The following is a 72,089-nucleotide window of genomic DNA, read 5'->3' as shown; positions in this document are numbered from 1 at the left end:
TTCCGTGAAGTGCAGGAGGAGATGAGAGGTCACCTTAGAAAGCATTTTATTGGGATACATCACAGCATGGTTTGGGAACAGCTCCATCCAAGACTGCAAGAAATTTCAGAGAACTGTGGACGAAGCCCTGAATATCACGTAAACCAACCTACATCTACGCAACTGAACTATCCCATCACTAGAGAGAGGTGCTGAACATTGAAGACTCTTGGACTATCTTTAACCAGACTTTTCTGGAATTTATCTTGCAATAAATGTTATTCCCTTTGTCCTATATCTGTACACTGTGGGCAACTTGGTTGTAATCATGAATAGTCTTTCCGCTGACTGGATACCACATAATAAAAAAGCTTTTCACTGTACACATGACAATAAACTAAATTAAATAAAACTAAAAAATAAACTTATAGAGGTGTATAAGATAATGAGGGGAAAAGATAGGGTCCATGCACAGAGTCTTTTACCCAAAGTATGGGAATCAAGAACCAGAGGGCATGGGTTTAAGGTGAGAGGGGAAAGATTTAATAGGAACCTGAGGGGTAACTTTTTCACACAGAGGGTGGTGGGTAGATGGAATGAGCTGCTGGAGTAGATAGTCGAGGCAGAATCCATAACAACATTTAAAAGATATTAGGACAGTTACATGGACAGGAAAGATTTCGAGGAAAATGGGAGCAAGGGGAAACTGGGTCAAAGAGCCTGTTTCCGTGCTGTATGACAGTATTTAGGTATGTTACAAAACCTACCTGAATCGTCATTGAGAATCTGTCCCAGCCCCATGTGCGCGATTTGGCGCTGTTTGGAGGGGGCGGGTTTAAAACGCGATTTTTACTAGGTTGTTGCAATCGAAAATGTTCAGCCTAGTAAATCATTAACGGAAAATCGCTGAAAGACCCCGTCGCAAAAGGTATTATTAGTTTTTATGGCCTTGTATAATAGTTATAGTAGTTTAAAAATCACTCTCTAAACCCGCAACCTCTCGCAGCCCCAGGGTTTTATAAAGCAAACAATTAAAGGTATGTACCTTATTTTTACATTAAAAGGGGCTTCTTAAGAACCCTGTATATAAAGTTTTCTATAGCGAATAGTTCATTTTGGGCTCTTTATATCCCGCAGTATTTTTCTGGGCATTTGAGGGCACAAATCCAGCGCAATGTGAACGTTCTAAACCAGCGCGTTCCACAGGATCCCACTAGAAATCCGATTTCAATTAACTTTAATTTACAGCAATTGAACACTAAATTCCTTCCATTTGGCCCATAAATTTTACTTCAGAGTCACGTGAGTGATTCCGTGAAGAACCTAGCCCAGTGCGCAGTTGCGGCATTATCGCACAGCTGTGCACACGCGGCCAGCGGGAGTCGGGCGCTCCCGCAAACCAAGGAACGTGAGGTAAGTACCTACCTTAATCGGGCCTTGTGTTTTTTGCTCCAGGGGGAGCAAAGCAGCAGAGGAAGCGGCCTCCGTTCGACTCCTGCGAAGGAGCCGACAGTGGAGGGGGATAGGCGCAAACGGGGCCGCACACGCTGCGGACCGCTGACAGAGAGCTGCGCTGATGCCGGTCCACTGAACAACTGTTTGGTTAACAGCAGCGGACCGGAGGGAAATTAAAAAACCCGACCGGCAGCCCTGCAGACTCCTGACAAGGAGAATCGCCGCCCGGGAACCGTTACAATGCCGCCTGAAAAACGGCAGGCAGCCTCTAACTACAGGTAAGACAAAACCTTACCAAAACTACAGGTTCTACAGGAATCAACTTCCTCCAACACTGGAACAGGTGGAGACAGCAAAAATAAGTATGTCTGTCTCCCCAAGCCAGAGGAGGCCATGGAGTTACAAAACCTCCAGGAAAAACGAGGGGTCACTGGCTGAATGCCAAGGGAGCTGACACTCCTACCCCAGTGCTATTGCACTAGCCATCTCCCTTGTCGAGGGATTGATGCAACAACGGAGTTTGAGCTATGCCTCCTCCAATTTATAGCACACCCTTTTGCTCCCTCTTTTGAGGCTAGCTAAGGAGGCCAGGGCTGGGCTGGTTTAAACGCTGGGCAGGCGGACGAGAACAGCAGTATGCCAGGGGAGCAGGATCAGGAAGAGCTACTGGGTGTTGTGGGCCACTACATGGCTCCTCCACGCGACCATCTTCCCAAACAAAGCCCTGCAGGAGTAGGCCTTTCTAGAGGCAAATCTGCAGGCAGCTGGGTCAGCAGACTAGCAGACAAGAGCTAAAAGCAGCGAATTCTGAAGCTCCTAACAAAAGGGTCAAGAGGTCACCGCCTTTGCTCGTTTTTTCCACGGATCATACTCACCTGGCAGGCGAGACGCCATGACCACCAAGGTGGTTCTCCCAGGATGAGACTATCCCGTTGCACTACGAGTGTGCTGACGCCTGAGATGTTCCCAAATTTGGGATACTCGACTGACATTTGTGCATATAAGATCTGCCCTCAACCCCAAATATACGGGGCTATGCAAACCGCTGCTGCGGGAAGAGAGGCAGCTAAACCTGTGCGCCTCATGAGGGCAGGCTATGGAACGAGCAGGACATCGCATTCAACACCCAGCTGGCAGCACCCCTCGGCATCCACCAGCAAATATCGAACAAGGACTGGTGAAAGCCTGGCGACCGCTTCACATTACCCCCAAAGTTCTTTTTAGACAGGGGCCCAGAGCGGAGCCGTGGGAAAATGCACCGCCCCACCGACAGCACCAGCATACCAGCAAAACTAAGCCTTCATGAAAAAACAATGAACATGGAGGTAGGTAGTTGGTTCCTCCCAGTTTACACTAAATAAGGGTGTTCTACGAACTGCGGGGGGGGGGGGGGCATTTACACTTGTTGATAAAAGCATGGGGTGCTGTCACAAATAACTAATATATACTCAACAGTATTGGTGGATAAAAACTTGAATTCAAATTGGGCATATTACCGCCAGTTCAGCAATGCGCCCAAAGGGCATTTTCTCCCTCTAAGAAAGAGAAGCGAGAAGGTCAAGCTGAACTAGAAAGGCTCATTACTAAACGGATCATGGGAGTAAACATGAACCATTGGAATTTGTATCGAATATATTCACTACAACTACAAAAGATGGTGAATGTAGCATCATCATTGATCTAATATCACTAAATAAATCTGTTGAGTATATACACTTTAAGATGGAGACGGGTTTTTGTCACTGCCAGACATCTGATCTCCAAAGGATAACTTATGGCGAGCATTGATATGGAAGATGCAAACTATCTTATACCCATACTCTAGGATCATTGTAGATACCTAAAAAATTTTACGTGGATAATGGATATCCCGGTTAGGGCAACAAAGGGAGTTTAGGCTGGGGAGCAACTAAACTCCATATCCAGCACAGGTAACAGATGGACCAATTCAGAATCATCGTTACTACACACACCGGGCATCAACTATTTGGGATTGGTGATCGCCTATTGGGCTAAAAAGCATATGCATTTCAAATGCAGCACGTACATATGCGGTTACGGACTGATAATACTATGGTGGTGGCTCATATCAACCATATGGGGAGCATAAAATCATTATCGTGCAACAAATTGGTCAAACAGATCTGGCAATGGTGTGCCAAAAGACATTTTAACTATCAGCTGTCTATTTCCTAGGAAGCTAGAACACAGTGGGAGACACCACGTCACGGGTAAAAATTTATGATAACATTGAATATATGTCAAACCCAAAATATCTGCTAAAGGTATTAAGCAGTTTTAATGCCAGATATCAATTTGGTTGCACAAGACGGAATCACCAGTAACCTATGTATGTGACTTAGGAACCAGATTAGAGGCAGCAGCGATAGATGCCTACACGCTGGAAGGGGGAATTTCTGCTTTGCCTTCCTCCCTTCTGCCTCATCAGTCGGGCACTTTGCAATACAGATGGAATCGGTCTCCGAGATATTGAACGTGCCCCACCGGCCTACACAGCCATGGTTCCCAGTTCATCACGACATGGTGGGCGAGTCACCTATGGATTTCCCTAGTGGACCATGGTTGCTGACTCAACCCAGTATCAGGCATAAGCCACCCATGCCATAAAAACATCAAACTCCTGGGTGTAGGGTTTGAATAGACCTTACCAGGGACTGGGATTATCCAAAGGAACCATTACCACCATGTTGGCATCCCTGCGAACAGTCACCAAGAGCAGGGGAAAATACTGCCACGACGCAGGGACAACATACCAAACTATTCAACCACTGACGTATTGGAGTTCCTGGACCATCTACACCATGATTAAAAGGTGAGTTACAGTGCCGTAAATACAGCATGGAGCGCCTTGTCTGCTTATCTTAAAACAGCAGGACAGCAAAAGGTATACCCATGCATGGGATATCGGTGTGATATTGACATATCTCAGGGAATGGCATCAGCCAGAACCCTCAGTCTTGCTCAAACTATGTTAAAAACGCTCATGCTTATGGCTCTCGTATACGCTCACAGAGTCCAGTCACTCCATAAAACTAGACTGGATAACATGGTGATTACCCCAGACGCATCACGTTCATCGTTCTAGGTCTGGTAAAACCTAACTCGCAGGTATATGGGACTAGGCGAGATTATGTGTTCAGCACGGACTAGTAGGGTCGAGATGGCCTGTGTTTTCCGTGCTGCAATTGTTATATGGTTATATGGACCAGGAACGCCCAATTCACTGGTGGGATTCCGGGCCTACCCACCAGAGTCCAGGTTGAGTGTGGTGACCCATCTACTACAATATATAGACACAACCCACAATCTTAGAGGGAGAGGAAAGCCTATGGGTCAACCACAGAAAACCCAAGACAGGGTAACGAGCCAAACCACTTCAAGGTGGCTCAAACAGGTACTGAAAGCTGCCGGAATAGATAATAATACATTTAAATCCCATTCCACTAGGGCAGCATTGATATCAGCGGCTGAACGAATGGACATCCCGGTTGACCACATTCTCATACGGCAAGATGGTCAAGGGAAACGACGTTCAGAACATTTTTTATTGTAAACCGTTGATAAGCCTGATTTAATTGCAGAAAGAATATTACAAACTGCAATATTAATTTAAGCTCAGGGGAGCTATTTATGTTGTTATTGTTAACAAATACCTTTCTGTTTCTTGTGAAAGCAGATCCATTGGTTGATTACGATAACACTTCCTCAAAAACTTCGGCAGTGAGTGAAATAAAAACTGTTACACGGTTTGAAATCACAGACCTTTGAAATCTTCACGGAATCACTCACGTGACTCCGAAGTAAAATAGTAAGATTAAACGAGTACTTACCAGTATGAAGTTTGATCTGTATTTTAAGAGGAGTTACGATGAGGGATTACGTGCCCTCCACTCCCACCCTCTATATATAGATCAAACTAATAAACTGATGTCTCACTGATCTTTACTATGTTACTTCAAATATTGTGTCTATCCTGTTATTCCACACCGCTGCTTCGAAGTATGCCGCAACTGCGCACTGGGCTGGGTTCTTCACATAATCCCTCATCGTAACTCCTCATAAAATACAGATCAAACTTCATACTGGTAAGTACTCGTTTAATCTTACTATTAATGTAAATGAGATTTGAAAATCATGTTTTATTGTGAATTATTTGTGAATATTATTTGGACACTTAGGCTATTTAAAAATGTTAATCATTTATTAAGAAATGGATAGATGTTTAGATCTAGTAAGTGAAGTTTGAAATTAGCTACAATTGGGTAACTAACTAATTATATGCTTTAATTTCAGGTCCTCCAAGTAAGATTATTTTATATTTGTTTCAAAATGGTTCAATCTATGATAACTGAAAATTTCATTCAGTTCTCTTAATTTTTAAGAAGATTATGGGCTTTTGACTGTCCACGATCACAGCTTTTTTGTTATGTCCATAGAAAATCAATAGGGAACAAGATGCTAATTTCCGAGCATAACTTTTTTATTACTTGAGATATGAAAGTGAATTAGGTGTCAAATTAAACTTATTGTTATGCTTTATCTGATGGGATATGTTGCAGACTTGATTTTTTAAATCTCAAAATTTTGTAACATTGCTACAGTATTGCTCCATGATAATAATGTTAAACACAGAAATTTAATAGTGGGTTTATTATTTATTAATTGTTTATTATTATGATTAGTGTTGAAATTATTATTATTACAATTGATTGAAAGATGCATCATGAAAACAGGCACTTTGGCTCACCAAGTCCACACCGAACATTGATCACCAGTTCACACGAGTTCTATGTTATACCACTTCCGCATCCACTCCACACATACTGGGGACAATTTACAGAGGTCAATTAACCTACAAACCCGCAAGTCTTTGGGATGTGGGAGGAAACCGGTGCTTCCGAAGGAAACCAACACGATCACTGGGAAAAAGTATAAACTCCACACAGAGAGAATTTAAATAGCTAACAGTGATTTACACATTCTTACCTCTGGGCAAGAAAGGATGCTTCTGAAATCCCTATTGGATTTATTGATACTTCTGATGTATGTCCTCCTATGATAGCCTTGACAAGCAGTTAATAATCTAGATGAGAATCTTTTTGGAGCCATCTAATGTCTAGGTGGAGCCCCTTCAAGAGACATTTCCATAATGGAATATCACTGGAGAGATGAGATATATTGTCCCCAAAACAGTCTATTACTTTGACACTGTACTATGGGAGTGTGTCAGGATTATTTGTTTATTCAAGAGTTGTTTAATCAAAATCATGTTTGTCTAACTTTTGCATTAAGTCCCTTTCTGCTTGCTGGAGTAGAAGAGGTTACGCTTTCAAAACAAAATTAACCAGCATCAGGCGTCAAGCAGTGAAGTTTCCAGTTTATTTTCACAGAAAACAAGCTACAGCCAGTGTCAATTCAACCTCGCAAACTTGAACTCTGGCAACCCACTGAACTAATTTAATTTTAAAATCTCAGGCAAGGAACAATTCTCTTTACGGAGTGAAAATATTTCAGCTGGTCTGTGCACAGAATGATGATTCCTATGTTTATCCCAACATACACACCTGAAAATCCTAATGCATCGAGTCTGTGCATGGTGCAATTGAACTGAGGCGTAAAATCAATTAACAAACAAGAATGAGATTTCATTGTGTCGTGTGGATAACAGCCACACTGGACATGCAATTTAGCATGATTTCATACTCTGCAATTGCCTACATTCATTCCAGCGAAGCAATTTAAGTGTGTAAGAAGGAACTGCAGTTGCTGGTTTAAACCGAAGATAGACACAAAATGCTGGAGTAACTCGGCAGGACAGGCAGCATCTTTGGAGGGAAGGAATGGGTGACGTTTCGGGGGACCCTGAAACGTCACCCATTCCTTCTCTCCAGAGATGCTGCGTGTCCTGCTGAGTCACACCAGCTTTTGTGTCTATCGAAGCTATTTATGTTCCTGGCAGAGGTGAAAGAGCATCATTGGCGATCACTCTTATGCTTACACTGAGGGAGGCACAGTGGCGCAGCTTGTAGAGCTGCTGCATAAGCAGAAACCTAGGTTCAACCATATCCTCGGGTGCTGTTTGTGTGGGGTTTGTACGTTCTCCCTGTGACTGAGTGGTGCTCTAGTTTCTTGCCATATCTCAAAGATGTGGGTTTGTAAATTAATTGACACTATGTAAATTACCCCTTGTGTGTAGATAGTGGATGTGAAAGTGAGATAACTTAAAACTAGTATGAAGGCAGGAGTTTAAACTGATCTCAAGTAGGCTAAATTTCTCACCAGTTTTCCAGTTCTCACAACGGAACACCTTTCTAATTCACGTCAGAAAACATTATGAATTACGCAGAGACTGAATCAAGACCACAGCTAGATTAAGCAGATTAGGGTGGGCTGTTCCCTTTCTGGAAAAACAATTACAAACCCATGCGATATTTGCAATAAATCAACAACATTCATGATCCAGTTTTATGGTGAAGTAACTATTTTATAGAATTCAATTTCAAAACTTGTAGCAATATATTATATCCCGACACATTAATTGTTGCTTTTACATACACTGAGTATTGCATTTTGGCAGAATCTAAATGTTCTGAAATACAGATGTTAGGAACTTATCTTACATGTGTTTAATTGATGCTCTCTAGGGCAGATTTCCCATGGCTGCTTGCCCACAGTATTATTACTGCCACATACCTTGGTATTAGAAAGTTATGGAATCAAGCCCTGCTCTAGCGATCTTGACACAATATCTACGCATGCAAAGGTAACACTGCATAGCTGTCGTGCAGCACCGAAAGAACCCTGCACTGTTGAAGGAGCAGTAACAATGGAGAACGTTACAGTCATAGAACAGTATAGCACAAGAGCCTGTCCCTCTGCCCACAATGTCTATGCCGAACCTGAGACCAAGACCAATGCTTATTCCCCTGCACATACGCATATCCCTCCACTCCCTGCATATCCATATGCATATCCAAAGTATTTTAAATGCCACTAACTTATCTGCTTCAACAACCTCCCCCGGTAGCACATTCCAAGAACACACCACTGTGTAAAAAATCCCACACATCTCCTGGGAAAGAGATTCTGACTGTCTACCATACCTATGCCTCCCATCATTTTATTATATATACAAAATTCAGGGCTGTGATGTGCTGTCAGAATAGTTACACTGAGAGATCAGAGCACGCTAAGGGGAATGGTTCTGAGGAAGTGCTGCACTGCAGTAAAGCCAGTCCAAAGAGAAGGCCATGTTACCATAGGGGCCACACTGAGGGTGTTTGAAGTGTGTCAGCATTGTCATCATTCGGATGAGATATTAATATTCTCTCAGTAAATGGAAAATATGCCGTGGCACAGTTTGAAGTGTTCTGGTTAGTAGTACAATGCATTCAGAAAGTATTCAGACCCCTTCACTTTTTCCACATTTTGTTACGTTACAGCCTTATTCTAAAATGGATTAAATTCTTTTTTTTTAATCAGCAATCTACACACAATAGCCCACAATAAAAAAGTGAAAACAGGTGTTTAGAAATGTTTGCAAAATAATTAAAAATAAATAACTGAAATATCACATTTACATAAGTATTCAGACCCTTTACTCAGTACTTTATTGAGGCACCTTTGGCAGTGATTCCAACCTCGTCATCTTGGGTATCATGCTACAAGCTTGGCACACCTGTATTTGGGTAATTTATCCCATTCTTCTCTGCAGATCCTCTCAAGCTCTCTCAGGTTGGATGGGGAGTGTTGATGCACAGCTATTTTCAGGTCCCTCCAGAGATGTTCGATCGGGTTCAAGTCCAGGCCCTGGCCGGGCCACTAACGGACATTCAGAGACTTGTCACAAAGCCACTCCTGCGTTGTCTTGGACGTGAGCTTTAGGTCGTTGTCCTGTTGGAAGTTGAACATCTGCCCAGTCCGAGGTCCTGAACGCTCTGGAGTAAGTTTTCATCAAGGATCTTTCTATACTTTGCTCCGTTCATCTTTACCTCGATCCTGACTAGTCTCCCAGTTCCTACCGCTGAAAAACATCCCTACAGCATGATGCTACCACCACCATGCTTCACCGTAGATATGGTATTGGCCAGGTGATGAGCGGTGCCTGTTTTCCTCCAGAGGTGACACTTGGCATTCAGGCCAAAGAGTTCAATCTTGTTTTCATCAGGCCAGGGAATCTTGTTTAGGTGCCTTTTGGCAAACTCCAAGCAGGCTGTCATGTGCCTTTAACTGAGGAGTGGCTTCTGTCTGGCCACTCTACAATAAAGGCCTGATTGGTGGAGTGCTGCAGATATAGTTATCCTTCTGGAAGTTTCTCCCATCTCCACAGAGGAACTCTGGAGCTCTGTCAGAGTGACCATCGGGTTCTTGGTCACCTCCCTGAATATGTTAGTAAGTCTCTATCCTAAGGCCCTTCTCCCCCGATTGCTCAGTTTGGCCAGGCTCTATGAAGAGTCCTGGTGGTTTCAAAGTTCTATTTATGAATGACGGAGGCCACTGTGCTCTTCGGGACCTGCAATGCTCCAAAAAATGTTTTATACTCTTCCCCAGATCTGTGTCTCGACACAATCCTGTCTAGGAGGTCTACAGCCAATTCCTTCGTCTTCATGGTTTGTTTTTTGCTCTGACATGCACTGTCAACTGTGGGACCTTATATAGACCGGTGTATGCCTTTCCAAATCATGTACAATCAATTTAATTTACCACTTGTAGACTCCTCTATCAAGTTGTAGAAACATCTCAAGGATAATCAATGGAAACACGATGCACCAAAGCTCAATTTTGAGAGTCACAGCAAAGGGTCTGAATACTTACATAAATGTGATATTTCAGTTATTTATTTTTAATTATTTTGCAATAACTACTAAACACCTGTTTTTGCTTTTATGTTATGAGGTATTGTGCGTAGATTGATGATAAAAAAAAATGACTGTAACCAATTTTAGAATAAGGCTGTAATGTAACAAAATGTGGAAAAAGTGAAGGGGTCTGAATACTTTCTCAATGTACTGTATATAACAGTGCCTGAAAAACGCATCTGTATTCCAATGCAGTCTGTGGCAGCTTGCTGTGCATAATTACATTGATATGTTCCCTGAAATGTAGCTTTATTTCAAAAACGACAATAGTCTGTGAAACAGTTTGGTGTTGGTTTATTCTCCTGTGTACTTAGATACACTGAAAATCTTTTGTGTGCTAAAAAAAATCTATACATGTATACAATCAAAAACCATTCATGGGCACAACAGATAGTGCAAAGAGAAAGGAAACCAGGTGCAGAATGCAGTATTACCGCTGCAAGAAATTGTCGATAAACAAAAGGTCTGACATCCGCAATGAGATAGGCTGGAGGGTTGGGAATAGACGTCATAGCTTGTGAGAGGTCCGTTCAAGAATCTGATAATAGGGGGAAGAAGCTGTGTTTGGATCTGGTGGTACATGCTTTCAAACGTGTACCTTCAGCCCAATGGTAGAGGGGAGAAGAAGGAATGACCGAGGTGTGAGTGGTTCTTAGTACTGTCCTTGGCCTCCTTCCTGAGGCAGTGTGAAGTGTGGATGGAGTCGAAGGGGAGAGTGTGACTGGTTTTGCATGATATAGTGATACAGCAGATTTAGGATTAGAGAACATGTTACGATGCAGAAGGAAGCCTTGAACCCAGAATGATTGCGAAGGTTAACAAGAGGCGACCCAGCCTAATTCCACTTCCTGCGCAAGTTATATGGTTATATGTTATATGGTTATAAGTTCCAATAATGCAATTCACAGGTACTTAATTTTCATTGACCTTATTCAGTTGCTTGATGTAGATTCATAGACATATCAAACAACTGAATAAGGTCAATGAAAATTAAAGTAGAACAGCAGTTGGAAATCGGAAATAAAACCAGAAAATGCTGGTAGCACACACAGCAAGTCAGGTAACCTCCGTGGAAAGAGAAACTGAGTTAATGTTTCAAGCTCACCTCCCGGACTTTAATTCTGTTTATCTCTCCACGGATGCTGGACAACCTTCTGAGCATTCCAAGCATATTCTGTCTTAGAAACATAGAAACATAGAAACATAGAAATTAGGTGCAGGAGTAGGCCATTCGGCCCTTCGAGCCTGCACCGCCATTCAATATGATCATGGCTGATCATCCAACTCAGTATCCCGTACCTGCCTTCTCTCCATACCCCCTGATCCCCTTAGCCACAAGGGCCACATCTAACTCCCTCTTAAATATAGCCAATGAACTGGCCTCAACTACCCTCTGTGGCAGAGAGTTCCAGAGATTCACCACTCTCTGTGTGTGAAAATTGTCTTCATATTGTCGACATGTGGAGTCAGAGAGCCATGCTGTATGGAAGCAGGCTCTTTGGCCCACCTTGCCCATGCCAACCAAGTTGGCTTATCAGCCCTGACCCATTTGCCTGCATTCGGTCATATCCCTTTAAACCCGTCCTATCCAGATATAATCCATATATCTTTCTATCAGTCACCTTTTAAATAAAAAGTCCGAATCAAATTTCCATGGTGGTAAATGTGCGGAAACCAGATGTTTGAAGGTGCGATGGTGAGACCAGACTAAGCCCTGCATTAGTCTAAGGCCAATGTTTGACCTCCGTGCTGAACTATCGCAAGATTGTTCCATGGAAATGCCATGAGGAAAATCATGAATATTTGAGTCTATATGCCTGTGCTGTTGCTGCTAGCACGATTTTTATTGCACCTTTACTTCACTGTACTTGAACAGGTGACAATAAACTCACTTGACTTCACCTGACTTGAAAACTTAATTTCTGTCTGTTATGTGGGCGGGGCCAGGTGGTGCAGCAGTGGAGTTGCTGCCTTAAGCCCCTGTCCCACAAGCAAGTTTTTCAGCGACTACAGGCGACTAGGCTGCTGCCACATGGTCGTGGGGCGACGCCTATATGGTCCCGAATTGTCTCCTCAAGACGCCTAAAGAGTCGTAACGTTTTTCTACTTGCCGCTGGATTTTGAAATGTTCAAAACCTTTCGGCGACTGTGGGCTTGACGTAGCTTGTCTTCTCCTGTCATAGGTGCTGCTACCTACGTCAAACCACGTCAACCAGCGACAGGTACCGGCGACTGAATTGTCTTCAGTTGTCACCGACAGGGTAGTTGCTTATCGTAACTTGTCACGGGTGGATGTAGGTTACATTTGGTTGGCGTAGGTTGTTGTCGGTGTGGTCGTAGGTTGTTGTCGGTGTGGACATAGGTGGATTTCCTAATGGGTCGCCAGTTGCCGGTAACTTGCCGAGGCTTGACGTTGACTAGGTGGCAGCTTGTCGTAGTTTGTCGTAGACATTGTCGTAGAGGGGATTAGTCGCCGCTTTTTCTGCGACCTGCTACGACTGTGACCGTCGTGGGCAGTCACCAAAAAAATTGCCTAAGTGGGAGAGGCCCTTTACCGCGGCAGAGACCCAGGCACCAACCTGACTATGGGTGCTGTCTCCACACAGTTTGCACAATATGTTCTCCCTGTAATCCTAAATTCTTCAGGTGCTCCGGTTTCCTCCCACATTCCAAAGGCGTGCAGGTTTGTTGGTTATTTGGCTTCAGCAAATTGTTCCTAGTGTGTAGGATGGAACTAGTGAATGGGTGATCACCGATTGGTTTCTACTCGGTGTGCCAAAGGACCTGTTTCCATGTTTATCTCTAAAAAAATGTCAGTTTATGGACATTGTTATATATTAGAGTTATTTCTGGGCTCTCATCTCCGTATTGTGGACAGACTTTCACAACTATCTAATGGTACTCCTCCTTTCATCCTTTGTCCCAATTTACAGAGAAATGTACCCCAAGAGCATTGACCTTCAGCTGATTTGGACTGTGCAGAAACACAGTGATTTTCATTTCTGAGTGAATATAGCTCCTGTGTTTCTTGGGACGTGGCACTATTTGCGGAAATACATTTGGCAAATTTACTGAAAAGCTTCGGTGTTTAGTTACTTTCTTTACAAGTTAATACATCCTGTTGTGCATTGTCCATGCAGGGAAAAAAACACCTCTTCTAAAATTACACTTTAAGTAGCTGCACGTTAACTTTCAGCACACACGTTAATCAACAATGGCTTTGTTCGAAGATTGTAAATCACATTTGGCAAGGAACTGGGAACCTCAATCCAAAAGCAGTTGTTTAAAAATAAAGATTAGAGTGAATGAATGTAAGCGTGGATGAACATGCCATGCCAAGCCAGAAACACAGGCGCTCCACATTTCCAAGCCTCATTAAAGCACAATTTGATTTGTCAGCAAATAAGAGACTTTGTAACATTCACCCTGGGAGAAGAAATTGTGAAATCACTGCACCTGAAACAAAGGAACAGTCATAGACGGAGTTGATCAAACTGTGGATGGAGCATACATTGAGGTCGGTCCCACATCATGCAATGCGAACGTTCTGCTGTGTGGACTCACAATTTTAAACACTGTAGAACCAGCCAGCTTCAGGTGGATACGCTAATCATTCTCTGAATCTTTGTCAAGATGGTTACAACTGGCAGTGGATTATAGTACAAGGGCGGCATGATGGCACGGCGGTAGAGCTGCTGCCTCACAGCACCAGAGACCAGGGTTCAATCCTGACTATGGGTGCTGTCTGTACAATGTTTGGATGTTCTTCACTGTGACCATGTGGGTTTTCTCCAGGTGCTCCGGTTTCGTCCCACTCTCCAAAATTGTAAATTTTCCCTTTGTGTAGCATAATGTTAGTGTATGGGGTAATCGCTGGTCGGTGGGCCGAAGGGCCTGTTGCCATGCTGTATCTATAGTCTAAAGCTCATACATGTAACTTCCATTCTGGTACAGTGGCGCAGTGGTAGAGTTGCTGCCTTACAGCGCCAGAGACCCGGGTTCAATCTTAACTATGGGTGCTTGTACAGAGTTTTTACGTTCTTCCATATGACTGCGTAGGTTTTCTCCGGGTGCTCCGGTTTCCTCCCACACACCAAAGACATCCTGATTTTAGGTTAATTGGCTTCGGTAAAATTGTAAATTGTCGCTAGTGTGTAGGATAGTGTTAGATTGTTGGTCGGCGCAGACACGGTGGGCTGAAAGGCTTGTTTCCACGCTGTGTCTCTAAACTAAACTAAACTTAAGGGGTGGAACATAGAATATAGAACAGCACAGCACAGGTTCAGGCCTTTCAGGCCACAGTTATGCTACCAAACATGATGCCAAGTTAAACTTATCGACTCTGCCTGCATGTAATCCCTCCATCCCAGAATCTAAATGTACCTTTCTAAAAGCTTCTTACAGTACGTGCCACTATGATATCTGCTTCCAACACCGTTCCCGGCAGCATGTTTCAGGCATCCACCACTCTCTGTATAAAAATAGTGCCTTGCACATCTCCTTTAAACTTTCCTCCTCTGAATTTAAAGGTTTGCCCTGTAGTCTTTGACATTCACATCCAGGAAAAAAGGTTTTGACTGTCTACCCTATCCACACCACTCCAGAGAAAACAATGCAAGTTTGTCCAACGTCACCGTATATGTAATACCCTCTAATCCGGATGACATTCTGGTAAACTTCTTCTGCACGCACTCCTAATCCTCCACATTATGCCTGTAATGGAGTGACCAGGACCACACACAATATACTGGCTGAAGAAAAGTTTTATAAAGCTGTAGCAAGACTTCCTGACTCTTAAACTCAATGCCGCAACTGATGAAGGCAAGCATACCTATGCCTTCTTTGGAAATAAAAACAAGCTGTTGGAGGAGCTCGGTGGTCAAGCAACATCTGTGGAGCAAAGGAAAATGTGTCATTTCTGATCGAGGCCCCGTATTCAGGGCCGAGGGTGTAAAGAGGAGAAAACCAATATAAAGAGGCGAGGGAGCAGTGAGAGAGGAGGTGAAAATGATAGGTGGATCCAGGAGAGCACAACTGGGGAAGGGTGAGGTGGAGATAGTGACAGAGGCTGGTAGGTGATTAGCAGAGACAACAACGCGTTGTAGATTATGAAACCCAAATAGAAAGGTAGCTGGCAAGTGGAAAAAGTGGTGGACCTGAAATACATTACTCCCAGGAAATCCAGAGACGCTCATGTCCTGGCAGAGGAGGTCTGAGAACAGGCCTTAGATACTGTGGCCACTGTGCAGACATAAGGAGCTTAAAACTAAAAACAGTTGGGAAGGAAGTGAAAGATGACTGCAAGTACACAGGGACTAAAAATAGCCTCTGAGTAACCATCTAATTAATATGTTCCGCATTGCGCAAACTGTTAACCCACTTATTCTTGGTTCAAGCAGGCTTTATTTTGGATTGTTTGTATGGAAACTGAGGCGGTCTGGTGTTTTCCCATTCATTTTCACTGACCTTGTCTTGCATCCCTGTGAGATTTACAGGGCTTCCTGAATTAACTTCAAAATTCCCTTTTTTTTTGCACAAAGCCGGTGACTCATAAAACTTGAGCAATGTTCCTCAGACCCTCCGACACATCATCCCAACGGTGACTGTTCATGAGTGAAGATCGACGTGTAGTACGGGTGGACTTCTTGACATGTAAAGTGAAAGGTGTGTACTAACCAGTCAGTGGGAAGCCTAAACATGATTACAATGGGGCACCGAGGCCATTCCTGTTAACTCAAAGTCCCAAGTAGATTTGAAACATGGACCTTCAGAGCACACTGTGGAATGACACCAGTGGTAAGTGCAAAAACAAAACAACAACTGAGGCCACATGTGCTGTCAATAGCCTCTGGAAGCATGCATCATTTAACATCTATAAGATTGCAAGATTTGAGGAAACAGGGCAGCTCATTCCAGCTCATTCAACTGGAACACAATTTATCGCCCTCACCACACAAACAGCATTAAGCTGCTATTTAAAATATTTTGCAAGAAGGTTCTTGCAATTATATTGAACCAGTTACAATCCCATAGGACTGTGTTGTCATTTGGACAAATTAAGAACTTTTGAGGTGTAGTTAAATCTATCATTTGGAAATGTCAAAGACTTGAGGGAATAGCTTTAAGGTGAGAGGGGCAAAGTTTAAAAGAGATTTGCAGACAGCGTTGTTACACAGAGGTAGGTACCTGGAACTTGCTGGAGGCAGATATGATTAGTTTAGTGAGTTTAGTTTATTGCCACTGAGGTACAGTAAAAAGCTTTTGGTGCATGCTAACCAGTCAGTGGAAAGCCTATGCTTGATTAAACTTGAGTCATCCACAGTGTTCAGATATATGATATAGGGAATAACGTTTAGTGCAAGATAAAGTCCAATGGAGTCCGATTAGAGATAGTTTGAGGGGCTCCATTCAAGTAGGAAGTAGCTCAGGGCCATTCTCCAGTTGTTGATAGGATGGTTCTTGATACATTGGTGGTATTTACGAGGCTTTAGGATGGGTGTATGCATTTGCAGTGAAAGGAGAATATGGATCACATGCAGGGTGAGGGGATTTGTTCAACAACACCATGCGCAGCATAGACATTCTGATCTGAAGGGCCTGTTCCTATGCTGCCTGTCCTTTGCTTTATCTACTACGAGACTAAGTAGGACCCGTTAGGTCCCATGTTCACACGGGCAGGCTGTTCCAACGCAATATTCCAACTCTCCAGCTCACTCACGGCTAGCAGTTGACTCACGGCTATTCCTTGAAATTTCATTTCAAGCAGGGTGCAAGGCCACCAAATTCAAATGCAGTCCCCTACCATTTCAGGCAGGGTGCAAGACCACCAAATTCAAGTGCAGTTTCTTACCACTTCAAGCAGGGTGCAAGGCCACCAAATTCAGGTGCAGTTTCCTGCCACTTTCAGGCAGGGTGCAAGGCCACCAATTTCAAGTGCAATTTCATGCCACTTCAAGCAGGGTGCAAGGAAACCAAATTCAAGTGCAGTTTCATGCCATTTCAAGCAGGGTGAAAGGCCACCAAATTCAAGTGTGGTTTCATGCCATTTCAAGCAGGGTGCAAGGCCACCAAATTCACATGCAGTTTCATGCCACTTCAAGCAGGGTGCAAGGCCACCAAATGTGAGTGCTGTTTCATGCCATTTCAAGCAGGGTGTAAGGCCACCAAATTCAAGCACAGTTTCATACCACTTCAAGCAGGGTACAAGACAACCAAATTGAAGTGCAGTTTCATGCCATTTCAAGCAGGGTGAAAGGTCACCAAATTCAAGTGCGGTTTCATGCCATTTCAAGCACGGTGCAAGGCCACCAAATTCAAGTGCAGTTTCATGCCACTTCAAGCAGGGTACAAGGCCACCAAATTCAAATGGAGTATCATACCATTTCAAACAGGGTGAAACCACCATAAAATCACCATAAAACCACACAAAACACCACATAAACACCACATAAACACCACACTCACATTTCAGTAGACATTCAGTGTGTTCAATTGATTCACTGCTCAGACAGTGTCGTGACCTCTCCCTCCCCCATCTTGCAGAGACTGAGCCACACCCACACTTCCGGATTTTATAATCCCTCGCCCCTCCCATGTAAAGGGGCGTGGCTTTCATGGCCTGATTGACAGGAGAGAGATTCTCAACATTTTTTTAAACACTAATAACACTTTTATTTTTCATTGATGGGAAGAATCCTCTGAACCTGATGAGCAGAGGGGGATTGAGTAAGATGGCCAAAAATCACAGCCATAAGTCTAAATTTTGCTGCATTTTATCTAAAATCAATATACCGTGCAAACAGGAAGTTGTCAAGTTTAGACCTTACAACCATTTGAAGTGCAGCATTTCAAAGCAACCACCACCAACAGCCATTTGCAGTGCAGCATTTCAAAGCAACCACCACCAACAACCATTTGCAGTGCAGCATTTCAATGCAACCACCACCAACAACCATTTGCAGTGCAGCATTTCAAAACAACCACCACCAACAACCATTTGCAGTGCAGCATTTCAAAGCAACCACCACCAACAATCATTTGCAGTGCAGTATTTCAAAGCAACCACCACCAACAACCATTTGCAGTGCAGCATTTCAAAGCAACCACCACCAACAACCATTTGCAGTGCAGCATTTCAAAGCAACCACATTTTCTTTTTCAAACCACATTAAGAGCACACAGTTGAGTAGACATGTGTTCAGTGTTATTCACAGCTCAGAGAGACATAACCCTCTCACTTCCTCCATCTTGCAGAGACTGACTGAGGCACAACACTTCCGGGTTTTATAGTCCCTCCCACCAGCAGGGGCAGCAGAGAGAATCTCAACATTTTTAAAACATTAATAACTCTTTTACTTTTTATCGATGGGAAAAAAATATCTTGTCCTGCACAGTAGAGGGGGACTCTGAGTAAGATGGCCAAAAATCACGGCTGTAATTGGCAGCGTTTTTTCTAAAATCATGAAACAGATAAACAGGAAGTGGTCAAAATCAGAGTTTAGTAATTATAGATATAGAAACACAACAACTTGTACAAAGTATGATCATGCAGAAAGCTTAGCATGTCAATTATGTGAACTGTCAAAGTCAAAGTCAATTTTATGCGTCACATACACCAACAAAGGTGCAGTGAAATGAATTTGTCAGCAGCGATACACTTAAAAAGAACACACAATACACAATAGAATTTAACACAAACATCCACCACAGCATTCTTCACTGTGGTGGAAGGCAACAAAGTTCAGTCAGTCCTCCTCCTTTGTTCATCCGTGGTCGGGGCCATGAACCCTCCGTAGTCGCCGTTATGGACGGGCCTATGTACAGGCCCTCTCGTCGGGATGATCAAACCTCCAACGGCGGGACGGTCAAACACACAGCTTGGAGTGCCCGAATCTTCAGGATGTTATACGCCACAGGCCGGCGGTCAGAGCTCTTCTACGGTGATCCCCAGCAAAGGATCCCAGATTCCGGAAGGTAAGTCCACGCAAAACACCATGCCCGCGGCTAGAAGCTCCACTGACCACAGCCCCATTATGCCAAAGTCACGAGGCCAGCGATCGGAGCACTCCTCTCTGGCAACCCTCGGCAAGGGTTCGCCCACTACACGATGGGAAAGTCCACACTGCACCCACTGCTGAAGCTCTGGGCCCGACTCCAAGAAAGGCCGCTCCAATTCATACTGTTAGGCCCCTTCCCCCACCACCCCCCACACAAGACACACCAAGAGACACCTAAACTAACATTTAGACACACCAAAAAAACCCGAAAAAAGTCGAAATAACGAACACGCTGCTGGCAGGGCAGCCGACTCGCAGCGCCCCCACTGACCAATGGAGTTGGTCAATGAACTACACCAATGAACTGAATAATAAAACTGAAGACAGAACCAGGTTTATTTGGAGCAGACTACTTTATTTGTGAAAATGGATGAAGCTTTGGTTTAGATCACATCTGACTGTGCTGTAGTCTGATTTTACTGAACCAAAGTGCCAATTGAGATGTTTGTGATCAACTCTCAGGATCAATTCATGAATCTTCAGCCTTGTGGCTCAAAATGTCACCCACAAAACCATAGCTGATATGATTGTGATTTTAGGATTCTACACAACAGTCCTTTCTGCAAGTCTATTGCATGGTATAGAACTTTCTTTGAATGACCAAAGACATATTTGTCCTGGACTTGATGTTCACCAGTCAGAATCCTCCTGTGATTTGAATGAACACAGTGTCAGTCCTTTTGGCCCACCTGTCTGTGCCATCCATGATGCCAATCTAAGCTAATCTCATTGGTGTATAATTGTTGATATCCCTCTATTTTCTCCCTGTTTATGTGTTTGCCTAAATGCCCTGTAAACACCATGGCCACATCTGTTTTCACCAATTCCTCTGGTGGCACATTCCAGGCAACTATAACTCTCTGTCTAAAAAACCTGTCCTGAACATCTCCTTGAAACTTTCCCCCTCTCATCTTAATGTTATGGCCCCTAGCACATGTAATTTCCACCCTGGGAAAAATACTCTGACAATCTATCTAATGTATGCCTCTCATCATTTTATATACTTATATCAGGTTAATGCCTGGATTTATTTTTTCCGCATTAATTATCAGCCTTTCAAGTTTGAACGGCTCTTCCTAATCCAGACTCCAATACCACATGAATGTCTAATGATTGTTTTATACCTTTGGCAGTGCTTAAGTAAAACCTATAATGTGGTGAGTAATGTACTTGCACTCCGAGACTCAACCCCTCATGACCATTTGGGATTTTCTTGCAGAGTTGCAGATAGAAATGGCGTGTCTTGAAATTTCAGGTGCCCATTACATCAGAGACCTACTGCAGGCATAACTGAGTCTTCACGCGGAAAATGCATTGCCATGCATTCAGTGGCTCATGCTAAAGCAGGTAACACTTGAGGCACAAGAGAAAGCAGATGCTGGAATCTGTAGCAAAAAAAAAGAGAGTAGCTGTAGGAACTCAGCAAGTCTGATAGCATCTGTGAAGGGAAATGAACAGTCGACGTTTCAAGTCGAGATCCTTTCCCATTCACATTCCCAGTATCATAGGCACTGATCTCCTACCATCGAAATAATCTACAGCAGACATAGTCTCAAAAAGGCAGCCAGGATCATCAAGAATCCACACCACCCTGGCCACGTTCTCATTTCAAGAAAGAGACATGGGAACCTGAAAACTGTAATATCCAGGTTCAGGAATAGCTACTTCCCAATAACCATCACACCACGATCTCCATCTAAATCCCAAACTATGAACTGCCTTGACTGCACTAGGGACTTGAGGCGTTGTTTTTGTCTTTGTGCTAGATGGTTTCTTTTGTTTTTAAATATTGAGCTTATTTTTGTTGTTGATGATGGTGTCTATGGAGTATTATATTTACATAGCTGTTGTGCTGCCGAAAGTAGGAATTCCATTGTTCTGTTTTGGGACATATGATAATAAAACACTCTAGACTCTTGACGTCATCTCAACTGAAAGAAATGAGGGGTAGCAGCGGGGATGAAGAGGCAGGGGAGGGGTGGGAAATAGGTCGGTACTGGTGAGGAAGAGTTGATTAGTTAGTAACAGTCTGGTGGGGGAGGGGAGGCTGGGGATAATTACAGAGGCCTGGAGGTGATAAGTGGAGGACAAAAGGCTACAGATTCTGGAATTGGATGGGGAAGGAAGGTGTAGAATGGAATTGAATGAGGACAATGGGACAACAGGGTGAGGAGAGGGTGAGTAACAGAGTAAGAAGGGGATCCAGTAAGAGGGGGAAGGAGGAAAGAGAAACAGGGTGATTAAGGGCTTGTGGATGTGAGAGATGACCAGGCTACATCCAAGTAGAAAGAACGAGACAGAGGGAGTTGGGTTACCTGAAATTGGAGATATCAATGTCAAATGATGCTGACTGGCCTGTCAAGCTTCTCTACACTTTGTGTTCTTTTGTGCAAACACCATCTGCAGTTCCTTGCTTCTACAAATCAAAGAGTAAATTCTGTTCAAGCTGCCCCTTATGAAGGGCCACTTTTTCTTTCCCATTGTTGTGAACTTAACCTCCATTAATCCTCCTGTTCAGGTGGTGCTGGATTGCCCTATTTTTCATGGCTTTGAATGTTATTGCTATTAATACCCCAATGCCCCTAATTCATTTTTCTTTGATGTGACAAGGTATTACAATAAACCTCCCATTGCCTCAGGTAAGTTTAAAATAACATGCATGAAAATGGATCCAAGTCATAGAGTCATAGAGCCATAGAGTCACACAGCATGGAAACAGGCCCTTCGACCCAACTTGCCCACACTGACCAACATGTCCCATCTGCACTAGTCCCACCTGCCTGCATTTGGCCCATATCCCTCCAAACCCATCCTATCCATAGAACTGTCTAAAAGTTTCAAAACGTTACAATTATACCTGTCAATTGAAAGAGTGCAGGAATCAGAATCCTGGTGAGTTAAGTCTGATCATGTGATCCAGGATCCCTGTGAGTGAGAGGGAATATGGGAACCAGGATTCCGGCAAGTCGGAAGGGAGCTTGGGAACTGTGGCTCAGTCAGTGGATGAACACGCAGCAAACATCACCTGTAAAGCCTATAGAAACATAGAAAATAGCAGGAGTAGGCCTGGGCCAGCACCACAATTCAATATGGTCAAGACTGATCATTCAGAATCAGTACCCTGTTCCTGTTTTCTCCCCATATCCCTTGATTCTGTCAGCCCTAAGTGCTATATCTAACTCCCTCTTGAATACATCCAGTGAACTGGCCTCCACTCAATTCCACAGATTCACAACTCTCTGGCTGAAAAAGTTTTTCCTCATCTCAGTCCTAAATGGCCTACCACTTATTCTTAAACTGACCCCTGGTTCTGGGCTCTCCCAATATGGGGAACATTTTTCCTGCATCTAGACTGTTCAATCCCTTAAGAATTTTATATGTTTCTACAAGAATCCCTCTCATCCTTCCAAATTCTGGTGAATATAAGCCCAGTTGATCCATTCTTTCATCATATGTTAGTCCCGCCATCCCGGGAATTAACCAGGTGAATCTACACTGCACTCTCTCAATAGCAAGAATGTCCTTCCTCAAATTAGGAGAAAACTGCACACACCGCTCCAGGTGTGGTCTCACCAGGGTCCTGTATAACTGCAGTAGGTCCTCTTTGCTCCAATACTCAAAACCTAGTGCTATGAAGGCCAACATGATCATCAGAGTTTAATAGCGTATCCATATGATGAAGCTTCTCATCGTGCTTGAACCATCATTATAGGGGAGGCCCACAAGGACAATGGCGTCTGCAATGCTATCTTGTTACAATGCACTGGTAATAACAAGCATCAGCCAAGTCCTTTAAATGTTACATTGTCTTGCTTCACTTTACGAGGGGCACGTTGCCAAGACTGTAAACTGATTTATAGATTTGTCTGCTGGACTCAAAATCCGCCACGGTTACTTCACAAAGAGGCCACCACATTTCAAATAGCCTCCTGCTTAATCTACTCTTGCGATCTTGGAGTCCAGCCACTTCAAAAAGTATTTTTCCAAAGCAGCAGTGAACTGTTTGAATTTTACACTGGTTAAACAGCTTGGTAATTGCCTGAGGTGAATTAAATGGTCATTATCATGGGGGTGGTTTTTGATTAGTTGCTGGCTTCCAGTGCCACAACCAAAATGGCATGCTCAGAAATCACACGCTTCAAGGGCATGTGCTTCAGTAATCTCATTAATTACACTGAAAGCCAGACACATCTGTTGTTTAAAAAGGAAAATGTACCTAAATGTCTGGATTAAATATATGTATGGATGTTTCTCATGCAGAGTTGCTCAGCAATGGGCCGTCCCTGCTCATCGGAATATTGCCGTTCCACTGCCCTTTTCCGAGGGATTCTGTTCCATTTTCTCTACTTCCTTCATTTTTGGCTTGCTCTCAGTCTGGAGTTCTCTTTTTCACTTCGTCGCAAGTTGATCGATGACAAATTAATAAACTGCAGATAATGTAACCAGGCCTTCAATGAAAGACTTCCTTTAAATACCCAGAGTACATTCCATGGCAGATGGAAGGGCTTGATTCAACATATCTGGTAAGTGTACATTGTTCTTTGTGGCGTTGCTGAATATATAAAGATTTGGAAGTGATGACTACCATATGTTACATCTTCGTGACATTTTATGGAGTGCAATTGATTGAAGCTTGTATTAAAAACAGATACAACTTCCTTACACCAAGATAATTCTGGTGTTGTCCTTCAAAAGGAAATGTTAAACATAAGCTCCAACATAAACTTGGAGTGGGATTCAACATGGGCCTCTTCCATGGTCCATGATGATAAACATACTCCTGTTAAGAAACCTATGTCCAGAATTGGGTAATGTCAAAATAGGAGGCAACTCGGTGAAGAATGTAGACCTTGATCAATTTTTACCTGTTGAATTTTCGTTCACGAAGAGGAAACCTTAATTTAGTTTAGTTGAATTTAGTTTAGAGATGCACGCAATTGGAGAACTTTAGAGTTTCGACCTTACTTTAGACTTTAGAGATAGAGCACAGAAACAGGCCTTTCGGCCCACCAACACGTTGACCAGCGACCTCCATACACTAACACTATCATACACACACTAGGGAGAATTTAAAATTACACCAAGTCAATTAGCCTACAAACCTGTACATCTTTGGAGTGAGGAAGGAAACCAGAGCTCCTGGAGAAAACCCACGCAGGTCTCGGGGAGAAAGTACAAACTTCGTACAGCCATAGTCAGGATCAAACCTGGTTCTCTGTCACTTGAAGGCACCAACACTACCTCTGCGCCACCGTGCCACCCCTGTAGGTGAATATATCATTCTCAGAATTAAAGTGATAGTGGTTGATATGTCTTTGTGTTGAGCTTATGTCACTGGTGTTGCAATACATTTTCAGAGAAAAAGTTCAATGTGAGGTAGGTTGGAAGATTGGGACCACGCCCCATTTTATTGAGATAACAGAGGGAAAGAAGCAGTTTCTGAATCTAATGGTATGAGATTTCAAGCTTTTGTATCTTCTGCCCAATGAATGACTGGGGTAACAAAAGTCCTTGATTATGTTGGCTGCTTTCCCGAGGCAGTATGAAATGCATTAGAAATCAATGGTGGGAGGTCTAGTCTGTGTAACGGACTGGGCTACATGCAGAACTCCCTGCTATTTCTTGCGGTCTTGGGCAGAGCTCGTCCCAAACCACTAGCATTCAGGAGTCATTTACAAAGGCCACTTAACCTACCCGCATGCAGGAAACCCCAGCAGCAGACCAACCGATGGGGACACAGGGGGAACGTTGAAACTCCACACAGACAATACACAAAGTCAGAGAGTGGTGAATCTCTGGAATTCTCTGCCACAGAGGCCAGTTCATTGGCTATATTTAAGAGGGAGTTAGATGTGGCCCTTGTGGCTAAAGGGATCAGGGGGTATGGAGAGAAGGCAGGAACAGGATACTGAGTTGGATGATCAGCCATGATCATATTGAATGGCGGTGCAGGCTCGAAGGGCCGAATGGCCTACTCCTGCACCTATTTTCTATGTTTCTATGTTTCAATGTTAGGGTCAAACCCGGCTAGCTGGAACAGTGTGGCAGCAACATTACCTGCTCCACAATGGTGCTGCCCTCTCAAACATTCAAGCACACTCCAATAAAGTCTCAGCACCCGATGTTACTAAGGTTAGCAGTGCAGTTCAAAATCTGACTGGCCTCCTGTGTGCTCAAACACAGCAGGTCAGCAAAGCAGGTTGTGTGCTCAAACACAGAAACCCTTCTTCAGGTCAGCAAAGCATTCTGGAATGAGAGCTGATCACAGAATTTTGTAATCCCATCATTAAACTTATAATGCATGATAAAAACCTGCTGTACTCCGAACCCTGCACTTGGACACTGCTCCACCATTCACTGTCACTGTTACACGTGTTACATGTCTGTGTTTTTGATTAAAATGCGTAGAGTTATTAAAAGTAGATTCCACTTATTCTTCATATGATCAATCTGTGTGTCAGTAGCAGTTAGTCAACTGTTCTTCATCCATTTATTCTCCCTAGCATCTGATCTGATGTATCGGTAAATAACAATTACATCAGGCATTAGCACAAGGTAGTGAAACAGTGAGAGAAAGCTCTGTCATAAATGTTCGGTTAAGCAGGCAGAAATGCTGCCATTTATACAAAGGAATTTTGATGAATATCCAACCAAGACATTACTCCAATGTGCCTCTTGCATTAATCAAAGTAGATAGATTTATCGACAAAAGATGTATGCTGCTCTATCAAGTTTCAGCCATTTAAAATAAGAAGTACTAATTCTGACATAATAAAATGATCCACTCATAATATTGTTTGTGAACAAATACAATTAATCCCAGTTACTACTTCAACACATTTCCGTCTGTTAACGCAACAAACAATGATGGGGGTCAAATGAATTAATGTCACATACATCTGTTCTGAATAACCTGGACCATCAATTTCCCTTCTGATACAAGTTTAGTTTAGTTTAGAACATGGAAACAGGTCTTTCAACCTACCGAGTCCATGCTGATCACTCGGACCAACCAATTCACTCCAGTTCTATGTTATTTCACTTTCCCACTCCCTGCACACCGGGGGCAATTTACAGAGGCCAATTAACATACAAATCCGCACGTCTTTGGGATGTGGGAGGAAACCGGAGCACCTGGAGGAATCGCAGGAAGAAGGTGCAAATTCGGCACAGACAGTTCCCGAGGTCAGGATCAAACCTGAGTCTCTGGTGCTGTGAAGCAGCAGCTCAACCAGCTGCACCACTGTATTGCTGGTATGCTCCTCAAAGCCAGTTCTCATCATGATTTTCCATAATGAATTATCTGAACGTGCTTCAAGAAGCGCGATGTGAAACAAAAATGAATTTCGTTTTTTTTTTATTCTTTTTCACATAGGTTCTGTGACGGCAAATTTTATTGCACATCTCAAATTTTTGAGTGGTGATTTGAGAATTCTGCGATGGCGGATTTCCATTACCTGAATGGCTGTAATGTAGGGATGACCTGTGCTGATACTAGTTTTCAATTACGGATAAACAAATCAACAAAATCATCCCACATCCCAAAGACATGCGGTTTTGTTGGTTAGTTGGCCTCTGTAAATTGCCCTTCATGTGTTTGGAGTGGGAAAGCAGGATAACATAGAACTAGAGTGAACGGGTGATTGATGGTCAATTGGACTCATTGAGCCAAATGGCCTGTTTCCATGCTGTTCTCTGTAAAGCCCTGCATAGCACAAAGGTTACCTGTAATGACTTATATTAAACTAACGTGTCTATAGTTTAAACCAGCATCTGCAGTTCCTTCCTACATATTAAACTAGTGGATTGTCCTAAAAACTAATTTGTTTGTTCTTTAGTGAAAGAAGTCTACTGTCCTTACCTGGTCAGTCTCATAAGATTATAGCATGTGTTACACGGTGAGTATCGGATGGGCAGTCCAACTCTTACAGTTCTTTGAAATGAACCAGTAAGTTTCTCATCAAAGGACAGCTCTCGAGCAGCTCAAGGGCAGTTGTAAATGTTGGGCATGTAGCTGCACTGTGAAAAAGCATAAATAATGTATGACCTGAGGTTACAAATATGAATGGGCTTTTGTCATGAAAGACTTGAATGTAATGAAAATGAACTCTTGTGCCTCCGCCTAAATATAACACATGTTCCAAGTTTTCAAGATCCACGTTATCTTGGCATAACCATAAATCTGGGTTATTATCCCAGTGACCTAATTTCAGTGGTATCAGTTGGACTTGCTGGTTATGGTGTCTATCAAAGAAGGAGAATAAATCTATTGGGTCAACCATCCCATTCATCAATACAGGCAATATTGCAATTGTGGGCAACTCACTTTCCAGAATAATGAAGCCTTAAAAGTAAGATAATATTAGCCTAAAAACTTGGACCGCCGATCTGATGCTCACCGTGTGACGGAGAGGGTTATAGAGTCCTTGCCTCATGGCCACTGCCAATTTGATGGATTATTACTTCCTTGGAATGAAGGAAGCAGGACAAAGTTCTGGAGTAACTCAGCGAATCAGGCCGATCTCTGGGGAACATGGATAGGTGATACTTCTGGTCGGGACCCTTCTTCAATCCTGACCCGAAACATTACCTAGCCATGTTCTCCAGAAATGCTGTCTGATCTGCTGAGTTACTCCAGCACTTTGTGTCATTTTTTGCGAACCAGCGCCTGCAGTTCCCTGTATCTGAGCTCTTGTTTTGGGTGTCTTGGCTTCTGATTGCATCATCACGCTCACTGGCAGATGGTTAAATGCAAGGGAACTGATGGAATTGTGGCAGTGGCATAGTTGGTGCTATAATTACCAACTTCATGCTTCACAGGGGCCTTTCAAGGAACGGTCCCATCACTCTGCTCTGGGATGGATTGCTTAATGTGCTTTGACAATCTCCTAGAGACCAGCATGTAGGATATTGAACCTTAGAGCCCCTGTTTCCATTGGGCAGAACATACAGAAGCTTGAAAACGATCACCACCAAACTCAGGAACAGCTTCTCACCCCTCTGTTATAAAGTTTCTGAATGATCCCTCCATAATTAAGGGTACAGTTTGATTCACTTCTACCCCTTTGCAGACATTGGACTGTGTCTATGGAACTGGTACACTACATTGCTGAGAACTATATCCTGCAATCTGTATCTTCCCGTTTGCTCCACCTATTGTACCTGGGTTTGGCTTGAGTGTATATTATGTATAGTATTATCTGATTTGATTGGATAGCATGCATACATATCTTTTCACTGTACCTCAATTCACATGACAATAATAAACCTAAACCTATCTCTGCAGCACTCAAATACCATGAAGTTTTCTCCAGAATAACAACTCCTGTCCACGTGAGTCAGCATTTCAGGAAGCCTACTGTTGAGTTGATGCTGTTGTCATCCTTCAATAGCTGCGGAAAGGCTTGCTAGATTTAAGAGGAGCAGGCATGGAATCTCATGTATGGGACTTCTGAAATTACTCAAGCCTAATCCTCATCCTCATCATTGCAGTTGGCACTTCTGCAGCACACAAGCAAGCACGTGAAGTGCGTGCAAAATAACGGAGAATCATTACAGCACAGAAGGAGGCAATTTGCCCCATTGAGTCAATGTTTGCAAATCACTTACTAAAGCCAACGGGACATCAGCTGGGATCCCAGTGGGAAAGCAATTTGGCACACCTCCTTCAGGGTAGATGAATAGACAATATCTGAGCATTTCATCAAAGTAACCCATCTCTGTTTTAGTTTCCATCACGACAACTCATCAATGGTATTGCTTTTCTTTCTCTGCATTTCACATTATTCACTCAGAAAAATATGCTGTGGTATTAAATTATTTCCCCATAATTTGTGGTTGTGTAATTTCCTTTCCTATGATTCTGTCATCTTTTAATATTCTGTATTGCAGACATACCCAAAATATCTTCCTACCAGGCCTTTGAATAATACCACAAGACTAACTGATTGACCTTGATGGGGAGGTTCAGCAAAAATCTGTCTCAGTTAGACTTCAACCATTTAAGGTGTTTCTTTGCGATTGCAACCTGCTGTTGAATATTTTCCGAAGTTTCAAACGGAGATGCATAAATAATCCTTCCTGGTGAAGCAATATATTACGATAATATTTGCTGTAAATGAAGTGCTTAATGAATAACTGATGAGATTATATTTACAAATGTATTTTACATTGTATTCCTGATTTCCTAGCATGCTATTATTTAATCCAAGCAAACAAGCCTCCAAGGTTAATTACTTTACCACCAATGGCTTTAAGGGGAAATTTCAGGGAAATTTATTTAATACAAAAGGCAAATATGTAATGCACATTTGCAAAGAGAAATGCACAATGGCTTCGAATCACAACAGCTTTGTGGAGGGTTTGAAGTAACTTCTGAAAATAAATGTTCACAAGCAAGATCTCCATACACTTTAAAACTCACTTTAAAACTCACTTTAAAGAGATATTGTTCACTGTGGAAGACCTTGACTAATTGTTCATTTTATATGTGATAAACTCTCTGAAATCCATCATTTGGACAGTTTTATATGCTGTTGTATTATTGAAGGGTGTTACAATAGCAAAGAGTGCTGGAGACTCTCAGCACCAGGCAGCATCTGCAGAAAGTAAAACAGTTATAGTTTCAGTCAGAGCCTGAGTCAGAAATATTCTTTTTTTTTTATTTTAGGCTCTTCAAGGTTGTTAATTCCGAAGGAACGGAGTAGAGGAAGATCTATCAATTATATATCCTGTACTTATAACAGACAACTATCAACTAATGAAGGTTCCAGTATGAAAAAGAGTCCTGACCTGAAACGTTGTCTGTCTACTTGTCTGTTATTGGCTGGCCTGCTGAGTTCATCCAACAATTTATCTTTGACCCAGGATTCCAGCACCTGCAGTCTCTTGCGTCTCAACTGAACAGCTCTGGCTGGTATAACAATATATCAAAATTTACCTACCAATTTATGTGGCAACTTATTTTTAATGGGGAAATAATGCCATGTACATTTTATGAGGATCCTTTCAATAATTGAGTCTATTAAATGGAAAAAGAAGGTTATAAACTGCACTGACCGGAAATGTAGGCCATTGTGGGATGCCAGTGGGTAGCAACATGCCTTGGGTAGCAAAACCTGATTTCAGGGCCTCTCCGGTCTATTCTATACAGTTACACGACACAGGTCGCAACATTTTCAACCTCTCTGAGTTGCAATCAACCAGGAGGAGACCATACTTTCATCTAAAGAGTAAAAATGCCTCCTTTGGAAAGGATTAGCCTGCCATCTATACCAAAGCTTTGGATGTCACATCAAGTTGATTTGATTGTCATATGCACATGTACAATGAGGTACAAGGACAATGAAGATCTTACTTGCAGCATCATCACTGGAGCATATACTTAGACAAAGCACAAAACATAAATTATGCAAGATAGTGAGAAGAAAAATACTGCACACAAACATGACATTAACCCCTGTCTAATTTTAGATTCCTCCACAGGGCAAAGATGCTCACAACATCTAACCATACTTTCATAGTGGACACTGTCATTGTGGATGCTGGAATCTTGAGACAATTTTGTTGATTTTCTGGAAAATGTCCAATTTTGGCAAACTCTTCAATTCTCAATGTTTCAAGGTCAGTTTATTGTCACATGTACTAATTCAGGTTCAGTGAAATTTGATTTACCATAGAGTGAAAAGCAACAAGACACACAGCCGCATAAAATAAAATTTAACATAAACATCCACCACAGCTTCTCCCTGCATTCCTCACTGTGATGGAAGGTAATAAAGTCCAATCTTCTCCCTCTTTATTCCCGGGGCTGCCGAACCATCCGCAGTTGGAGCCATCAAACCTCATGCAGCCAGTGATCTGAACCCCTCGCGTCAGGGTGATCGAAACTCCCTTGTCGGGATGGTTGAATCTCTCCACGGCTTATAGATCTCACAAGTCTACTCTGAAACAAGCAATCCCAAGGGACTGCCCAAGAATATGTTGTTCGCATATCTTCTTTAAATGATCATCCTTATGAATGCTACAGCACTTTGTTTGACAGTCACCAGAAAATCATCAACAATGGGCCACTGAAAATTACAAATAAGCATCTACCTCCATGTAAGTCACAGTAAAGTTGCTGCCTTATAGTGCCAAAGACCTGGGTTCAATCCTGGCTATGGATGTTATCTGTGCAGAGTTTGTACATTCTCCCTGTGACTGCTTGGGTTTTCTCTAGGTGCTCCGGTTTCCTCCCACATTCCAAAGACGTGCAAGTTTATAGGTTAATTGGCCTCTGTAAATCATCCCAAGTGTGTAGGAAAGAACTAGTGTATGGGTGGCTGGTTGCTCGTCAGCATGGACTAGTGGGCTGAAGGGCCTGTTTCCACACTGTATCTCTCAACTTAATCTATAAGTCAGACAAGACAGCATATCTGCTGTCAAATTTTATTTCATTCAGCCTCCATTGTCCGAATGGCCAGCTCTAGTACAAACATTGAAGGCAACAGATGATAGTCAGTGCCTGAACTGACTCCCAGTCAAAAATTCCTGAAATCGTAATCCCAAAAATGATGGCTAGAGCCTCCTTCTCATTTACGCAAAGATTTACTCACAAAAGACAAGGATGCAAGAAGTATTCACATTTGGTAGTTCATCACCTAGTTCCATCATGTGTACAGTTGTTCTGGCTTCTGCAATTATGAGGGGGTAGGAAGCATCCACTACTGAGCTTTGCATTGCATAGATTTTACACTTTACAACTCGCATAGTCAAGGCTCCCTTTGTGGTACAACTGGATGGGTCTCGCACTACATTGACGATGCAACACTCAACCTTTTCCTGAGCTGGTCAGCTAATGCTTGAATTAAAGAAAGTCTCTTTAAGGACAGACCAAAGTGCTTTGTAGCCAATAGAATATGTAGTGATGTCACTTTTCTAATGCAGGAAATGCAGCAGCTAATTTTAAGGCAACAAAACCCAACAAAAGGCATCACGATGATAGTTAAAATTAGTTTTGCAAATTAAGTTTGAGGGCTAAGTATTGACCAAGACACAGGGTTTTTTTTTGTCTAGATCCTGTATATCCAACTGAAAAATAAGACAGGGCCTTGGATCAACAACTCATTCACAAGGTAAGTCATCCATCTTAATTCCAACCTTAGCCTTTCTGCTCAATGCCTCTGGAGTCATAGCGTCTCATAGTACAGAAACAGCCCCTTCAGCCCACCCCATCCATACCAACCATCAAGTACCTATCCATAGAAATCTTATATGGAGGTTACTGATAATATTCCAATTGAACTTTCAAAGACAAGAGTGCTACCACTTAACCATGGCTGGATTTCTGAAGCAACTGGATTTCTGAAGGAAAAAGTGGGGGAACTGTACTAACAGGAGGGAGATTACACCTGTTCATGGAAGCATGGAGAACTATCACAAATGATAGTTATATACTTAACAGTATTTGTGGATATAAAATAGAATTCACTCAAGAAAATATGCCACCAGTTCAGCATGCACCCCAAAAGATCTTTACCCTCTCAGTTAAAGAAAAACTAGAGTGTCAAGCAGAACTGGTGAGGTTACTTACAAAGGGTATAATTGAGAACCTTTGGAATTTGTCTCAAATATATTTACCAAAAACAAAAAAGATGGTGGATGTCGCATCATCATTGACTTAACTACACTAAATACCTTTGTTAAGTATATACAAAATGGAAACATTTGTAACTGCCAAACAACTGATTTCCAAAGGATACTTTATGGCAAGCATCGATTTAAAAGATGCCAAAAGGATCATTGTAGATACCTGAAATTTACCTGGATGGGGCAACAATGGCAGTTTAAAGCGTTGCCTAATGGCTTAACATCAGCCCCAAGACTATTTACCAAGATATTAAAACCAGCCTTGGCAATATTAAGAAAACAAAAACATATTGTCATGGCATATCTTGATGATATCTTAATAGTAGGCAAAACCATGGAATTGGCTAAATCAGCTGTGTTAGCTACCAAACAATTGTTTGAAACCTTGGGATTTGTCTTACATCTAGGTAAATCTAAGTTGACACCATCCACAACTATGGACTATCTGGGATTCACAATTAACTCAGTCCACATGTCTATAATGTTGCCAAAAGATAAATCAGCAGAATTGGCACAGACGTGTAACAATTTAATGGTTAGCAATCGACCAACCATCCGACAAGTGGCAAGAATAATTGGCAAAATAGTAGCAGCATTTCCAGCTACACAATTTGGACCTTTGCACTATCAAAACTTACAAAGAGCAAAAGTGCAGGCGTTAAAACGACATGCAGGTCACTTTGACCGAACCATGAAATTACCCATTGAAGCAATATCAGAGTTACAATGGTGGATAGAGAACATTTGGCATAGTTCCAGTCTTTTCATCATCAATAACCCAACGCTAACTATACAAACAGATGCCAGTGCTCAAGGCTGGGGAGCAACTAATACCATATCCAGCACAGGTGGTAGATGGACTAACCTAGAATCATCTTTACTACAGACACTGGGCATAAATTATTTGGAAATGTTGGGTGCGTTTTATGGTTTAAAAGCATATTCTACAAATATGCACCACTTGCATGTTCGTTTACAGATAGATAATACCACGGTGGTGGCCTATATTAACCATATGGGCGGGATAAAATCGATATCATGTGACAATTTGGCCAACACAATCTGGCAATGGTGTGTCGATAGACATATTTGGCTATCAGCAACTTACCTACCAGGTAAGCTAAATACAGTGGCAGACACCAGGTCACGCAAGTTCAATGATAACACCGAATGGATGTTAAATCTAAAAGTATTTGCTGAAATTACAAAGCAATATGGCACACCAGATATCGATCTCTTTGCATCCCGACTAAATCACCAGGTACCAATGTATGTCGCTTGGGAACCAGACCCTGAGGCAGCAGCGATAGATGTATTCGAGCTGGACTGGGGGAACTATTTATTTTATGCCTTTCCCCCCCTTCTGCCTCATCAGTCGGGTACTATGCAAAATACAGATGGACTCTGCTTCAGGTATTTTGATAGTACCCAACTGGCCTACACAGCCATGGTTTCCAGTGGTCCTCGACATGGTCATTGAAACTCCAATGACCATTTCCAGTAGTCCAGACCTATTGACTCACCCGGTGTCAGGCATAAGTCATCCATGCCATGACAGGATTAACCTACTGGGTTGGAGATTCTGAAAAGACCACTGCTGGGCTGGGATTATCTGACAGCACCATCAACACGATGACAGCGTCCCACCGTATGTCCACCAGGAAACAATACCTATCGAGCATAAGGAAGTGGGAAACATGCTGCTCAAAAACAGGGTCAACATATTCATCAACAACCATAACTAATGTACTGGAGTTCCTGGCCGGCCTTCACCATAATGAAGAACTAAGCTACAGTGCCATCAATAGCACCAGAAGTGCTCTGTCAGCCTACTTAAAACAGGCACCAGGACAACAGGCCATAGGGTCTCACCCGCTGGTGATCAAACTAATGAGAGGGGTATTCAATTCCAACCCCCCAAGACCTAGGTACACCAAAGTCTAGGATGTCAGTGTTGTCCTGACATACCTAAGGGGATGATCACCAGCCAGATCTCTCACCCTGGAACAGCTAACCCTGAAAATGGTCATGCTGATGGCACTAGTCTCGGCACAAAGGGTCCAGTCCCTCCACTTACTTCGACTGGACAACATGGTTATAACACCAGACCGTAACACATTCACTATTCAGGAGCTGGTAAAGCAGAGCTGGCCAGGAACTTCAGGCCTAGTTATGGATTTCCGGCCAAACCCACCTGACCCACGGTTATGTGTCACGACTCATTTACTCGTTTACATCAACACAAGAAGAGATTCCCGAAGGAGAGAAAAAGCCCTATGGGTCAGCCACAAGAAAACTCATAGTCGGGTGTCGAGCCAAACCATCTCCAGATGGCTCAAGCAGGTACTGGGAGCTGTTGGAGTAGATACTGACATTTATACATCTCACTCCACCAGGGCAGCATCCACATCGGTGGCTAAAAGGATGGACGTGCCATTGGACCACATCCTGGCTACAACGGGGTGGTCCATGGAGAAAACATTCCAAACGTTCTACGATAAGCCGTTAGCTGAACCTGTTTTATTTGCAGAAAGAGTTTTAGAATCTGCAAATATATAATTTAAGCCCGGGGGAGCATTATTTTATTTTTGTTATTGATAAATAAATACCATTATTGTTTTACAAACACATTCATGGTTGATTACGATACCATACTTCCTCCCTTGGATGACTTTGGCAGCGAGTGAAGTATGAACTGTTACACGGTTTGAAATCACAGAGCTTTAAAATCTTCATGTAGTCACTCACGTGACTTCGAAGTAAAATAGTAAGATTAAACGAGAACTTACCAGTTTGAAGTTTGATCTATATTTTATGAGGAGTTACGATGAGGGATTACATGCCCTCCGCTCCCACCCTCAATTATAGAGATCAAGTGGTAACTTAGTTCTCCTTGTCTTTACTATGTTTATTTCAATTATTGTGTTGTTTCTGTGATTCCACAGCGCTGCTTTGAAGTATGTCGCGCAAGCGTGCTGGACGGGTTCTTCACGTAATCCCTCATCGTAACTCCTCATAAAATACAGATAATACAGATCAAACTTCAGACTGGTAAGTTCTCGTTTAATCTTACTATTATATCTTGCTTCACAAATGTACCTTTCTCTGGAAACAGAGCAACTTGCCTCCATCCTCCTTGGCAGAGTTTCATCTTCTTTGATACATCTGAGAGTTTGGTGTGTGGTTCCTCAATTAAAATTTAGACTTCAATCCAAAGTCTAAGAAGCCCCAGATCTTCACCCTCAATGATGTCTAAGATCGCATTGTCAGAATGCTTCTAATTAGACGATTGCTGAGCAGTTTCATAATTTTATTCTCGAATGGAGTGACACAGGGGCCACACTGATGTCGCCACCAACCAACGTGTGCCTGACTCATCCCTGCCTGTTGACAAGATGAAGAAGGCTCACTTTCACTGTGTTGACACATATGAATGCTGCTTATTTTAGAATCATGCCATATGGTAACTGGTGTAAGGAGAGATGCAAACTATGCTGTCACCCATTCCAGCAGATGTGTTGGCACATTAGCTCACCGGTGGCATTGTGAAGCAGTGACACTGATTACCTAAATGCAAGCCAAGAGTGATCTCATCGGCTAATGCTGCACTGTCATGGCACCTCTCTGCTGATTATTAGTCCCACCATCTCTCTCCACAAAAGGCATTTGATGCTGGAAGTCAGGTTGAAACTCCAAAGTGAAGCAGTCAAAATGCCCCCATCGTCAGTGTTCACGTATTATATGCCACGCTTTGGTCCTGATCCAGCCCTCTTATGATACGATATGGTAGAACAGTCATAAAACACAAAACACATGAAACATGAAATTAAAGTGACGAATGGAAAGGGGTGGGGATGTGTAGAGATTAGGGAGGGGTAGAGGAGTCGGTCTCAGTCTACCCATGACAGAAGGGGGAGGAGTTGTACAGTTTGATAGCCACAGGGAAGAAGGATCTCCCGTGGCGTTCTGTCCTGCATCAGTTTTCTTCCAGCTTTCTTCTCCCCCTCTCCTCTACAATCAGTCTCTGAGTCATCATCTATCCAGGTTCTCCTGGGATGCTGCCTGACTCGCTGAGTTACTTCAGGACTCTGTGTTTATATTTATTTTGAAACTCCAAAGTCTGAGTTCAACAAAATTTGCTGAGGAAAAGTTTTAAAGGTTATGGGAGAATATTAAATGTGTGCGAATTAGCCATAATCTAGCTGAATTTTGATTTGAGCTCATATGGTTGAAAGTTCTACCCGTGTTTGTATCCACAGCAAATTCATATTAAAACTGGGTTGCCATGTTTAATTTTTTTTCCTGAAGGTTGAAATGTCAAAGACTAGAGGGTATAACTTTAAAGTGAGAGGAGCAAAGTTTAAAGGAGATGCGCAGAGCAAGTTTTTCACACAGAAGGGTGGGGGAAGGGGGGGGTTGTAACCTGAAACATGCTGCCAGGTCTGCTGGTGGAAGCAGATATGATGGTGACGTTTGAGAGGCTTATAGATAGGCACATGGATATGCTGGGAATTAAGGCAGATGAGATTAGTTTATCTTGACATCATGTTCCGCCCAGTGTTGTGGGCTGAAGGCCTATTCCTGTGCTATACTTTCCCATGTTCTAAGTTCTATCTTTTCCATTATCCTCGCAGAACAAATTAACCGTACATTTTTTCATATTCAAATTACTCTATAAAAATCACGAGTGGAATAGATAGAGCGAATGCACAGGCAGTTTTATACCCAGGATAGGGAAATCAGAAAGTAGAGGACACAAGTTCAAGGTGAGAGAGGCATGATTTAATATGTAATTGAGGGTCAACTTGTTTACTTGAAGAGTGGTGGATATATGGAATGAGCTCAGAAGAGTTAGTTGAGGCAGGTACTGTAACAGCATTTAAAAGACACTTGGACAGGTACATGGATAGAAACGGTTTAGAGGGATATGGGCCAAATATGAGCAAATGGGATAAGCTTTGATGGGGCATCTTGATCAGAATGGGCAAGATGGGCCAAAAGGCCTGTTACTGTGCTCTATGACTATGACTCTCTGTCTTTAGAGAATAGAGAATATAGAGAATAGTTTCTTTATTGTCATTGTAACATGAACCATGTACAACGAAATTTAAAAATGTCAGCCAGTCAGTGCACCATTCAAACATTTCTAAAAGCTAACGATACATACAAGGTAAAATATTAAAAGATAAACAACTAAATAAATATCACGAAAATAGCACGCATAAACACCCAACCCTCCATCCTTCTGTCGATTTCACAGTGTACCACAGTCCCTTAGTATGTCTCGCCCCTGCGTTCCTTGGCGGCTACATTTAGTGCTTTTATAGCAGTGGGGTAAAAACTGTTTTTTAGTCTGTTCGTCCTTGTCCTTGTAGATCTGTACCGTCTGCCTGACGGCAACAGTTCAAACAGGGAGTGTCCGGGGTGGGAAATGTCCTTTATGATACTCTGGGATTTTTTGGTGCAGCGGGAACTGTGTAAGTCCTCCAAGGTAAGGAGAGGGCAGCCGACAATCCTCTGGGCGTTGTCAATGGCCCTCTGGAGCGCTTTCCTCTGAGCCGCTGTGCAGCTGGTGTACCACACGCATACACAGTATGTTAGTATGCTCTCAATGGAGCACCGATAAAAGGACAGCAGCAGTCTCTGAGTGATGTTGTTCCTCCTGAGCACCCTCAGGAAGTGCAGTCTCTGCTGGACCTTTTTCAGCAGCGCAGTGGTGTTCATGCTCCACGTCAGGTCCTCCTCAATATGGATTCCCAGAAGCGGAAATCCACCACCCTCTCTACACAGTCCCCTCTGATAGTCAATGGGACCATGTCCGTTTTATTCTTCCTGAAGTCTATTATTACTTCCTTTGTCTTTAAGGTGTTGAGGAGCAGGTTATTTTCTTCACACCACACTGTCAGCTGCTCCACCTCATCCCGGTAGGCGTACTCGTCCCCCCCGGAGCTTTATCTGCCACCTTCTTGCCCATTCACTTAAGCAGTATATATCCTGTTGCATCTTTCTCACTGTATCTGCTATATTTCTTAGCTTTGTGCCTGATGAGAGCTTGTGTATAATTTGACCACATCTCTCTCAGAATAACTTACTGTTGCTATTTCTGTGCTGAGCGTGCAAGATTTTATTCACTGAGTGATTATTTAATTCCCTACTAAAGGCTTCATTAGAACCTCTCTCTACAGTGTAGGCGTTTCATTTCCATTACAAATTCAATTGTGCACTTACCTATTATGAACTAAGAACTCTGGGTGAAGCCGTGACATTATAGTTGATCCTCTCCTGCTAACATTATTGACACAGAAGATTCAGAACTACACTGACCTGCACTCAACAGATTATTTACCTTCCCTCTGAAATGAACCAGAAAGTCTTTCTGTTGAATATCCAGTCCTCCTTTCTCCAAGAGGACTGCCTTGCCAGAAACATTTAACATCCAAGAAATAATGCTAAAAAAGGTTGTGCATGTCTCTTTTTCAAAGAAAATCCTTTTTATTCAGTGAGCCGTTAACTTGACTACCTCTATGCAGGAACGTGTGAAGAAATGTGCATTTGACCATTTTTGGCAAAGTATGTGGACCTCAGGCACACGTTATTTGCATAATAATCAATGCAACAATGCAGCTTTTGGTGCTGCTGCCTCATCGCCGTGGGGGCCTGAGTTCGATTCTTATCCAGGCGCTGTCTTATGGAGTTTGCAAGTTCTCCCTGAAACCGCACAGATCTGCCGCAGATTCTGTGGTTTCCTCCCGCATCCCAAAAACATGATGTAGGGTAAATATATTATTGTGAATTGGCATTTAGAGTAGGTAACCGAGGGTTTGAGGTTGTGTGATCACTTGCTGCCCATCACCAATGCAATGCTCAGTCACACTTACTCTTGAACAAAACTCAGAGGTTGAATGCTATGGACCTCTCTGTGCAGTTGGTAACATTTTCCAAAGACAGACTTCCATAAAATTTTCCAAAGACCTTCCCTCAAAGTGTCCACATTTACTTTCCCAATACAAAATACGAGGGGCAACTTTGCACACTTGTAAAGTAGAACAGATGCTTCTGAATCCCAGAATGACTGGCAAATTTCAATTGAGTGGTAAATTTGAGAATTTTATACTGAATGCTTATTTTGTAGTGACTAACATGCTTCTCACAGGGTTAACAATATATGTTTAGAAGTGCTGGTGACACAGAGACTTTACCAATCTAATTTAAATATTTTTTTTTTCACCCTGCAAGTTATTTTTGAACTAGCCTCAGGATGTGGGAGACTTTTTTTTTAACACAAACCGAACATCTGAGGAAAGAAATGTGTTCCATTCACATAATGTATTTTAATTTAAAACAGTACCAAAAATAAAACATATTTGAATTGTTAATTGTTTGAGTCTCCTGAAATCCCAGACAACAATGCTTCTTAAAGATCTGTGCAGGTGAATGGGCTGTCATATTCAGTGTCAGTCTTTGGAATGACCAGTGGAGGGTTTGAGCCAAAGAGATGTCCAAAATTGGAGAAACGCCACCTCATCAATGGAAGGGTGGGGGTGGGCCATTAAAAAATTAGAGACTATGGGTGGGCTGATGGAGGGAGGGTGGGAGGTTTGGTTTTGTCAACAGAGTATTGTGACTCTGTGGGAGGCAGGGGTGTGTGGTGGTGAGAGGTGAAGATGACGACTCCTGTTGGCGGAATGTGAGGATTGGGTGATTGGGGCCATGGAGCCATTACAATTCTGTATCCGTTGGATCGTGAACTCTCAGAGCTTCAGAGGTTGTCAGGCGGGGCGGTGTTGGCTCAAGGAGCGAGCTCCATTGTCACATAAAGGCTAGGGCGTTTAATATTGTGAATCTGCAACCTGGGTCTTAGGAAAACACAATGGAGCAGCAAGAGATCTGCGTTCAATCCTGAACCCGGGATGTAGTCTGTATGGAGTTTGCATGTTCTCTGAATGACCATGTGGGTCTCAAACTTCCTCCAACTTTTCTCGACCCGAAACGTCACCCATTCCTTCTCTCCAGAGATGCTGCCTGGCCCGCTGAGTTACTCCAGCATTTTGTGTCTATCTCTGGTATATTATGTGCAGGTCTGGTCTCTCAATGAAAGGAAGTATAAGGAAGTAAATACTTTGCTGTAGTGGGAGTGTAATGACAGTTCACCAGATTGATTCTTTGGGATGTGCGCTATGAAAAGAGATTGAGCAGATTGGACCTAGTTAGGATAGACACAAAATGCTGAAGAAACTCAGCGGGTGAGGCAGCATCTATGGAGAGAAGGAATTGGCGACGTTTCAGGTCGAGATCCTTCTTCAGACTGATGTCACGGGAGGGGTTAGGACAAAGAAAGAATATAGGCAGAGACACTGGGAGGGGGGGGGGGGGGGGGGGGGGGGGGGGGGGGGGGGGGGGGGGGGGGGGGGGGGGGGGGGGGGGGGGAGAATGAAGAGAGAGAGAGCAAGGGCTATCTGAAGTTAGTCGTAGAGTCGGAGGGAAGGAGGAAGTCATAGTCGAAGGGAAGGAGAAAGTCGTCGAGTCGGAGGGAAGGAGGAAAAGACCGAGAGAGTCTTGAATTCAAATGAATTAGAAGTGACCAAATTGAAACGTACTTATGGACCTAATGTAAGGATGACGTTTCCCCTGGGTGGGGGTCTCTGTTAAATTAAGCGTGGTGGCCTTTTCAGACGCAGATGAGATTTAATTTTTTCACTGAGAAGACAGAAAATCTTGGACTTCTCTACCTAAGGGATTGGTGGAGGCTTTGTCGTGGACTATTTTGAAGATAAAAATTGATAGGCTTTTTGGGCATCACTGGTGTAGCTGGTAGATCTGCTGCCTCACAGCATCAGGGACCCGGGTTCACCCCCGACCTCAGGTGCTGTATGTGTAGAGTTTGCACGTACTTCCTCTGAACATGTTGGTTGCCTTTGGGTGCTCTGGTATTCTCCCACATCCCAATGGTCTGCACGTTTGTAGTTAACTGGCTACTCTAAATTGCCCCTAGTGTTTAGAGAGTGAATGAGAAAGTGGGATAAGATAGAGTTGAGCGAACTGATGATCAATGGTCAGCATGGACACGATGGGCCCAAGGGCTTGCTTCCATACTTTCTCTCTAAACGCGAAACATTTAGGTAATCAAGGGACATGGTCCCTTTACACCTGTGATACATGGCACAATGTTTTGTAAGCATCCAGGTTAGATTGCAGAATGAGGGGAGATTTTCCAGAAATCGTAATTATAATTGGTTTACACCATCTAAAATGCATTTTCAATGTTGTAATTTTGAAATAAACAGCCCCGCACAATCCATTTTCAATAACGATTATTTCTACCTGTTTGTGCCCACAGCATGAGGCATCACAAACTTGGCGATCAATTCAGGATTTTGGAAATAGTGGATTTCTCTTTAGGACATCCAAAATGTGAAATATCCCAAGGGTCCCACTGCCTCATATCTGTGCAACCATCTCTTGGGCAAGAAAGCCTTTAATTCTCTCAGAGATGGTGGATATCATTGGCAACACCAGGATTTATTGTCCATCCCTAATAGGTCCAGTATTGAGGAGGCAGGCAGCATAACGTAGACTCATTGGCAGGTCTGGAGTCATGCAGAGGCCGAAGAATGGCAAATTTCCACCCTGTATTCTGGGCTTTCACAAGATCCAGTATTATCAAAGTTAATAGTCATACAGCATGAAAACAGGCCTTTCAGCCCAACTTGTGGCCAACGTCCCATCCACTCTAGTCCCACTCTTATCTTTCTAAACCTGTGATATCTATGTACCTGTCTAAATGTTTTTTAAACGTTATGAGAGTACCTGCCTCAACTACCTCCTCCAACAGCTCCAAACACCCCCACCCTTTGTGTGAAAAAGTTATCCCTCAGGTTCCTATTATATCCCGCCCACCAGTACCAGGCTGCAAGAGGCAGGACGGAAGTTGTCCCTCACTCTCTCTGCAACCTCACACACCCTTCTCGATTTCTGAGCTCACCACTTCCGGCATCTTGATTATTCCTTAATTTTACTTCATCTTTGGCACCCACGCCTCCTGCTGCCTAGAGACCTCAACTCAACATTTCCATCTTAAACCCCTCAACATCCCTACCTTCCTCTCCCCATCCTTAAAGCACTCCTTGAAGTCTATTGCTTTGACAAAATGTTCTGATTAATTTCTTAATTGATCTCTTCACTACTCGCTGTTAACTTTTGTTAAGCTATGTAGATAAATGCAAATGGTTATTGCAAAGTGACATGCAATGTCGGTGCATACACGGAGAATGCCAGGCAGAAATATGTAAAGCGGGCAGCTCATTGCAGGCTGGATTGACTGTATTCCAGCCATTCTAGGCAATCCCCCAAACAGGGCCATTTGAAACACTCAAATGAGTGCACATTCTGAGTTTGTATGTGCCTCGTGCATGATGGTTTACCCAGCTCCCCCATCAACATGGTGGTGGCATGGTAATGACTGGTTGATGTGGGCAGAATCTGGTACATAGCTGAGGTTATGACTCAGTGATGTTGACAATCCAGTCACTCAGCATCAATTTCAGCAAGTTTGTCTTTTCAAGCCGAGGGATTTCCTTTTGCTAACAGGTAGAGTATTTGTTCGAGACAGGTAGGTAACTGAAGGCTACTGTGGTCATTTGATGTGGGTCCTTTGGAGACCCGAGGAATCATTCAGGAATGCAGCCCTGGGAATCAGAATGCTTTGTTTCAGCTTTAGACGAGCTTATCACTACTGCCTCCTAGGGGTGGGTTTGTGGCCAATCAAACCCACCCCTAGGAGGCAGTCGCTGTGGCCGTCTCGCCAGTCACATAATGTGACACAATGAGCCATTTCCTAAGGGAACCTTGCGGTGAGGTGCGGCTCACTGTGCTTTAGAAACCCACAGGTGTTCCACAGTTACATATAACAACATCCTTTCCACGGGAGGCAGGCCTTTTACCGAAGGAAGTCACAGCTGGGCAATCCAGTAACCCCCACCCACCGCCCACCCCGGCAAAGGTCATAAGGTGATAGTAGTAGAATTAGGCCATTCGGCCCATCTACTCTGCCATTTAATCACCTGATCCATCTCTCCCTCCTTATCCCATTCTCCTGCCTTCTCCCCATAACCTGTACTAATCAAAAATCTATCTGTCTCTGCCTTAAAAATATCCACTGGCTTGGCCTCTACAGCCTTCTGTGGCAAAGAATTCTACAAATTCACCACCCTCTGACTAAAGAGATTTCTCCTCATTCCTTCCTAAAAAAAACGTCCTTTAAATCTAAGGTTAAATATAGTCCTAGACTCTCCCACTAGTGGAAACATCCTCTCTACATCCACTCTATCTAAGCCTTTCACTTTTCTGTATGTTTCAATATGGTCCCCTCTCATTCTTCTAAACACCAGCATGGACAGGCCCAGTGTTGACAAATACTCATCATAGGTTAACCTACTAATTCCTGAGATAATTCTTGTAAACCTCCTCGGGATCCTCTCCAGAGCTAACACATCCTTGCTCAGATATGATGCCCAAAATTGCTCACAATATACCAAATGCGGCCTTACCAGTGCCTTATAGAGCCTCAAGATGACATCCCTGTTTTGCATACAAGCCCTCTTGAAATAAATGCTAGCTTTGAGTTTGCATTCCTTAATACCGATTTGACTTGCAGATTAATTTTTTTGGAATCCTGCCACAGTACTCCCAAGTCCATTTGCACCTAGGTTTTCTGTATTCTCTCCCCATTCAGAAAATAGTCTACACCTTTATTTCTACTACCAAAATGCATGACCCCACAATTTGCTACACTATATTTCATCTGCTGCATCTCTGCCCACTCTCCCAACCTGTCCAAGTTCTTCTGCAGAGTCCCTGCTTTCTCTAAACTACCTGCCCTTGCACCTATGTTCATATCATCCGCAAACCTAGCCACAAAACCTTCAATCCCCTGGACCAAATCATTTATATACAAAGTGAAGAGTAGTGGCCCTAGCACCAAATCCTGCATAATTCCACTAGTCACTGGCAGCCAACCAGAAAAAGTCTCCTTTATTGCCAAAGGAAGACAAACTTACTCTTTTATAAGTTAACGCATGAAATTTCATGCTCTCATTTATTTTTCTGTAACCTATTCTCAATCATGCAAGCCCAAGTATTCTCTTCCCAGCCACCTGCACCAGGGCTAATTTACAGCAACCAATTAAATCACCAACCAGCATGTTCTTTCGATGTTCAAAGGTCTTTTTTCACGTAGATGGAGTGTTCTGCCACATCCATTTCAACCATCTTAAGAAAGGAGTGGTTTGTTGCAACTGAACAGTTTGCTAGATATTTCAGAGCCAACAAGGTGTATCAACTCCTGAGAGGAATAGATTGGGTAAATGCACAGTCTCTTGCCCAGAGTAGAGGAATCAAGAACCAGAGGTTTAAGGTGAGGGGGGAAATTTTAACAGGAACCTGAGGGGTAACATTTTCACACCAAAAAGTCGTGGGTGTCTGGAACGAGCTGCTGGAGAAGGTAGTTGAGGCAAATACTATCGCATTGTTTAAGAAACATTTAGATAGATACGTGGAGAGGACAATTTTAGAAGGATATGGGCCAAACACAGGCAGGTGGGATGAATGTAGATAGGACATATTGGTCAGTGTGGGCGTTGGCCTGAAGAGTCTGTTTCAACTCTGTATCACTCTATGACTGGGTTGAAAGGCATATGGAAGCAAAAAGAGTGACTTTTTTCCCTAAATTACCATTTTTTATTTCTGTAGTTTCAAGGACAACATTACTGCAAATCAGTTTCCTATTTACTAAATTTAAGTACAGCAGCTATTAAGAACAGATTTAAATTCACATTACCAGATGTTTTGTGCAGACCTCGGAATTTATCACCCAGCGTTTGACCTGTACTGAAATTCTGAGCAAGTATGCTGGATGATGGGGCAAAGTGTGTTCATCCTCTTTGCTGAATCTACAACACATCATACAAGATTCATAATGCCTGGTATATGTGAAGTCTGATTTGTCTTTTTTTTAGGCTTGCAACCACTTTGCTGGCATTTGTCTGAACATTGAATCAGCCTTTGTGAAATATAATTAATGTCTCGGACTAGTGGTATTTCTCAGGGAATGAGAACTGTTTGAATCTCTTCTTGTCCTGTGCATAAAAGCAGCTAAACATAAGCACTTGCATTTAGCAAATAGATCTGCTATGTTTTAAAATCAATACAGGGTCAAACTGGACATGATCCAATCCGCCATTCCAACTCACCATTTCAGTCCTCACCCTCTCTCAATTGCTTGGGCCTGATGCGCATTGAACAGTTGGGTTTGGTGGGGGTGGAGATAAAGCTGGTGTCCAGCAAGATGTCACAGGGCAGCACCTTGGCACAGCACTGAGATCTACCGCCTCACAGCTCTGGAAACTCTGATTCACATTCACAACCAAAAAAATGTCAAGCTTGACTAATTGGCCTCTATAAATTGACCCTGACATGTGGCAGAGTGGTAGAAACTGGGAGTGATGATGGTCAGCGTACGATTGACAGTTGGCACAGACTCGGTGGACTGCGGGTCCTGCTTCCATGTGGTACCTTTCTATGACTTTGTGACAATATATATCATATTGAGCCCTCAGGCAATGTAGGACTGAACCCTTATCCTAGTTTGCCCTTCAGCCTTTGACACCAGGCAAAGCCAGAGTAAAGCTTTGCCCCCTTCAAAGAAAGGCAATGCTTTGAGAAAACATTTGCATTGTTTGTAAATTTCATTTATTCAATAACAACTTAACTGAATGACCTACCTTTCCTCACTTAATCTCTAGGATAGGGATTTCTTTTAAGAATAAACAATGTTGCAGTTACGTAAAGACTCAGGGAAAATAGAGTCTGAAAACAGAGATAGGTTGAATAAGTTAGGTCTTTATTCTCTGGAGCGCAGAAGGTTAAGGGGGGGACCTGATAGAGGTCTTTAAAATGATGAGAGGGATAGACAGAGTTGATGTGGACAAGCTTCTCCCTTTGAGAATAGGGAAGATTCAAACAAGAGGACATGACTTCAAAATTAAGGGACAGAAGTTTAGGGGTAATATGAGGGGGAACTTCTTTACGCAGAGAGTGGTGGCGGTGTGGAATGAGCTCCCAGTGGAAGTGGTGGAGGCAGGTTCATTGGTATCATTTAAAAATAAATTGGATAGGCATATGGATGAGAAGGGAATGGAGGATTATGGTACGAGTGCAGGCAGGTGGGACTAAGGGGAAAAAAATGTGTTCGGCATGGACTTGTAGGACCGAGATGGCCTGTTTCCGTGCTGTAATTGTTATATGGTTATATGGTTATAGAACCTGGAGTAGCAGTGCACATGAACACTAGAAAGAAGTGCAGATGCTGGTCTATACCAAAGAGAAACACAAAGTGCTGGAGTAATTCAGTGGGTTAGGCAGCATTTTTGTTTTTGCATTTCTGGCTGGCGCTGACGATGGCTGCCATGGTGTACTGCTCCTTGCTGTTTTGTATGTGTTTGTTCATTTGTGTCATCTGTGAAAATCCCACAAGGATCACTTTCATGAGTGAGGTATTCATTAACATCACATATACGTTACCTGCAAGCATCGTTCTGGATTTCTCTCACTCACTAAATTATTTGGACCTACTCGTCGGCGGGGTTGTGGCTGTGTTAGAGATCTTGAGACAGAGGAGGACCCATGGAAAGAGCTCTGGATCACTCACTCGACTCCGGCGATGAGGATTACCACACACCACTCCCGAGTATAATCCGTGTAAATCTGTTCTCTCAACAACAAAGTGGACGAACTGCAATTACTGCGCCAGACAAGCAAGGACTTCTCTCGAGCCGCTGCCCTGTGCTTCACCGAGACCTGGCTGTGTGAGTCGACCATGGATAATGCGCTGCAACTGACTGGCTTTTAACAGCACAGAGCAGTCCGCAAAGCACCAGGTCTTACCTGGAGCTGTGAGTATAAAAACAGCGCGGGGCTTGCTTCTACAGAGGCCCGGGGAGCCGTTGGCGAGAGGTGGACTTACCTGGAGCTGTGAGTATAAAATCCAGCGCGGGGCTTGCTTCTACAGAGGCCCGGGGAGCCGTTGGTGCGAGGAGGTCTTACCTGGAGCTGTGAGTATAAAAACAGCGCGGGGCTTGCTTCTACAGAGGCCCGGGGAGCCGTTGGCGAGAGGAGGTCTTACCTGGAGTTGTGAGTATAAAAACAGCGCGGGGCTTGCTTCTGCAGAGGCCCGGGGAGCCGTTGGCGAGAGGAGGTCTTACCTGGAGCTGTGAGTATAAAAACCCAAATCACCAACGTTCCATCTCACTTCCAGAGAAGGATTCTGATTCTGGTGGAAGCCTCTGATTGGTGGAAGAGGACCAGCAGAAGCAGCTGATTGGCTGATTGGCTTGTATTGTATTTGTATTGTAATTGTAATTGTAAGGCTTTATTGTATCCAGGATAAGGGGGACAATGAAGGCCAGGGCAGTTTACTGTTCTGGATGTCAGATGTGGGAGGTCATGGAGTCGGAGTGCCCTCCAGACGTCCACATCTGCGCCAGGTGCGTCGAGATGGAGCACCTAAGGGACCGTGTCAGGAACCTGGAACAGCAACTCGATGACCTCTGTCTGCTCAGGGAGAGCGAGGAGGTCATAGAAAGGAGTTACAGGGAGGTGGTCACTCCAAGACCACGGGAGACAGAAAACTGGGTCACAGTTAGGAAGGGCAACGGGCAGAAGCAGGAACTGGTGAGTACCCCGGTGGCTGTACACCTTAGAAATAAGTACTCATGCTTGAGTAAGGGTGGGGGAGACAGCCTACCTGGGGGCGGCGACAGCGACCAGGTCTCTGGCACAAAGACCGGTCCGGTTGCTCAGAAGGGTAAGGAAAAGAAGGGGAGGGCAATTGTAATAGGGGACTCTATAGTCAGGGGGTCGGATAGGCGATTCTGTGGACGCAGACAGGAGACCCGGATGGTAGTTTGCCTCCCTGGTGCCAGGGTCAGGGATGTGTCTGAACGTGTCCAAGAAATCCTGAAATGGGAGGGAGAGGAGCCTGAGGTTGTGGTGCATATAGGTACCAACGACATAGGTAAAAAAAGAGAAGAGGTCCTGAAAGAAGAATTTAGGGAGTTAGGTAGAGAGTTAAGGAGAAGGACTGGAAAGGTAACAATCTCAGGATTACTGCCTGTGCCACGCGACAGTGAGAGTAGGAATGGAGTGAGGTGGAGGATAAATGCATGGATGAGGGACTGGTGCAGTGGGTATGGATTCAAGTTTCTGGATCATTGGGACCTCTTTTGGGGAAGGTGCGACCTGTACAGAAAGGACGGGTTGCACTTGAACTCAAGGGGGACCAATATCCTGGCGGGGAGATTTGCAAAGGCTACTGGGGAGACTTTAAACTAGTATGGTTGGGGGGAGGGACTCAAATTGGGAAAGCTAGCAGTCAGTGTGTGAAGCAGGGGGCAGAGAATGGTAGCACTCCGACCCAAAATGTAGGGGAGAGAGAAGGAAAAGAAAATAATCAGAGAATAAGAGAGGGTGGGTTTCTTAAATGTGTATATTTTAATGCTAGGAGCATTGTAAGAAAAGTGGATGAACTTAGAGCCTGGATTGACACCTGGAAGTATGATGTTGTGGCGATCAGTGAAACATGGTTGCAGGAGGGCTGTGATTGGAAATTAAATATTCCAGGATTTCGTTGCTTCAGGTGTGATAGAATTGGAGGGGCAAGAGGTGGAGGTGTTGCATTGCTTATCAGGGAAGATATTACAGCAGTGCTTTGGCAGGATAGATTAGAGGGCTCGTCTAGGGAGGCTATTTGGGTGGAACTGAGAAATGGGAAAGGGGTAGCAACAATTATAGGGGTGTATTATAGACCGCCAAATAGGGAGCGAGAATTGGAAGAACAAATATGTAAGGAGATTGCAGATATTAGTAGTAAGCACAAGGTAGTGATTGTGGGAGATTTCAATTTTCCACACATAGACTGGGAAACACATTCTGTAAATGGGCTGGATGGTTTGGAGTTTGTAAAATGTGTGCAGGATAGTTTTTTGCAACAATACATAGAAGTACCTACTAGAGAAGGGGCGGTACTGGACCTCCTGTTAGGAAATGAGATGGGTCAGGTGGCAGAGGTATGCGTTGGGGAACAGTTCGGGTCCAGTGATCACAATACCATTAGTTTCAATATAATTATGGAGAGGGACAAAACTGGACCTAGGGTTGAGATTTTTGATTGGAGAAAGGCTAACTTTGAGGAGATGCGAAAGGATTTAAAAGGAGTAAATTGGGACAATTTGTTTTATGGGAAAGATGTGGAAGAGAAATGGAGTACATTTAAAGGTGAAATTTTAAGAGTACAGAATCTTTATGTCCCTGTTCGGTTGAAAGGAAATCGTAAAAATTGTAAAGAGCCATGGTTTTCATGGGAAATTGGACACTTGGTTCGGTAAAAGAAGGAGATATACAATAATTATAGGCAGCATGGAGTAAATGAGGTGCTTGAGGAGTATAAAGAATGTAAAAAGAATCTTAAGAAAGAAATTAGAAAAGCTAAAAGAAGATATGAGGTTGCTTTGGCAAGTAAGGTAAAAGTAAATCCGAAGGGTTTCTACCGCTATATTAATAGCAAAAGGATAACGAGGGATAAAATTGGTCCATTAGAGAGTCAGAGTGGACAACTATCTGCAGAGCCAAAAGTGATGGGGGAGATATTGAACAGTTTCTTTTCTTCGGTATTCACCAAGGAGAAGGATATTGAATTATGTGAGGTAAGGGAAACAAGTAGAGTAGCTATGGAAACTATGAGGATCAAAGAAGAAGAAGTACTGACACTTTTGAGAAATATAAAAGTGGATAAGTCTCCAGGTCCGGACAGGATATTCCCTAGGACATTGAGGGAAGTTAGTGTAGAAATAGCAGGGGCTATGGCAGAAATATTTCAAATGTCATTAGAAACGGGAATAGTGCCGGAGGATTGGCGTACTGCGCATGTTGTTCCATTGTTTAAAAAGGGGTCTAAGAGTAAACCTAGCAATTATAGACCTGTTAGTTTGACGTCAGTGGTGGGCAAATTAATGGAAAGAATACTTAGAGATAATATATATAAGCATCTGGATAAACAGGGTCTGATTAGGAACAGTCAACATGGATTTGTGCCTGGAAGGTCTTGTTTAACTAATCTTCTTGAATTTTTTGAAGATGTTACACGGGAAATTGATGAGGGTAACACAGTGGATGTTGTGTATATGGACTTCAGTAAGGCCTTTGACAAGGTTCCTCATGGAAGGTTGGTTAAGAAGGTTCAATGGTTGGGTATTAATGGTGGAGTAGCAAGATGGATTCAACAGTGGCTGAATGGGAGATGCCAGAGAGTAATGGTGGATGGTTGTTTGTCAGGTTGGAGGCCAGTGATGAGTGGGGTGCCACAGGGATCTGTGTTGGGTCCACTGTTGTTTGTCATGTACATCAATGATCTGGATGATGGTGTGGTAAATTGGATTAGTAAGTATGCAGATGATACTAAGATAGGTGGGGTTGCGGGTAATGAAGTAGAGTTTCAAAGTCTACAGAGAGATTTATGCCAGTTGGAAGAGTGGGCTGAAAGATGGCAGATGGAGTTTAATGCTGATAAGTGTGAGGTGCTACATCTTGGCAGGACAAATCAAAATAGGACGTACATGGTAAATGGTAGGGAATTGAAGAATGTAGGTGAACAGAGGGATCTGGGAATAACTGTGCACAGTTCCCTGAAAGTGGAATCTCATGTAGATAGGGTGGTAAAGAAAGCTTTTGGTGTGCTGGCCTTTATAAATCAGAGCATTGAGTATAGAAGTTGGGATGTAATGTTAAAATTGTACAAGGCATTGGTGGGGCCAATTCTGGAGTATGGTGTACAATTTTTGGTCGCCTAATTATAGGAAGGATGTCAACAAAATAGAGAGAGTACAGAGGAGATTTACTAGAATGTTGCCTGGGTTTCAGCAACTAAGTTACAGAGAAAGGTTGAACAAGTTAGGGCTTTATTCTTTGGAGCGCAGAAGGTTAAGGGGGGACTTGATAGAGGTTTTTAAAATGATGAGAGGGATAGACAGAGTTGACGTGGAAAAGCTTTTCCCACTGAGAGTAGGGAAGATTCAAACAAGGGGACATGACATGAGAATTAAGGGACTGAAGTTTAGGGGTAACATGAGGGGGAACTTCTTTACTCAGAGAGTGGTAGCTGTGTGGAATGAGCTTCCAGTGAAGGTGGTGGAGGCAGGTTCGTTTTTATCATTTAAAAATAAATTGGATAGTTAAATGGGAAATTGGAGGGTTAGTGGTATGGATGCAGGTAAGGGAATGGAGGGGTTATGGGTCTGAGCGCAGGTATATGGGACTAGGGGAGATTATGGTTCGGCACGGACTAGAAGGGCCGAGATGGCCTGTTTCCGTGTTGTAATTGTTATATGGTTATATGGTTATATAGCAGAGGCAACGTGAAAATCAAAATGGAGTGGAACATGCTTCTATACTAACCACAACTGGTGCAGCGACATCACGGTAATGTCAAACTTATGCTCTCCCAATCTAGAATCTTTCTTTACAAACTGCAAACCCTTTTATTCTCCGAGGGAATTTACCTCTTTTATTCTCGCTGGAGTTTACATCCCCCTCCCCCAAGCCTGCGTACGTGAAATGCAAACGCAACTCGTTGACCTGGTAGTGAGAGTAGAGAGTGACTTCCATGGTCATTGTTTTGCAGGACTTTAACAAGGCTAACCTCAGCCGAGAACTTCCAAAGAACAGACTTCATGTTACCTGTCCCACCAGACGGGAAAGAACACTCGATCACTGTTACTTTTCAATGAAGAACGCATATCGCTCTGTTCCCTGGATGGGTCTGGGTCTCTCTGATCATTGTCTAGTTCACCTCATTCCGATCTACAGGCAGAAACTAAAATCTGCTAAGCCTGTGGTCAGAACAATGAAAAGGTGGACAAGCGAGGGCATTGAAAGCCTTCAGTCCTTCTTTGACTACACTGATTTGAATGTGTTCAGGGAAGCAACCACAAGCCTCAATGAATATACAGACACTGTGACATCATATGTCAGTTTTGGTGAGGACAGTTGCATTCTAGGACTAAGACCCAGTTGCATTCTTGCACTAGGACCGGGATCTGGTTCAACATCAACAAGCCCTGGTTTTAAGCTGAACTTTTGCTCTGCCAGTCCAAAGATGAGGCCTACAGGAGTGGGGATGTAGACCTCCACAGGCAGGCCAAGTACAAGCTGAAAATAGGAATCAGAGCTGCCAAGGAAAGGTACTCTGAGAAGGTTACACAAAAAAGCTGGAGAAACTCAGCGGGTGCAGCAGCATCTATGGAGCGAAGGAAATAGGCAATGTTTCGGGCCGAAACCCTTCCTCAGACTGATCGGGGGCGGGGGTGGGTGGGGACAAGAAAGGGAAAAGGAGGAGTAGCCAGAAGGCTGGGGGATGGGAGGAGACAGATACTGAGTTTCTCCAGCTTTTTTGTGTAACCTTCGATTCTCCAGCATCTGCAGTTCCCTCTTAAACACAAGGTACTCTGAGAAGTTGTGCAAGTTCTCAGCTAATGACACTTCTTCCGTTTGGAAGGGCTTGCATGAAATCACCAGCTCCAAGAGGAAGCCCCCACCCCCCAAACGTCAACTGATCGATGACTTGAACAAGTTCTACTGCAGGTTCGATAAACAGAAACTTAACCCTGGTATCCCTTCTCCCCTTCTCCAATCACCACTTCACACCTACTTACAACCTGACTCCAGACTGCAAAGACAGGGCTAACGTCCACTACCCACCTCCTCTTTGCTGCCCAACATTAGCCTGGCCACTTCTCCATCACCAACAATAGAAATTGAGGAGGTGGAGAGGCTATTCAGAAGACAGAAAATCTCCAGGCTCCCCCACTTACCATCAAAAACACCACAGTCACATCTGTTGAGTTCTTTAAGTTCATTTGAACCATCATCTCCAAGGACCTTAAATGGGGGCCACCATCGACTTCACGGTCAAAAAGCCCCAAACGAGGATGTACTTTGTGCGGCAGCTGAGGAAACACAATCTACACCAGGCAATGATGGTCCAATTCTATACGACCATCGTAGAGTTTTTCCTCGCCTTCTCCATCATGGTCTGGTTTGGCTCAGCCACCAAGCAAAACACCCGGAGCCTGCAGCGAATTGATCGATCAGCTGAGAAGGTTGTTGGCTGTAACCTTCTTCCATTGACGAACTATACACTGCAAGGGCCAGGAAGCGAATGGGCAAGATCATCTCTGACCCCTCTCACCCTGGACACAAACTCTTTGAAACACTTCCCTCTGGAAGGCAACTCCAGACTGTCAAAGCTGCCACAGCCAGACATAAAAACAGCTTTTTTCCACGAGCAGTAGCTCTACTTAACAACCAAAAGTTTGTAGCCTCCTTTTGCTCCGATATTTTATTTTACTCACATGTTTAAACTATAATATTTTATTCTTAATGTTTTAATGTTCTATGTTTTATTCTTAATGTTTTACTATATGTCGTGTTGTTAGTTGCAAGCAGAGCACCAAGTATGTGTATGTGTATAATTCCTTGTATGTGTACATACAATGGCCAATAAACTTATTCATTCATTCATTCATCACTGGAGAAAAAGGACCATACACAAAAGCAGTGTCAGAACAGAGTGAGCCAGTCCACACATCCCAGATTTAAAAGGGAGTTCATGACTTACCTGGGATGCAGCTGTTTGCCAGCTGTTCCCCACCGGAAACTGCCACCCACAACCACCACAGCTCAACCCATAAAGTCTGGCCACTTGAGAGGAATTATGGTATTTGCAGGAAAAAGGAGCCAGTATGATCACAATGAAAGGATATTGTTCTGTTCAGTGCACTCAAAATAAAACCAGTCTCCAAACTCAGCTCATCTCTTCAAATTGCTTGGACTATAGTTTAAATATGCACACAGTGGAATGACAGAAGGAGAAATGTGGTTCTTTCTAGAGTTGGTACTTTTTAATATATTTGCCCATCCTTCATGTGTCCAGGAACTGAGAGCTACTTCAGAAACAAGCACACGGGTGGGGCTGTCCAACCAGACAGCTCTTCGGTGCAAGAACCTTACTCCTGAGATCCTCCCATAAACTCTTTCTATTCCTATGGACAAAAGTGGTGATTGTTGCCCCAAATGTGGGGGTCAATAGTTTAGCTTTGAGGAGATATTTGTTCAACAGCATGTAATGAAAGTCCTGTTTGTCTTTGTTTAAGAAGGAACTGTAGATGCTGGAAAATCAAAGGTACACAAAAATGGCTGGAGAAGGGTTTCGGCCCGAAACGTTGCCTATTTCCTTTGCTCCATAGATGCTGCTGCACCCGCTGAGTTTCTCCAGCATTTTTGTGTACCTCCTGTTTGTCTTTGGTTTAATTCATAAAAGATTATAAAACATAGGAGCAGAATTCCACTGCTTCCAAGATGTACAACCCAGGCGACTATTTGCGTGCTAGCCACAGAAGCAGGTCCACAAACATGTTATGTTCATAGCATGCTCCACACTCTTAAATATCTATCCTTACAGCAACATTTCTTACTTTAACTATGATCAGTAAATGTTTAACATTTAACAGCATCTCATATTTCGCTTGGGCAGCATACAGCCCAGTCGTATAAATTTAATTTCTCTCACTTCAAGTAACCCCAGCATTCCATCGTTCTCTATGCTTCCCTCACCCAAGTCTCACCAGCTTCTCGTTTTCTCCAAACAAACAGCTGACAATAGCCGGTTTCCGTTAATATCGTTACTTTTTTGCATATCTTTCATTAATTGATTTTTATCTCTCTACATCATCGTCTATATCTCTTGTTTCCCTTATCCCTAACTGGTCTGAAGAAGGGTCTCGACCCGAAACGTCATCCATCCTTCTCTCCAGAGATGCTGCCTGTCCCGCTGAGTTACTCCAGCTTTTTGTATCTATTGTTAAACTAGACTAAGTGGGACCCCTTGGGTCCCATGTTCACACAGGAGGGTTGGTCCCCCAATGCAATATTCCATCTTTCCACCAATTCCAATATTGCTGGCCACTAGTTGGGGTTTTCTGGAGCACTAGTATGGGGTTGTGCACTGAAGGGACTGGTTTCCAGAGGGCTAGTATGGATAATGTGGGCCAAATGGATTCTTGGGCTGGCAGCTCAGTCACTCAGGCCTGGTGGGCTAGCAGCTCAGTCACTCAGGCCTGGTGGGCTGGCAGCTCATTCACTCAGGGCTGGTGGGCTGGCAGCCCAGTCACTCAGGGCTGGTGGGCTGGGAGCCCAGTCACTCAGGGCTGGTGGGCTAACAGTTCAGTCACCCAGGGCTGGTGGGCTTGCAGCTCAGTCACTTAGGGCTGGTGGGCTGGCAGATCAGTCACTCTGGGCTGGTGGGCTGGCAGTTCACTCATGGCTATTCCTTGAAATTCCATTTCAAGCAGAGTACTGGCCACCAAATTCAATCTCATAGCATTTCGAGCAGAGTGCAGGCCACCAAATTCAATTTCATAGCATTTCAAGCAAAGTGCAGGCCGCCAAATTCAATTTCACAGCATTTCAATCAGAGTGCAGGCCACCAAATTCAATTTCATAGCATTTTAAGCAGAGTGCATGCCACCAAATTCAATTTCATGAAGAGTGCAGCCACCAAATTCAATTTCATAGCATTTCAAGCAGAGTGCAGCCACCAAATTCAATTTCATACCATTTCAAGCAGAGTGCAGGCCACCAAATTAAATTTCATAGCATTTCAAGCAGAGTGCAGGCCACCAAATTCAATTTCACAGCATTTCAGAGTGCAGGCCACCAAATTGCCAAACAACTTATTGCATCGTCATTAAGGGCTAACAAATCCTTAATTGCAAGTACATTGCACACTCACAGTTCAGTTGATTCACAGCTTAGAATCACAGTTGTGGACTCTCCCTCGCGATCTTCCAGAGTGACTGACTCACTTCCAGGCATCCGGGGTTTTATAGCCCTGTCCCTCCCACCCCCCAACCGCTCGCCGAAAGGGGCGTTACCTTCATCATGGTTATTGACAGGCGAGAGGATCAATCAGCTGATCTCAAGATTTTTTAAACACTCACTACTTTTTTATTTTTCATCGGAAAAATCCTCGGGGCTGCCTCAACGGAGGTGGACTATGAGTAAGATAGCTAAAAAGCATAGTGATATATGGTAGCGTTTTTTTCTAAAATCAATATACAGCGCAGACAGGAAGTGGTCAAGATGAGACTTTTAGTTATATAGATGTTATTCCCTTATCATGCAGCTATACACTGTAATTGGTTCAATTGTAATTATGTTTTGTCTTTCTGCTTACTTGGTTAGCACAAAACAAAAGCTTTTTTTTTAATTTTTAGAAGTACAATAATGTGGTACCAAAGTACCTAATACATATTGACGTTACATTTCATGTACAACTTCTTATTTTTAATTTAACATTAAAACAGGAGTAAAGAAGAAAAGAGTAGAAAAAGAGAAATGATCATAGAGACTGGTGCGTGAGATAGTAAGGTAGCACGAAAGAAGAGAGAAGTAAACAAAAAGGTACAGAAGAATGGAGAGAAGAAAGAAAGAGAAAAGAAGAAATAGAGAAAGAGAGAGAAAGAAAAGTTTTAAAAAAAGGAGATTGAGGGAGATATACCTATTTAATGTTCTTGGCCACCCCTCACCTGGTTCTGAAACATTTGATTTCTATGGTTGTGTTGCACCATATGCTTGTATAAAGTCGATAAAAGGAGACCAAATCACTGAGAATTGGTCTGCTTTACCTGCTAGAAGGAGTCGCATTTGTTCAAGATGTGACATTTCTGACATATTTGAAATCCACAAACACAAAAGCTTTTCACTGTACCTTGGTACACGTGACAATAAAATAAACTAAAATAAATTAAAACTGTAGTCAGATACAGGCCAAACCAGGTAGGGGCAACAATCTGCCCTGAAATACTGTAATGACAACAGATGTATTTTTACACCAATCCAGCCAATACTGAGATCAACCTTCTTAACATCTTTAACAGAAAAATCCACAGTTGCCATGGTGAACGAGGTCTTGGATAAATGATCTAGAAGCCTGTCTATTAGTTTAATCATTTAAACTCTGGCCTTTGATGCCATGTGACAATTATTTAACTATACCTCTCTACCTCGGGTTTGCTTCAATGGTAAAATCCTTTCATCAAAAAACATTCGCCTGAAAATAAATAGAATCATCTTGGAAATGGCTGCTTTTTATCGAGGGATAATTCTGATCCTTAACCTCCTTTGGCACAGTCCCCATTTAGAAGGAACAAAGATATATTGATTACGCTTCCTCAAACAATGGAAAATTTAGAAAAGCCCTATGCTTATTTTATGACATGATAACTATCATCTGATAATTCCACCCTTTTTCAGACTGAAATGAACACTTGTCAGACTAATTTCTGTTAAATCATTCTTTTCTCGGATATCCTGGGAAGCAAGGACTGATAAATCATACTAAAGTAAGTTGAATGATCATCTTATTCAACATAAGAACACAAGATAATAGGAACAGATCATGAGTCAGCTCTTCCATTCAACAGAATCATGGCTGATCATTCATATCTCCTCTTCAGTGCCAATTCTTTAAACTCTTTAATACCCTGATCTTTCAAAAGTTTGTCTTCCTTCCTTAATAGGCAAGGCGCTGCAGTGACGCAACAGAAGAGTTGCAGCCTAATAGCGCCAGAGACCCTGGTTCAATCCTGACCATGGGTGCTATCTGTACAGAGTTTGTATGTTCTACCTGTAACTATGGTGGTTTTCTCCGGGTGCTCCAGTTTCCTCCCACATTTCAAAAACATGCAGGTTAATAGGTTAATTGGCTTTGTAAATTGTTTCTTGTGTGTAGGGGGAGAGCTAGTGTATGGGTGATCACTGGTCCGCATAGACACGGTGGCTCGAAGATCCAGTTTCCATGCTGTATCTCTAAAACTAAACTAAATGCCTTCAATGGTCTAGCCTTCAAAATCTTTTGAAATAGATAATTTCAGTTGTTCATCTCACTGCACATCACGTCTGGTACAAAAAGATATTTGACAAAAAGCAGAGAAAACATTTTAAAATCAAACATCTACAGATGCAGGAAATTTAGCTTAAAAACAGAAAATGGTGAAAACACTCAACAGGTCAGGTAAACATAACGTGCTGGAATAACTCAGCTAGTCACTACAACACTCCAGCACTCCAACACTGTGTGTCTCTTTTTTTCTAAATCTTTTCAAACCCACCCGGTGGTTAGGCCACTTACTATACGAACCCTCAGTAGTCGGGGGTAGGGTCATGTGACTGGGTAATGGCGGGAAGAAGTTGTCACGAGATTTAGGGGTGTGCCCTAGTATAAGTATTGAGCCCCGGGTCAACCTTCCCCATTCCATTGTGCTTTGCTTCATCAATAAAGATCCCTTTGATTCACCACACGAGGCTTGCTTACTCACCCGCCATAACCTGCTGTTTCTACATTTAGCAGAGTCTGTTCAAATAGAAGCCTGTTAATGTTCTATGATCTTAATCAGAATATTCAGTCACTAGGTACATATTTTGTGTGGTAATAAAGGTGTGTGGTGTATATGTGATGTACTATAGGCACACATGCACAGTGTGGTATGGGAGTCAAATAAACAAATGTTCAACAAGCTGGAAAGGGTACAGAGAAGATTTACGAGGATGTGGCCAGGACTAGAGGGTCTTAGCCATAGTTTGAGTAGGCTGGGCCTATTCCTTGCAGCAGAGGAGGATGAGGGGTGATCTTATAAAGGTGTATAAGATCATGAAAATAATAGATCGGGTAGTTGCAGTCACTTGCTCAGAGTAGGTGAATCGAGAACCAGGCAACATAGGTTTAAGGAGAAGGGGAAAAGATCTAATAGAAATCTGAGGAGTAACTTTTTCACACAAAGGGTGGTGGATGTATGGAACAAGCTGCCAGAGGAGGTAATTGAGGCTTGGACTATCCCAACGTTTACGAAACAATTAGACAGGTACATGGATAGGACATGTTTGGAGGGATATGGACCAAATGCGGGCAGGTGGGAGCTGGGACATGTTGGCCGGTGTGGGCATGTTGGGTCGAAGGTCCTGTTTCCACACTGTGTCACTCTTTGACTATGACTCTAAGCTAGGATGTGAAATCATTATTTTGTGGAAACTATCAGATGCAGGGAATAAAATCACTGCTCAGACTTAAACCATGCTGTGTATGAATGGATGGTTGAACATTTCTGTGAATAGTCAGGGCTCCTGGAAATATACAGTGCAGCAAGTTATAGTGCATATAGATGGTGCATATAGATGGTGATGGTGAGTTTTTGCCAACACTAAATCATGCTACATGGAGTGCAAGAGAGCTGTTGTGTAAACTACAAATATTTGCTTAGCTTTTAGTTCAGAAGTTGCTGGACTATTTTAATTTTAAACCAAAAGCAATTGCAGAGTGTTTGAAATTTGAAAACTAGGAATTAAAAGTGAAGCCAGATCAGTTACAGCGTTACCACTAGGGCATTTTCTTAAAGTCTGTGCTGCATGATAGTCAGCATGGGTAATTTGGGCCGAAAGTTCTGTTACCATTCTGTATGAGTCTATGACACTACTCATCGACATGGCACGGACTATGTGAGATTCATGATGGATTTTGCAACAGGACTGACTGCTGTCCTGCACTGCTGAACTGTCTCACGTCAGTCACTGGAGAAAGATAAAACATTGAATTGGGCCAAGACCACTAAGCAACAAATTACCCTGGCCAAGTTGGCAATCCGTGAGTCACGGCACCAGGCAGTGGAGGGCATTACCTGAGCCGGCTGCCTGCCCCTTTTCCGGGGATACGTCCGTGCCCGGGTGCATTTAGAAAGGGAATACGCCCTGTCTACAGGCACCCTGAGGGAGTTCCGGGACCGCTGGGCTCCGCAGGGTGTAGAATGTATCCTCAATAAGGATTGTATCATAATTGTATAATAGTTTACTATGGATATATGTTTGTATTGTATCATGGTGGTGGGCTCTGGTTTGTTTTATTGTAGTGTAAATATTATTTTTTAAATAAATGAATACATTTTTTGATATAATTTTTTTTTTAAAAGCAACAAATTACTTACGTCGGAAGTCAATTGTTGTTAATTCACTGATGCAACGTATACCTTGAAATTTGCATCTAATGTGATGAGGAAATTGTGGTCAAACTGGGAAAGAGGCTTGAGGGATCATATTTGTAGTGAAAAAACTATCAACTCCAACAGTAGAGAACTTTAATCTCGACCAGTCATTGTAAGCCTTTATAAACAACCTTTGGTCCAAAATTGGCAACATCAAGAAGGCTGCAATGAGAATGCAAGGTGAGCTATTTTCTTACTTCAATATGAATACGTAAAGAATTCAGCAGCTCAAGTTAAAATATAGTGCTGAAGCATCTTCATCACATGCATTTAAAGATTCAGGTGCAGGGAATTATGCATGGTCTTCATGTTGTACAGAATAGAAAATCCAGTTACAAGAACAAATCCAACCAAGACAATGCAGGTAGATATTGTTCAAAAACAGGTTTATGACAAACCTCAAACAAAATTAATTGCATGAGTGGCGCCATGGGCAGACGATACCACCATCGTCGGCTGCATATCAAATAGCAACGAGGTGGAGTTTAGAAAGGAGATTGAGAACCTTGTAACCTGATGCCAAGACAACAATCTCTCTTGGTGTCATCAAAATAATGGAGATTGTGATTGACTTCAGGAAGCGAAACAGTAAAAATTGATGGTGCCGAAATAGAGATGATCATAAGCTCAAGTTCCTTGGAATAAATATTACCAGCAATTTGTCCTGGACCAGCTGCCAAGAATCTCTACTACCTTAGAAGATTGTCCCCACAGCCCTCACCAACTTCTACAGAGCACCGTCCAAAGCATTTTATCGGATGCATTACAGCCTGGTTTGGGAACAGTTTCATCCAAGACCGCAAGAAATTGTAGAGAATTGTGGATGTAGCCCAGACCACCACACAGACCAACCTCTGTCCTATTTACTCCATCTACATACCTCCAGATTCAGGGACAGGTTCTTCCCAGCTGCTATCAGGTAATTGCCAAGTCCTCTAATCAGTTAAGGGCCTGTCCCACTTGGGCATCATTTGTGCGTCATTTACGGGACAGGCCAGTAGTGACTGACACACAAAAATCACCTAGCAGTACGACAGTCGTGCGCCAAGTGCTCTTGAGGGTCCTGCTTCTTTTGGTAGCCATTTGCAATGTTGTTCGTACTTATTCCGATCTCCGTGCCAAGGATTTTCCCAGTGAAAATGTTTCAAAACTACATGCGCTTTATACCCAGGTGGTCACGTGGTGCGGCGCTCAAATGACATGCAAATGGCGCGCCGACGGCGTACGGGCGGTGCATGGTTACGGACGTTAACGCATTGTGTTGCATAATAAATTAGCATAGGCAATGTTCGTGCGTCACCGTGTGTAACCTTGCGTCACCACGTGCTACACGTATGCCATCAGTACATCAGCATACACCACCAGTACGTCAGCGTGCGCAAGGGATGTGTCACACAGGTGGCACGCGAGAATTTTGAGCATTCCAAAATCCTGGGGCGATGCGCGTTACCGCACATCACTGCATATGCCACCACGCCTCACCACGCTCCATGCGCGCGTCACCACGCGCCAACCAATTTTTAGGATGTCGCGTAAATGACGCGCAAATGATGCCCAAGTGAGACAAGCCCTTTAGATTGCAATCCTGACCTCCCATTTACCTCTTTGGAGTCCTTTGAACTATCTTTAATGGAACTTCATCGGACTTCAATAATATGCCTTGTACTAAATGTTGCACCTTTACTCTTTATTTGTGCCCTGTGGACGACTTGATTGTATGCATGTATAGTATTTTCATTGATTGGATAACAAGCAAACAATAACTTTTATCTGTACCTCGGTACATATGACAATAATAAACTAAATGAAATTAGTGCAAGTCTGAAGAAGGGACGCAACCCGAAACATCACCAATTCCTTTTCTCCAGAGATGCTGTCTGACCCACTGAGTTACCTCAGCTTTTTGTGTCTATCTTAATCTTAAATTAGTACATGTTTTGCCTCACAGCACCTGAATGAGTTCAATCCTGACCCCCAGTGCTATCTGTGTGGAGTTTATATGTTCTCCCTGCGACTGCATGGGTTTCCTCTGAGTTAAATTGAATTGAATTGAATTGAATTAATTTTATTAGCCAAATATGGTGCTTTGCTCGCAGGTAACAACATGATATACAGTAAACAATTGAAAATAAAACATTATGTTAAAACATGTGAAGAATTAAATAAAATACCAGAAATCCAGTCACAATTGTCATGCAGGAAGCATTACCGCCTGTTCACACACTGCACAATTGAACGCATAAATAGCAATGATTAGATAATCTATTTTATTGACATTAATTGTGGAGTAAGTATTGTGCAGGATACCAAGACTATCCTTGCTTTTCTTCAAAATTATACAACACGATCCTTTGCTTTCACCTGTGGAAACATTGCCAGTTTTATACCGTACCTGGCAAAGAATGCAGCACTCTCTGAGTGCTCCTATGGTGTAGTATTGCCTGTGTGAACAAGAGGAAGATGACTGAACTTTGTTGCCTTCCCTCACAGTGGGAAACGTTGATTCCGCTGTGCGGGGATGTTTTTATGTTTTATGTTAAATTCTATGGTGTTGTGTTTATCTTATTTGTGTGCTGCATGGTAACTCAAATTTCACTGCACCAATTGGTGTATGTGACAATAAATGTCCTTTGTCCTTTGTTTAATATACAGTTTAATATAATGTTTAATATACAGTTTAATATACTGTCCATGCATTTCTGTTCACCTCACTCTCATTGCTATGCTCTCAGCCCCAAATGTGTGCTTGAAGGTCAGGTTGAAGGATCTGAACATAGAACGTTCCTACTCAGAGGTTAGAGTGCAATCTTAGCTTTCTCCACTGACATCTAAAGTTGGATTTCATTTTTATAGGAACATAAGTTTCACACCAAGACTAAAGGGAAACCGACATATAATTAATAAGAAAAAATGTACGCCACTAATGAGAAAGTGGAGATAGAGTGGTATTAATTGGAAAGCTCTTTCAAAGAATCGGTACAAGCATAATTAATCAAATGGCCTCCTTCAGGTCTACATGTTTGGACTAATGAATTTGCAATGGGGCATAAACCCAATTAACTTCAATGGTCCTCAAGATATTTCCCTGCAGAAAGGAACTGCAGATGCTGGTATATACTGAATAATAATAATAATAATAATAACTTTATTTATAAAGCGCTTTTATACAACATCAGTTACCACAAAGTGCTGTACATGGGAAATCAACAAAAAGTTATCACAAACTACTAAAACCATTAAGACGACAGGACTATAAAAACAGTAAAAAATTAAAAGACATTAAAAGCACTAAAACAGGAACAATGTCTCAGCCAGTATCGAAAGCCAGTGAATAAAAGTGAGTTTTTAGGGAGGATTTAAAGATGGACAGTGAAGGGGCCTGTCTGATCTGCAGCGGCAAGGTGTTCCAGAATGCCGGGGCAGCAACAGAAAAGGCTCTATCCCCTCTGAGCTTCCGCTTAGACCTTGGTAGATTAGACCTTGAAGATAGACACAAAGTGCTGGAGTAACTCAGCAGGTCAGGTAGCATCTCTGCAGAAAAGGGGTGGGTGACGTTTTGGGTCAGGACCTTTCTTCAGGCACATTTCGGTTCGGGACCTTTCTTGAGGCCTCACCTTTGTTCTCCCACATCTACATCGTGGCGGACCATGCCGGGTCCACCACGATGTAGAGCTCTTCATCCGTCGCCTCTGCCTCCATGCCTTTTTCCATGGCAAGGAGTCCTCATCACCCAGTGATGACCCCTTCTCCCATCTCCACTGGTCCCCATCATCTTGGAGTGTCCCAAATGGCCCTCACATTCTTTAGACCTTTTTATTTCCAACTGCCAGCGGGACATCAACCGCCTCAACTTTTCCACTTCCCTTACTTACTCTAACCTCTCCTCTGCTGAATGTACAGCCCTCCGCTCACTCTGCAGCAACCCCGACTTGATAATTATACCCACCGACAAGGGAGGTGCCGTGGTAGGCTGGCGTGCTGACCTCTGGCCAGGTGACATCTCTCAGACACCTCCTCCTACCTATCCTTGGACCATGTCCCCACAGACGAGCAGCAGACCTTAATATCAAAAAGACATTTCTAATTTAATTACTTCGGGCTCTCTGCCCTCTAAACCCTCCAACCTTATTGTTCCCCCGCCCTGCATGGCCAGATTTTATCTTCTCCCCAAAATCCACAAACAGAACTGTCCTGGCAGACCCATTGTTTCTGCTTGTTCATGTCCCACCAAATTAATTTCCATATACCTCGACTCCATCATATCCCACCAGGTCAAATCCCTCCCTACCTATGTCCAAGGCATCTCACACGCTCTTCATCTTTTCAAGGACTTCCGCTTTCCAGGCCCCCAATTCCTTCATCTTCACCATGGATGTCCAGTCACTCTGCACCTCCATCCCCCACAAAGGAAGGTCTTAAAGTCCTCTGTTTCTTCCTCAACCGCAGAACTAGCCAATTTCCATCTACCAATAATCTCCTCCACCTAGCAGAGCTAGTCTTTACCCTCAACAACTTCTCCTTCAATTCCTCCCACTTCCTCCAAATCCAAGTCGTGGCTATGGGCACTCGCATGGGCCCCAGCTATGCCAGCCTCTTTGTAGGGTACGTCAAACAATCACTGTTCCAGATGTACATTGGCCCTATCCCCGAACTCTACCTCTGCTACATTGATGATCGCATCAGTGCTACCACTTTTCAAGAAAGGAGCGAGAGAGAAAAAGGGGAATTACAGGCCAGTTAACCTGACTTTGGTGGTGGGAAAGATGCTGGAGTCAATTATTAAAGAGGTAATAATGGGGCATTTGGATAGCAGTAAAGGGATTAGTCCAAGTCAACATGGATTTATGAAAGGGAAATCATGCTTGACTAAACCTGGAATTTTTTGAGGATGTGACAAGTAAAATGGATGAAGGGATGCCAGTGGATGTAGTGTATCTAGACTTTCAGAAAGCCTTTGATAAGGTCCCGCACAGGAGACTGGTGGCTAAAATTAAAGCACATGGTATTGGGGGTAGGGTGTTGACATGGATAGAAAATTGGTTGGAAGACCAGAAGCAAAGAGTAGGAGTGAACGGGTCCTTTTCAGAATGGCAGGCAGTGGCGCGTGGAGTGCCGCAAGGCTCGGTGTTGGGGCCACAACTGTTTACCATATATATTAATGATTTGGAAGAGGCAATTAGAAGCAACACTAGCAAGTTTGCGGATGACACAAAGCTGGGTGGCAGTGTGAACTGTGAAGAGGATGTTAGGAGGTTGCAGGGTGACCTGGACATGTTGAGTGAGTGGGCAGATGCGTGGCAGATGCAGTATAATATAGAAAAATGTGAGGTTATCCACTTTGGCGGCAAAAACAGGTGAGAAGATTATCATCTCAATGGGGTTAGGTTAGTTAAGGGGGAGGTACAGCGAGACCTGGGTGTCCTTGTACACTGGTCACTGAAAGTTGGCGCGCAGGTACAGCAGGCAGTGAAGAAAGCTAATGGAATGTTGGCCTTCATAACGAGGATTTCAGTATCGGAGTAAAGAGGTTCTTCTGCAGTTGTATAGGGCTCTGGTGAGACCACATCTGGAGTATTGTGTACAGTTTTGGTCTCCTAATTTGAGGAAGGACATCCTTGTAATTGAGGTAGTGCAGCATACGTTCACGAGATTGATCCCTGGGATGGTGGGACTGTCATATGAGGAAAGATTGAAAAGGCTAGGCTTGTATTCACTGGAGTTTAGAAGGATGAGGGGGATTATTATTGAAACATATAAAATTTTAAAAGGACTGGACAAGCTGCAGGAAAAATGTTCCCAATGTTGGGCGAGTCCAGAGCCAGGGGCCACAGTCTTAGAATAAAGGGGAGGTCATTTAAGACTGAGGTGAGAAAAAAACGTATTCACTCACAGAGGGCAGTGGAGGCCAAATGACTGGATGGATTTAAGAGAGAGTTGGATAGAGCTCTAGGGGCTAGTGGAGTCAAGGGATATGAGGAGAAGGCAGGCACGGGTTATTGATAGGGGATGATCAGCCATGGTCACAATGAATGGCGATGCTGGCCTGAAGGGCCAAATTGCCTCCTCCTGTGCCTATTTTCGATGTTTCTACATTTCTATGTACCTCCTGCACCCATGCAAGTCACTGACTTCATCAACCACGACTAATTTCCATTTTGCACTCAAATTCACTTGGACCATTTCCGACATCTTCCTACTGTTTCTAGGCCTCACAGTCTCCATCACAGGAGACAGACTATTGACCGACATCTATTACAAACCCACTGAATCCCATAGCTATCTGGACTACATTTCTTCCCACCCTGCCTCCTGTAATGACTCTATCCCCTACACCCAATTCCTCCGTCTACGCCGTATCGGCGCCCAGGATGTAGTTTTCCATACCAGCACAATGGAAATGTCCTCATTCTTTAGAAAATGGGGGTTCCCCTCTTCTATTATAGATGAGGCTCTCGCTAGGGTCCCCTCGATATCCCGCAGCTCCGCTCTCATACTCCATTCCCCCCATTGGTAACAAGGACAGTCCACCTTGTCCTCACCTTCCACCTTATCAGCCATCGCATACAGCATATAATCCACCAACATTTTCGCCACCTCCAATGGGATCCCACTACTGGCCACATCTTCCCTTCTCCACCTCTTTCTGCTTTCCACAGAGACTGTTACCTCTGCAACACCCTGGTCAACTCGTCCCTTTCCACCAAAATCGCCCCCACCGCAGGTACTTTCCCCTTCAACCGCAGGAGATGCAACACCTGTCCCTTTTAATTCCCTCCTCGACTCCATCCAAGGACCCCAACAGTCTCAGGTGAGGCAGAGGTTCACTTGCACCTCATCCAAACTCATCTACTGTGTCCGTATTCCAGGTGTCAACTCCTATACATTGGCGAGACCAAGCGCATGCTCGGAGATTGTATCGCTGAACACCTCCGCTCAGTCCGCCTTAACCTATGTGATCTTTCTGTCGGAGTGAGGCCCAGAGCAAATGAGAGCAACAGAACCTCATATTTTGCTTGGGTAGCTTACACCCCAGAGGATGAACATTGACATCTCTAACTTCAAACAGCCCTTGCTTTCCCTCTCTCTCCATCCCCTCCCCCTTCCCAGTTTTTCCACCAGTCCTACTGTCTCCGACTACATTCTATCTCTGTCCCGCCCACTCCCCTGACATTAATCTGAAGAAGGGTCTCGACCCGAAACGTTACCCATTCCATCTCTCCAGTGATGCTGCCTGTTCTGCCGAGTTACTCCAGCTTTTTATGTCTTCCTTTCATATAAACCAGCATCTGCAGTTCTTTCCTACACCTTTCTTGAGACCCTAAGTCTGAAAAAGAATTGCAACCCGATACATCACCCATCCTTTTTCTCCAGAAATGCTGCCCGAACCACTGAATTACTCCAGCACTTTGATATTAGGTCTCTTTACCTGAGGCATTCATTATAGTCATTGATGCTTAACATAGTGGAAAAAGCCCCAAAGTTTCCACTAAAATATGGCAAGCCAAACATGAAATCCCCCAACGTCTATGCGGTTGATCACCAGTGTTATTGAAACTATGCACAGACATGCTTGGGTGCAGGAAAGACAGGTGAGTTTATGGTATTTCAGGCATTGTTGGATAATTTATTGAAATGTATTCAAAATTGAAGTAACTTTAAAGTATTTGTACTGGGAGTTTATCAACATAAAAATCAGTAAGGTTACTTCATGTGTACAAGGTACAATTCTCCTAACGATAGTTAATTGCCATCTGAATCCTACAGTATATCAAACCTCATTGAAAAGGTTACTTCACTCGTTAGACCCGCCCGGCATCACACCCAACAGCTACATCTTCAATTAAAGCAGGAAATGCTGGAAATGCTGGAAATGCTCAACAGGTCAGGTAGCATCTATGGAGAGAGAATCAATTATAGCTTCAGCTCTCAGATCTTTCATCGGAACTGGGAAAGGGAAGAAAAGTTTACTTGTTTATTACAGATAATACAAATACAGTTTACATATTATGTGCCCTTGGATAGCCATAGAGTGTAACGTCTCAAAGTCAAAGCTTTTGGAGTGAATCACACAGAGATAACCAGATGTCTCATTTGGTAACTCAAGACTGAGAGCAGAGGTTAAATACTGGGCAAAGCACATTCCTACATGCCATTGAAAAGACGTAGGAGGTAATTGGTGTTAAACCTTCTGATTAAGAGTAATGCCTTAATTGTTTTTTTTTAAATTTGGGATTAGATTTAAAATTCCATCATTAAAGTAATGTCCCTCAACGATCTGCTGGTTGTTATTGTGGTAACTCCAAGTTAAGTTACCAAGACACGGTTTTTAGGGGTTACACAGAGCATATTTTAGAAAAATAGAAACATAGAAAATAGGTGCTGGAGTAGGCCATTCGGCCCTTCGAGCTTGCACCGCCATTCAACATGATCATGGCTGATCATCCAACTCAGTATCCTGTACCTGCCTTCTCTCCATAACCCCTGATCCCTTTAGCCACAAAGGCCACATCTAACTCCCTCTTAAATATAGCCAATTAACTGGTTTCAACTACCTTCTGTGGCAGAAAATTCCAGAGATTCACCACTCTCTGTGTGAAAAATGTTTTCCTCATCTCGGTCCTAAAAGATTTCCCCCTTATCCTTAAACTGTGACCCCTTGTTCTGGACTTCCCCAATATCGGGAACAATCTTGCTGCATCTAGCCTGTCCAACCCCTTAAGAAATTTGTAAGTTTCTATAAGATCCCCCACAATCTTCTAAATTCTAGCGAGTACAAGTACGATTTTGTGCCACCATCTGATCCATCAGATGTTCCAATTGAGACAAACGGCCAATCACATCTGCCATAGATGCGGGGACAGAATCCTCTTGTCCCAAATCGTCCGACAGGACTTGTCTCACAGACTTGGCTTTGGCTTTGCCCGACTCGAGGTTGCCAAGTTGCTCCCTCTAGGAGCCGAATCAGAACTAGCTGTGCAGATTGGCGCTGCCAGCGACTCCAAAGTGGCCTTTGGCTTTCCGCACTGCCGCGGTCCTCTGCTGTCGGTATAAATCATCATTATTTATTGTACTTACCAGACAGGTTGCACCTGTTAGTGACTCAGAGTCCTTGCTCCCTTCTGGTGCCTCAGCGGAGTATATCATGGGAGGAAATAGAGCGCAACCCTGCACAATGTGTTGCTACCTCAGGCTTCTGGACCCCATATGACCTGGATGAGCCGGCATCATAATCGGAGTCACCTCTTTCCGATACTCCCCACGACAGAGTGGAAGAAATATTGCAACCCTGTTAGCACCGGCATATGTCTGGAGCCGCCTGTTAATGCCTTCAGTACACGTATGATTAAAAGAAGCATGTCCTCATTAGATCAGAGATTCGACTGCTCTATCAATATCCACGTAGCTGGAGTCTCCTATGAAATAATCTCCGACAGTCCCCTCTACTGAGCAGAAATTATCATGACGCCACCCTGAACCAGGTGTAGCTCCCACAGGTGTCTGATAGACACAGCTCAAAAAAGGCTTCCTAAGCCAGGAGCTCTGGACTGCAATGGCAAGTCTAATTTCACTACACCATTTGGTGTATGTGATAATAAATGTCCTTTGTATTCAATTCATTTTCAATTTAAAACTTTATTGGCATGATAAGATACATCGTTATATTGCCAAAATATTAAACATGACCTTTGTATGCTATCTGCAACGATAGTCACAAACGTGACCGAGCGGCAACCGCTATTAAAAACCTGCCAACTCTATTTATAAAAATAAAGCATACACTATATGCTTCTCCAGCGTAAGCTGAGCCAAACTCAGCCAGCGGTATCTATGTTTAAAATTGCTTGGTGCTACGGCAGCTGAGCTTACCTGGTGGTTGCTCCTGGCAGTGGCTATTTTTAATTCACCGGCTGCTGCTAATCTTTTGCTGTGATCACTGACCTGGCTGCGCCGGCAGCCGCAATATCATATCCTAGCGCCTTACTGAGCCCCACAGCGGCCTCTAAATCCAGCCGCCTGCTCCCGTTCGGAGCTCCAATGCCGGCAGCCACATAGGCTGCGCCCGTCAGCTAATCCGGACCCGCTGTAATGCAGCGGCCCGCTGAAAATAAAATTAACTTACCTGCCAGAGCAGTTTCAAACTTCTCCAACTCCCGTGCCATGCGTCAACGTATTGGCGCGCATGCGGGCAGGAGGGGTCTTCATGTAGTCACTCACGTTAGCAATGTTACAAAATTTTGAGATTTAAAAAATCAAGTCTGCAATTTATCCCATCAGATAAAGCATATCAATAAGTTTAATTTGACACCAAATTCACTTTCATATCTCAAGTATTAAAAAAGTTATGACCATTTTCATACTCGGAAATTAGCATCTTGTTCCCTATTGATTTTCAATGGACATTACAAAAAAGCTGTGATCATGGATAGTCAAAAGCCCATTTCTTAAGGAAAGATTAACATTTTTAAATAGCCTAAGTGTCCAAAGATTATTCACAAATAATTCACAATATAACATGATTTTTATATCTAATTTACATTAATTTATAGGCCAAATGGAAGGAATTTAGTGTTCAATTGCTGCAAATAAATGCCCATTTAAATCGGCTTTCCAGTGGCTTCATGTGAACGCGCTGGTTTAGAACGTTGACATAGCGCTGGATTAGTGCCTCAAATGCCGAGAAAAATACTGCGGGATATAAAAAGCCCAAAATGAACTACTCGCTATAGATAACTTGATATATAGGGTTATATATATGCCCCATTTAATGTAAAAATAAGGTACATACCTTTAATTGTTTGCTCTATAAAACCCTGGGGCTGCGAGAGGTTGCGGAATGAGACAGTAATTTTAAAACTATTAGAACTATATTATCGAGGCCTATAAAACTAATAATA

This window comes from Leucoraja erinacea, chromosome 3 (genome assembly GCF_028641065.1).
Source record: "Leucoraja erinacea ecotype New England chromosome 3, Leri_hhj_1, whole genome shotgun sequence".
Taxonomy (NCBI): domain Eukaryota; kingdom Metazoa; phylum Chordata; class Chondrichthyes; order Rajiformes; family Rajidae; genus Leucoraja; species Leucoraja erinaceus.
This window is presented reverse-complemented; position numbering follows the sequence as displayed.